Genomic DNA, 58,561 nt, shown 5'->3' on the forward strand with positions numbered 1-58,561 from the left:
GTCCTCTTCCCTGTTGACCCCCTGTCCTCTGTCCTGCTGACCCTCTGCCCTGCTGACCCCTCTCATTTGCCCTGCTGACCCCATACTCTGCCCTGCTGACCCTCAATCTACTACCCTGCTGACCACTGTCCTCTACCCTACTTACCCCATGTCCTCAGCCCTACTGACCACCTGTCCTCTATCCTGCTAACCCCTGATCTCTGCCCTACCGATCCCTGTACACTCTTGACCCCTGTACACCGCTCTACATACTACTGACATCTGTACACTGTCCTACATCCTATTGACCTCTGTACACCGCTCTACATACTACTGACATCTGTACATTGTCCTACATGCTATTGACCTCTGTACACTGCTATACATCCTACTGACCTCTGTACATTGCCCTACATTCTACTTACCTCTGTACACTGCAATACATCCTACTGACTTCTGTAGACTGCTCTACATCCTACCAGGGGCGGACTGACAACTCATAGGGCCCCCGGGCAATAGGGGATCATGGAGCCCCTGTGTCCTTGCCCAAACTCAAAAAAGCCTATGAAAAAGGTACCGGGGGCATCTCATGGGGCCCCCTACTGACCCCGGGCCCTCGGGCAGTGCCCGAGTTTCCAAATGGTCAGTCCGCCCCTGCATCCTACTGACTTCTGTAGACTGCTCTACATCATACTGATCTCTGTACACTGCTCTATATACTACTGCTTTTATAGTTCTTGTTTGAAAGAAGGATGGGAGTGCCTAGATTCACCAGGGTCACCTAATTTCAATATTATATGCTACACTAAATACCAGGGGCTACCCCACCTCTCTTTCATATGTTGTGAAATGGAAAAGGGACCTTGAAGCCTCTACGGGTTTGAAAGACTGGAGCAAATTTGGTTTAGCATAGGTAAATGTTCTTTTAATACTTGTGTAGCCAAGTGGCTACGAATGGAGAGTGAAAGAAACACTCTGCAGCTGCTGCCCTATGGTGCTGAACTGGTTGACAGGTACATCAGCAAGAGGAGGGAGCTGCTGAGCAAGAAGAGTTCAATAGATTGCACAGGCAGACCTGGACTGTGGGAACTGTAGTCCAGAGAAGAGAGACTACTGTAATCAAGAGCTTTTCAACTGCATTTCTCAGAGAGAGATTGCCAGGAGGAGGGGAAAGAGCTGCATTTTTTGGGCTGTACAGGACACAGCCTCAGTTGTCTCTCTTTACAAAATGTATTATATTACTACAAAAAGTTGTATGCACCTCAACTAATATATTTATTGAACCCCCTATATTACTGCATTTGTTATTTTGAAAAGCAAATGTAAAAGTAAAATAGAGTTAAAAAAGCACATGTGTGGTTTAGCCAGTCATTTTCTGCATATTAGATCTTTATTTTCGGTGAAACCAGAGCCATTGAAGGGATGAAAAAAATGTCCCCCTTTGTCACTTCCGAAAGTTGATAGGTATACCTTTTCAAGAACTTAAAGTAGAACTAAAGGCAAAACTTTTTTTTTGTTTTGAATAGAGCAAGGGAGGGCTGTAACCCGTCAGGTTTTTCTTTTTCATCTGTGTCCCATTGAGGAGATTTCTCTTTACTTCCTCTCCCATAGCCAAAGCAAGAAGTGAGACTAAATCCCTCCAAAGTGAGGGAAACCCTAGTTGTCACCAGGATCACTAGAACCAGTGTCCCCATTGGAAGATTTCCCCTCTATTACTGTTCTGGGTACAACCCAAAAATTGTTATTTTACTTTCACTTCTAATGAAACAGAACAAAAAACAATAAGAGAGGATAAATCTTCCTAATGGGGACACAGACAGATATTGAAACCTGAAAGGGGGTCTAATCCCTCCATACTCTATCCAAGGTGAAAAAAACAAAGCTTTGCTGTAAGTTACACTTTACGGACTGTACGAACCTGATATTCAAGAAAATGTTCAGTATCATTAATGACTTGCAACCTAAATTGCTTACAGTTTGGGAACAAAGGCTCAGCTGCGCCTTACCATCCTTGAACTTCAATAACCCGAGTGTCCTATAAATCACTCATTTGACATTTCAACCAAGTCTGTGGGGTACATCTGCTGCTCATGCAGCCACCTGTCCAGAGCCGGACTGACAAGTCATGGGGCCCCCGGGCAATAGGGGATCATGGGGCCCCCTGTGTCCTTGCCCACACCCAAAAAAGCCTATGAAAAAGGTACCAGGGCATCTCATGGGGCCCCCTACTGACCCCGGCCCTCGGGCAGTGTCCGAGTGCTCGAATGGTCAGTCCGCCCCTGCACCTGTCTCTTTTCTCCCAGTCATACTCTACAGTGTGAAGAGCTACAGCATTTGCACGCATTCCTGCGCACATGCGTGTGCCTAGTGACTGTTCTATGAGAAATACCATGCACATGTCTCTGTGCCAGCCATCCTACAGAAATTTACTGACAAATTCAAACCATAGAAATACAGGAAGGAGTGCAAGACTGAAACTGGAAAAAAATGGAAAAAAGCCAAGTTAATTTTAATTATTGGTGAATATAGTATTTAAAAAAAGCCAACACATTTCGGGGGCAACAACACACCCCCATTCATCAGGGCTTAACATAGGATAAAATTTATATGGACTCAGATAATAAAACAGTGACATTTTAGATCTGTATTAGAATCAGTTTTGAACTCTATACATGGAGTAACAACTTGACAGCAGTCAACTGGCAGGATCAATAGGTATTAGTGGCACTTTGCCGAAGAAATAAGAAAAACATTGCATATTGACTTAACGTTAAGTGCTGATAAATATTAATTATATCAAATTCATAATTCGGCACTTATATTATATTGATGGCAAGCTTGCAAAATATTTGGTTTTTATGATTAATCATATTTAATATTAAAATGTGTGAATGGTCGCCTTGAGCCAGTGATAGTGTTAATTTCTTCAGTTAAGCTGAGCTAGCTAACCAGCTGAGAGCTGAGTATTCTATAATAGAGCATAGCTGGTTACAGGACTAGTTACAAAATAGTATAAGTATTACATAATGTATTCTAATAGTATCTGTGTTAGTTTGATTTATAAGTTGGCAATATTGTTACATACGTAGATTTGTGGTTATACAACATTATTAAGATGTTGTAAAGATACATTCTTAATTTATATTATCATTAAAATATGAGCAAGCTGATGTTATATCACCAGCTTATTATGGTCACTACATATGTGCCTGTCAATCAAAAGAACATATATGTAGCGTCCCCTCCCTTCAATGAAATTGCTCTGCTAAGCAGAAATGTTTGCCATATAAGGTTCTAAGATCACGAATTATGACGCTTACTTGCTTCAAAATAAGGTGTCCTAAAGGGACAGTCGGACAGACACACACTCATACACCCTGAAGCGACACACACAGTCAAGCTTAGCATAAAGATGCTATGGTTAATCACAGAAGTGACAGACTGGAACAGGTGCATTCTCTTAGAGACCTAAGATCACGTCACTTCCTTCTTCTTGCTCGGACTCAGCTACGTTGAACAAAACAAGAACCACATGGCCGGACAGCCATGAGACAATGGACAATAAGGGTGACACATCTTTAAACTTTTGCTATGATATTTCTGGTTTTATCTACATGGAACTGTTCATGATACGCTTTACATTGTTATTTTAGGCCATTGTGTGATAAAATAAAATCACACTTTATTTTTTACCTTTCCGGCTCTTTAATTACAAGTATAATCACCTATAGACACTAAATAAGTACTATATGTGTCTCAGAATATTCAACAAGTGCTACAACACAATGTTTATGGGAAAGCCATGCATCTACCTTAATGAACTACAATTATCTGCATAATGTGTATTAGTTTTTGTTTTGTTTTGCCTTCATAATCACAAGGTCACAGAGCTTTTCCATCCACCTGCTATGTGTACTAATAAGGCTCCATTCACACTTGTACGGTTCTAAAGTTGTATGACTTTGACACAACTTTGGATGGGTGCAACGTGGATGTCACCTGTCCCTCTGCAAAATGAAACCCACTGTTGCACCACTGTTGCATGTAAAACATTCGGGTACAACTTTCTTGCAACTTTGAAGTCTATGGCCCTCAAGCTGCATGAATGTTGGATCAAAGTAGTACATGAACTACAGTACTTTGAAGTTGCTGTAAATTTAAATAGCACATACATACATGGTTAACATTCGAAAACATAGGGAATGACTTGTCATGGGACTTTTATGTTCACAGTCACATGACAAGTCACACAAGTGTGAATGGGGTCTAAACCACTGCATTTTCAGTAAAGTTAGCATGCTCAGTGTCCTGTCTATATAACTGCTTTTACCTAAAAAATGATTAGTTTATAGGGATTCAGCTAAAGGTTTCTACATTTAAAAAGCATGTGTATAAAATGGTTCATTGCCACTGGCAGGATGCAATGCCAAGTTATTCCAATCTTGCTGGAAAGTGACAAACCATTCCTGTTCACTGTACAAAGCTCTTCAATGGTGTGGAACATTTTCTACATAGGCTGCTAGGAGATGGCGAGTGATTAGGAACCAAACAAACACCGCTTGAGCAAACATTTTACAGTTTGATAAATTGCTGCAATTTAATATCTTATCCCCTAAGCCTCAGATACAGTCAAGGTCAAAAGTGACCTTCAGACATTTTCACAGAAAATGTAAGATATAAGTACAGGTATACTAAATTCCTGGGTTACGTTCAAATATGATCAACAAGGAAAGAGGGCATCGAAATTCAGCTGATTCAGCAGGAACTGGCAGAATTTTGATCCATCTAAGGCTGTTCTTATTTGTGGAACTTCAATCTTATGATCAACTTCTCACAAGCAGGCTAGTTGGAAATTTTTTGTTTGATCAGTGCTGCAGCCAATTGACTGCAATACCGATCAGTGTATTCAGACAGTGGATTCCCTACTGTCAAAATACAGTAGCAGAGTGGGAAGGAAGCTGCATGCAAAAAAACAGAGGAGGAAGCAGAAGCTGCACGCAAGAGAGCAGAGATTGAAGCTTTGGGAAAACAATGTGAGCATGCCACAGCCATGGGAAGGTTAAACGTTTTAGAGCAATACTGCACTCTTCCATTTCTGTATCCCCAACAAATGCCACCTGAAGAGAGATCCATGTTTTCTCTGATGCTTCCATTGCAGCAATAGCTGCGGTAGCCCTCAGCAAAGTTATAGATCCAAGAGACAAAGTAAATGTGGGCTTTGTCCTCGGTAAGGTCAAGCTGACCCCAAAACCAGCACATACCTTAACAAGGCATGAACTCTCTGCAGTTGTATTAGCCGTTGAAATTGCAGAGCTTATAAAACACAAAATAAACTTTGAATTTGACTCTTTTACATTAATGCAGACAGCAAGATAGTGTTGAGATTCATACAAAACCAAACAGTTCTATGTATATGTCTGTAACAGAGTAGAATGCATCAGAAGGTTCTCCAATCTTAATCAATTGCACTATGTGCCTAAAGACCTCAATTCAGCTGATTACAGAACCCATGCACCACCAGAAGCTGCATTTCTGGAAATTTCTTGTTCATCCCCACCTGACTTCTTGAATGATGACCCCATCACAATTTACACCAATTCTACACTTGAATTGGTTAATCTTTATTCTGCCAAGGAAATCAGAGCTAATGCCATTACACTCAAAACCACTGTGAAGTCAAGGACAAGGCTGCGTTCTCACTGTTTTGAATGCTTTTGTAAATGGTCTTCAGAAAGGATCGGCGAGACTGTACTCCAGGCCTATCAAGGAACTGGTACTTCCTTTGTCAAGGGAAGAAGATTTATGTTCCAAACCGAGAACTTGATTCAAAGGGAGGTGTTCCTGGAATAGAGGCTTCATTTAAAGAGGAGTTCCAGGATCCCTCCAAAAAATTAAAAGTCAGCAGCTACGAATACTGCAGCTGCTGACTTTTAATATAAGGACACTTGCCTGTCCAGGGGTCCAACGCCATTGTCACCCAGACTAGTTCTCCACTAGCATCCAGGTTCCCGGTGCCAGCATTGCAAGTAAGGGAAACCAGAAGTGTAGCCTTGTGGCTTCACAGACGGTTTCCTACTGTGCAAGCGCGAGTCGCACTGTGCCTTGTGACTGGTTCCGTAGTCTTCTGGGACCTGTGAAGTGTGGGGGAAGGAGGGGGGTTGATCTTCAAAACAAGGTACCCACTCCTCTTTCACCCTAAAAGGAGGTGGGAAGGTTGTAAACAAATGGAGCTTCCCCTTTTGGGTGGAGCTCCTCTTTAAAGAGGAACTTCACCCAAAAGGGGAAGTTACACTTTTCTCCCACCTCTAGCACTTTTGGATACATTTGTTTTACTTTTTTGGGGGGAGAAGATATCTGGTTTTGACAGGTACCCGCCCCCACTTCCGCTTGGATTGCCTAGGCAATTCAAGCGAAAGTCATATCCCCCCTCTTTGCTCATAGCATTCTGGGATATGTCACAGGTCCCAAAAGACTGCAATACCATTCCAAAAATGTAGTGCGCCTCGCACATGCTCAGAGGGAAGCTGGCTGTGAAGCTACTTGGAGTCACAGCCGGATTCTCATAGTAAACATGATAGCACTGGGGACCCGAAGACCGTGAAGAACTGTCCCGAGTGAGGACAGTGCTGGAACCCTAGACAGGTAACTGTTCTTTATTTAAAAATCAGCAGCTACAGTATTTTGATTTGATTCCCGTTTTCTTTTTTGTTTATTTTTTAAATCATAGATTTCGACTTGGAATATTATGCTACATATGTATTGTTGTTTGTTTGACTAAAAATATTTTTATCCTTTCTTCACTCTGTAGCTAAGTAATGCTTTATGTAGTAAGTCCCACTCTTCTTTTTCATACTTTAGTCTCTTTATTCATCATGTTCCCTATTCTGCTAGACGCACTAAGATTTCTTTTACCTATCTGATGTTTATCTGCAGGATGCCATTTGGATTGAGTCACTGTCTGCCAGACTATTATCCTGTAAGTTAAGCTATCTCACTATATCTGAATCAGTTATAGAGACCATGCTTTCAGTGTTTAGTGCAGTGAAGCAGAATAGTATAGTAGCCATGTGCTATAAAAGTATAATTAGTGGCATTTATGTATGCATGTATATTAAACAATCCTTCAAATAAACGTTTTTTCTTATTGCGCTGTGTTCCGTGGGGAAATTTTCTCCCATTTCCTGTCTTGCGGCACAGGTTATAAGAACAGATCTATAAAAAGTAAGCGGAATCTTCAATCAGCAGTCACCAGAACAAGTGTCCCAATGGAAGATTTGGCCTCTGTTCTTTTTCCAATGACAATGGGTTTGCCCCACTCTCAGTCCTGATGACAATGGGTATATTTACCAGTAGAAAAACAAAATCTGCCCATCTCTTTCACAAAATGATGGAGTAACAGAAACCATAGTGTTAAGATGGGTGAATCTCCAGAGGATTAGACACGATGTGATGTATAATCAGTAGGCTTGACTAATGGACAAAAGAGCCAAAGCTAACTATAAACCAAGCTGAACTGTAGCTATTCACTATGATTGTGACTGCAATATTTATTACAGGTACTTATAGAGCATAATCAATCTATGCAGTGCTTTACATATGTATATTGTGCACTGACATCAGTCCCTAACCCTCAAGGGGTGTACCGTCTAAGGTCCCTAACTCACATTCATACATACACATACTAGGGCCAATTTAGACAGGATCCAATTAACCTTCCAGCATGTCTTTGGGGTGTGGGGGGAGGCCCATACGGGCACAGGGGGAGCCTGCAGGTTCTAGGTGGGTAGTGTGGATTTGAACTAGCAACCCTAGTGCTGCCAGGTGGAAGTGCTAACCATTTAGCCATTGTGCTGCCCCAATTAGCAATAGTGCTAATCTAACTCTGGCTTACTCTATAAAAAAATGGCTTTAGATACACTTTCATTGTCCAAAGGTTTATATGGTGTCCATCTTTCGTTACCTAATGACAATTTTTGCTTATTTACATATTGTAAATACATTCTGTAAGTATAAACAGGTAATCTAAATGTCTACTGAGCCTTGAAGGGTCCATTTGTTTCATAGGTTACCAGAGATTTATTCTGTCTTCAGAAGTATATAAGTAAAATTAATGGATGGGAGGTGGAGTAAGGGCTGTCAGTGTAAGAGGTAGAGTGACATGGCCTAAATTTGAGTTTGAAATGCATAAATATCCCAATGTTCCTGTAGCAGCATGCCTATTTGCTCACCATGCTCAGATGCCCCACAAACTCTTTTTCCCACAACAACTTGAGTTCCTGGACACTCCAAGGAAAGATACATATCTCTCTGCCAGCAGCTCAAAGAAGCGACATTTGATGAGGCAGAAGTAGCTGAGATATGCAGCCAGATGAGAGGCCCTCCTCTGTCAGAACCAGCATGCAGGCAGCTAGGCAATAGCCTGATAGCATTCAGCTTTTCCAGACCCAACTACTGTAGGGAGCCCTTCCCTGATTGCTACCAAAGTATTCTATTTCCAGTGGGGTAGTACTTTGTCCTTGCATCCCTCCAGCTGTTCACCTGTTTTACCAAAGCTACCATCGACGTCACTGAGAGGAGGACCATCAAAAGTAACTGTTTGTGTTCTGAACTGTTTTATGGAAGTAGTGATTCTCAGTTTGACCTTCTGTTGCCACTGAGTCCTATAGAGACTACAGTATATTATACAGCCACATTTTACCCTGAATGAGTTACAGACACATTGTTGTGAAGAGTCCATATTAGTGCAGCTTTTGTGATCTGTTTTGTTTTATGCTGCAGTGTATGCATGCTCTTTGCCATTCTAGCCTGTTTTGCAATATTGATTCTAACTCTCACCAGTTTAGTAAACTGCAAAATACAGTTATTCCATGTCTGGTCATACAGTCAATTACCCATCCTGTTTAAATCCCATGCCTTATGGTGTTTGTCTTCAAACCGTCAGTTGAATAATTTTTAGAGATCTTGCTTAGTTGATGGAGCAGTTGGTTTCCATTTTACAGGTATTAAAGCGGAACTAAGTCCTCCTTTCCTTTTTAGGAAAGGAGGCTGCGATTTTAGCCTCTGTTTGATCTGCAACTGCCATGGTGCTTCACATGTGATCAGTTATGACACCAGCCATTTGATGGTTTGACAGTTTGGTTGAGAGCACAAGCAGATGTGACAGTTACATTCCCGACACGTGCCAGGAATGTAACTGGTTTTTTAAACTGTTAAATCGATGGGTAAAGTTTCACTATAAATATCCTACTGCAGGTGGCATGTCAGTAAGGAGCTTTTAAAAAATAATTTAACTACACCCATTAAAAAATATATATAAGATTTGCTCTACCCATCAAAGGATTTAAATTTCTGTCTATCCAGTCAAGATATTTATACAACCCTACTACACAGAACAGCCAAGTTTATGACACCACTTATAGATAAGGAATGCACTGGGGTTGTCTCTCTATCCACAGCCTTCTGACTGCATAGGGAATGATAAGCAACAGACTGATGAGGTCATCCTTCTTACTCTTCTCCTATGACTCCTGAGGATGTGCTAGAGCATGAAATGCTTTGAATGGAGTTTAGAGTGTTGACGTCAAGAGTGTTGATGGAGGTTAGAGTGTTGACGTCAAGCTGCCACATAGACTCTGTGTGACAGCCACATTTGGGAGTGCAGGCAATTTTTTTTATCAAGTGATATTAATACTTGTGAGCTAATATGGTGAAATATAAGTGATCAATTAATCAAATAATTTACTAATACATGCACATGTGGTTCGCTAGCTCCTTACGCCAACTCATAAATAGTGCCACAATATACAAAATAAAAATTATATTATTAATGAATAATAATATTTAGTGCTGCGCTCCCAGCACAGCACTAAATATTATTCATTAGAAAAATATAATTTTTATTTGGCAATTTTTTGTATGTTTGTTTGTTTTGTACTGCATGCGGAGATTTTTAAATAAATACTACACTATGGAAGTCATTTTTGGCTCTGTTTCCCATACAGCCACACTCTATATTCATGTACCCTGGACCACAAAGAACTGGTCAGTGGATCCATTTAAAGGGACCGCTCCCATGAGAGAGCTGTTTGGGGTGATTACATAGAGCGCTGTTGCTGCTTATAACTTTTGGAAGTCACATGTCATGTGAGCGCGGAGTGCTTGTGGTGGTTTTGGCACATATTTTCACAGTGTAATTCACACATCTTGAATGAAGTTAAGGAGAAATGTATGCACCGTGTATTCAGGAATTTGTGGACTTATTAAACACACTAATATATGGACTATTGACTGATCTCATATTTATTCATAATTTTTTCACATTTTACATTTTTTCTTGTGAATTTAGTTCTATATAATATTTATTAATTTACACCTATGCGCTGCACCCATATACCTTTTCTTACTTTCTTCAATGCTTGCTCCTGGTGAGCACGTTTGCATGCGGTCCACCTGATTGGATCAGAAAAAAGTCTCTCTTTCTTGCAGTCCAAGTGTTGCTGTACAAGGCAACTTAAACTAAGTAAAATGTACAGTAAATAATTACACTAATTGGATTTTTAAACATACAACAAATTATTAAAGCAGAACTAAACCATATCCATCTGCCCTTAGCCCAGGCATGCATGCAGGGGGGTGTGCTTAGCTGAGAACGACCCTTCTCCACTTCTCCAGACGAAAGTAAACAAATGCCTATGAAGACTACTGGGATGTATGATAACTTTTGGCCTAGGCCAGGAACCAGAAAGCAAGAGTTAAACAAGAAAAGTAAACAAAAAAAGTACATATAATATATTTTTCTATCTATTTACTAATACTAGCGAAATTAGGGTTAAAATAGTTACTGTTGATAGAGAGTGTTTAGTCCACTTTAATGAAATAATACAAGGCTGCACTTTAAATCAGAACTTAAAGAGGAGTTCCAGCCCCCTCTCCCAAAAATGAGAAGTCAGCAGCTACAAATACTGTAGCTGCAGACTTTTAATATCAGGGCACTTACCTGCCCAGGGATCCAGCCGTGTCTTCACCCTGAGCTGATTCTTCAATTGGCAGTAGGGTGCTGGCACTGCCATCTTTGCCAATGGCAACAGGCAGTGAAGCCTTGCAACTTCACAGCTAGTTTCCTACTGCTCATGCACAAATTAACCTGCACTTTATGAATGGGCTGCAGTCCTCTGAGACCTGTAAAGTGTCCCAGAGGGCTGCGAGGGAAAGGAGGGGGGTCGAACTTCCAGCTCAGTTCACTGCAGGAACTGAGCTGGAAGTGGGAGCGGGTACCTGTCAAACAAGGTATCCGTTCCCCCTCAAAAGGTGCCAAATGTGGCAGTGGAGGGGGGGAGGCGGCAGATAAGCAGAACTTCCACTTTTGGGTGGAACTCCGCCTAAATCCTTATTTAACAAAAAACTTGCAAACATGAAGGATTTTTATTGCAGGAATGCAGGACGTCCTCAACAGGAAATAGTCCTGAATGAACTGAAATTACCTCCCAAGGTGGCAAGGAAAGTATCTAGGATCCTTAAGGCCTGTACTCACTGTGCCTTGGGTGCTGTAATGCCTCCTGTAGTAGCAGCCATGCTCTGTACTTGGTGCCTGCAGCCTGGATCCCCTATGGAGCTTTCTGCACTGCTTCAGGATAATCTGGATGGAGGTTCCTGAGCTCTAACTGGAACTGGGATCCCCAAAAAGGTCTTAAATGTAGCTGGCCACCCAGCGGTTCCTCAGCCCTCAGACTGGGTCTTACTCCCCCAGGAACTAAAAATCTGTTCTAGGCCCCAACCTATTTATACCCCTCTCAGCCCCCTTCTGGTCACTCACTCTTCTGACCAGGGATTGGCTGGAAGAGCATAAATATTCAGGCCAAGGTCAAACTCTCCCATCTACTATATCCCAGTATTCAGTGGGATGCAGGGGAAAGTAGCTGAGCCCACCCCAGCAGAACAGACACAAAGAAATGATTACTGATTACAGGGAGGCCAAAAACTAAATTGACCTAAATACTAGCAAATTTACAAACACCAGCAGCGTACATGATACACACACCTCCCACCCCTCAGAAAAATAGGCCCTTTCCTCATCAGATGCAGAGTATCCTGCAACAACAAAAGGGAGAGGGTTTAAGGTGAATAAAAAGATTAACATATCTGTATGCGGCATACAACATAATAACTTTTCAGTAGAAAAATGGCTTTAGAAAAATAAATAACATATTTATAATGAAAGAGGAGACTGATGCCTGGCCTAGTAAAATAGCCATTCGGCGCCAGAACTCCAAACACAAATTGCACACATATACATATATAGTCCTAATGTATCTAACTAGTGCTATCTACACAAAGGTGAGGTTAGCAGTTTTAGACCATAGGTAGGGAGAATACTTCATCTGAAATAGTATCTTCTCTTATATCTGCAAAGAAGAAGGTTAAAGTGGTTGTAAAGGCTGAAGGTTTTTTACCTTCATGAATAGTGTGTGCAGCAGCCCCCCCCCAATACGCAGCTAAACCCCCTCTCGATCCAGTGATGTGCACTGGAATCTAGGCTATCCTGAGACTCCCTCTTCTCATTGGCTGAGGCAGCAGCGGGAGCCAATGAGAAGAGAGAGAGGGCGGGGCCGAGCTGCGGCTCTGTGTGTGAATGGACACACAAAGCAGCGGGTGCCCCCATAGCAAGCTGCTTGCTGTGGGGTCACCCAACAGGAAGATGGAGCCAGGAGAGCCTGCAGGGTACCCAATAAGAGGGGTCAGGGCTGCTCTGTGCAAAACCACTACACAGAGCAGGTAAGTATAGATAGTTTTTATTTGTTTTGTTTTTTTTAATTATGTCTTTAGAATCACTTTAAGGTTAAATATAACCTAGATTTGAAGCACCACCTCCGAGGAAGTGGCTCTGCTGACTACAGGGAGGCCAAAAACTAAATTGACCTAAACAATTGCAGCCTACTGAGAGGGCATTACACACTGTTAGAAATGTATTCACTCGAGTAAAATTTTCTATCCTGCTCTTTTGAATTTTCTCATACCAGTGATTGAAATTGAACATTGATTTGACTCACTATCGCTTAGAAAATTGAACAAATGTTCTTAAAACAAACAATTTCAAACAAAATTCAACTTGTGTATGATCAAACAGTAAAGTGGCGAGCGAGAGGCCAGATATGGTTATTGCACCACATCCCTTAAAATTGCAAATATTCAATAGAGAAGATGGGACTTTCAGGGTGTGGTATTCATGTTCATGCACCCTGAAAGCCCCATCTTCTCTACTGAATATTTGTGTATGCCCAGTTTAAGAATCTCCATCAATTTTTTTAATGCCATTTGTGTCACCCCTCCTTGGCTGACTTCGGCATGTTAGATGCCTCGTACAGTATATTGACTGTGTCAGCCAGAGAAGTTAAATATTAATAGGTGAATGGATTCATACTCAAAAGGCTGATTGACCTTGAGAACATCACCATCGTTTCCAAGGCAACAACATTCTGCTCGTTAGCATAGAAATTCATTTACGGAACAGTACTTTTTTCTGTAGCTGGCAGGCCCTGAGGGTTTGTAACTGAGGAAATGTTGTGTAATTAACTGTGTGGGTTTTTAAAAGAGGGATTTTATTATGACTTTGTAAACTTCAATCAGAATTAGTGTTGAACACATCTTAATGGCACTCGGCATAATGCAAATTCCAAGCCTTGGGTGGCAACAGCTAGTTTGTCACAGTGTCACTTACAGCCTAAGGACACAAATTGGATCAATCGAGGAGAGAGTCTTGCTAAAATATTAACTTGCTTATCGATGTGTTTGATTGGTAAAAGGTCCTATATCATAATTGGTATTACATAAACTGTTAAAAGTGGACTTGGCATCAGAGATTTTCCTGCAAGTGTTAAACTTGTACATTATATAGCATGCAACTAACATGAAAAAATACACCCATTAGCCATAACTTAGTGACCCCCACTCCTAATAATGAGTAGGTCCCCCTTTTGCCTTAAAAACAGCCCTGATCTATCATGGCATGGATGCAACTAGGCCTTTGAAGGTACACTGTGGTATCTGGCACCCAGCAGTCAGTAGTAGATCTTTTAAGTCCTTTAAAGTGCAAGGTGGAACCTCCATGGATTGGACTTGCTTTTCCAGCACATCCCACCTTGACTGGACTGATATCTGCAGAATTTGGAGGCTAAGTCAAAACCTCAAATTTGCTGCTGTGTTCCTCAAACCATTCTTGAGTTATTTTTCAGTGTGGCTGGGCACATTGTCTTACCAAAGGAGGCCACTGCCATAAGGGAACACTGTTTCCATGAAGGGGTGTACTTGGTCAGGAACAACATTTAGGTAGGTGGTATGTGCCAAGTAACATCCACATTAATGGCAGGACCCAAAGTTTCCCAGCAGAACATTGCCCAAAGTATCACACTGCCTCTCCCAGCTTGACTTCTTCCCATGGCGCATCAGGGTGCCACCTCTTTCCGAGGTCAGCGATAAACATGCACCCGGCCATCCACATGATGCAAAAGAAAATGTGATTCATTGGACCAGACCACATTCTTCCACTGCTCTGTAGTCCATTTTTGATGCTCATGCTTTTGGCTGTGGAGATGGGTCAGCATCCTGACTGGTCTATGGCTATGCAGTCCTATACACAACACACAGTGATGCACATTTTCTTCTGCTTTTAACACATCAACGTCAGAGACGACATGTTTGCTTGCTGCCCAATATATCCCACCAACTTCCAGATGTCATTGTAATGAGATATTCAATGTTATTCATTTAAAGAGTATGCAAACCCAACATTTCATATTACTGATTTACCATATACTTGGACAAAAAAGTATCCTGTTCTCTTTGTATTGCTTCCTTTGTGTGAAATCCTTGCTGTTCCTGCCCATCTCTCTGCTTTTCTATTACAAACTGACTACACTAGGCAGGAGAGCACACCGTGGTCAGTTCTCTAGTCTCTTGCCTAGTGAACTGCTACAAATTCACTATGTTGCAGTCTAATCATCGCAAAGAGAGGAGACTGCAAAAATGCTTCATCGTATGTGCAGCAATATGCCAGAAATGTATTCATGATGACTTGTAAAGTTACAGACAAGTCTTCATTAAGATTCTTTTTTAATGACTGGAGTTAAACAGCCATTATCATAAAAACTATTCCATACCAATACTTGCACTCAGCTAATACATATGATAAAGCTCATGATATCAAATTCCTTTTTTTATTTCAAATGTCTTTATTTGTACCTATACTCATAGACCACTTTATTAGGTACACCTGTTCAATTGCTTGGTACTGCAAACTGCTAATCAGCCAATCACATGGCATCAACCCAATGCATTTAGGCATCTAGACGTGGTGAAGACGACTTGCTGAAGTTGAAACTGAGCACCAGAATGGGGAAGAAAGGAGATTTAAGTGACTTTGAACATGGCATGGTAGTTGGTGCAAGGTGGGCTGGTCTGCGTATTTCAAAAACAGCTGATCTACTGGGATTTTCATGCACAACCATCACTAGGGTTTACAGAGAATGGTCCAAAAAAGAGAAACTATCCAGTGAGCGGCTGCTGTGTGGCAGAAAAAGCCTTTTTTGATGTCAGAGGTCAGAGGAGAATGAGCAGACTGGTTTGAAATGATAGAAAGGCAAGAGTAACTCAAATAACCACTTGTTACAATCAAGGTATGCAAAATACCATATCTGAATGCACAACACGTCGAACCTTGAAGCAGATGGGCTACAGCAGCAGAAGACCAGACCGGTTGCCACTCCTGTCAGCTAAGAACGGGAAACGGATGCTACAATTCGCACAGGCTCACCAAAATTGGACAACAGAATTGGAAAAATGTTGCCTGGTCTGATGAGTCTTGATTTCAGCTGCAACATTCAGATGGTAGGGTCAGAATTTGGCATAAAGAACATGAAATCATGGATCCATCCTGCCTTGTATCAACGGTTCAGGCTGGTGGTGGTGGTGGTGTAATGGTGTGGGGGATATTTTCAAATTACCTCAAACTGGTTTCTTGAACATTACAAGGAGTTCACTGTACTCCGACGGCCTCCACAGTCACCAGATCTCGATCCAATAGAGCACCTTTGGGATGTTGCGGAACGGGAGATTCGCATCATGGATGTGCAGCCGACAAATCTTCAGCAACTGCGTAATGCCATCATGTCAATATGGAACAAAATCTCTAAGGAATGTTTCCAACACCTTGTTGAATTTATGCCAGTTCTGAAGGCAAAAAGGGGTCCAATCCAGTACTAGCAAGGTGTACCTAATAAAGTGGCCGGTGAGTGTACGTGCGTACGTCTATGCTGACCAGGTGGTCCAGCAAAAGGCAGGAAAAAACTGTTTTAGCTAGGATGGTGGAAATATGCAACAATGGAGAATGCAACATGAACAATGTAGCAATGGCGGCTTCCATGTTTTCATCATACATACCAGGTTAACTACACAGGAAATAGTGGAATTATTATATATAATAAATATGGCCCTAGTCATGTATAGTTGAGGTTTCCAGTAAAGGACTGCAGTGATAATTGAAGTGTTTTTGTACATTTAAGCTTTTAATTGATAAATTTAAAATAAAGGGCAGTTTAACTTTGTCTACTTCGTCCTGTTTTGGTTAGGCAACAGAAGTTTTTCAGACCAATAAATTGCTAGGAGTAGCAATTGAATGCTGAGCAAACTACCTAAGATTTGACCTCAACAAATAGCATGCAATAGCAATTAACCTCACATGATGACACAATGGTTCGATAGAGTGCAATTGATCACCATTAAAGGCTTCCTGTGTAACTTGCTATATATCATATTTCCTTTTGTTATCTGTTTAGCAACCAACTGTTACTCCAAGCAATTACTTCTTTTATGGTTTTGGTACCATGATTGGGCTGCCAAATTTCCAAGGTAGTTCTAGCATTAAAGTGATATTAAAGGTTGTAATTGAAAAAAAAAAAATAATGCACGTTATATTTACCTGCTCTGTGTAATGGTTTTCCACAGAGCAGCCCCAATCCTCTTCTTTTTGGGTATCCCACTGGTGGTCCTGGCTCCTCCTCACAGCCATGTACCCCCAATAGAAAGTCTCTTGCTCCCAAGCCACACTTCTGTGAATGGACACTGTCCACTCACTCACTCACAGAGCAGTTTGGCCCCACCCCTGCTGTCTCCTCATAGGCTCACTGGCTCTGATTGACAACAGGAGGCAATGGCTCCCACTGCTGTGAGCCAATGAGGAGAGACCAGGGAGAGCCACGGCTATCATGCACATCACTGGATTGAGATAGGGCTCAGTTAAGTGTAAGGGGTGGCTGGGAGGAGCTGCGCCCAAAAGGTTTTTTTTACCTGAAGGCATAGAATGCCTTCAGGTAAAAAACCTTCTGTCTTTAGAACCATTTTAATATGCAGGGTACATTTTTCTAGTAGTTTGCTATCCAGTGTGTTAGTAAATTATTAATTTCCAGTGACAGCTGTTTTTGGGATTGGATTAGATTGGATCAGGGGTGCTAAACCCGTGGCCCCAACCTCAAACCAGGGAATTGCATGCCTGGGGTCAGCAACCTGTTGATCGCACTCTGGGCTTGATGACCCATCATTCCAGAGCATCAGAGTCCATTGAGCCAGCAGCAATGGAGCAGGAGCCACATCAGCAGATGCTTCTTTTGTAGAGCAGCCTCCTATCCCAGGTGGAGATACCAAGTGCACTTCATTTGGGACCTTTCAAGTAGCCTGGAGAGTGATGCCAGCAGAAGTTGGAAGAGAAGGTCACTGTGTTAAACAACACAGACCCTGCACTTTTGCAGTGGCCAAATTAGCCCCTAAAAAAAAAAAAAAAGGTTTAACACTTTTTACACTGCTTTCACACTAATCCGCAGGTGTAGATCAGGGCACCTGAGGCTTTCCTGCACAGAGCCATAGACTTCTATTATATCCTGTGGGTTTGATGTGCTTTCTGAAAGCACACCAAAACTTCAGAATGCAAGAGGTTGGGTGCACTTTCAGAAACTGCACCACACCCACAAAATACAATTCTATGGCAAAGCGCGGGTAAACCGCAACGCATCAGTGTGAAAGCAACCTTATAGGGGGCTCAGAACAGTAAAGGCTTGTTTATATTTGCAGTTTGGGGGGCTGTAAAACTCCATCTTTAAAATGTGTTTTTACCATCATCCCAACCACTGGTTTAGAATCAGGGGTCAGAAAGGCAACCCCACCTTAAACTCCAGGGAGCCAGTGCCTTCCTATCACATTCAGTTTTGCACTTGCACGGGAGTGGCGGAATATACAGGAACCAGTTCTCTCCATTTTCCCCTGCAACCACTGAAAGCTGGCTTCTCTTCCTCTTGCCAGCATTTAGCAGCTGCAAGAGTAAAATGTTCTTTATTCTATTCAAAATAAAAATGTTGAAATTCTGAACCATTTTGGCCTGCAACCGGTTACAAAATCATTTAAGGTTGAGCACCCCTGGATTAGACTATTGTTTTGGTGGCTGCCCAAATGCCATAGACACACACTTCTTACCCAAGCAGTGAAATGGTAAGGGAGAGAAGTGGTAGAACACATGGGGATACTGAATTTTGTCAGTAAGAAGAAGACTGTTGAAAACACCTCCAGACATATCGGCACAAGGATACTCCAGCATGCAACTCCCATTACTCTTTGTTTACATTTGGTGGGTTAGGAGGAGTAGCTTACTAATAGTGTCTACCCTTTAAGCAAGGCTAGGTGCATACAAGGTGTGGCAATTTAATTCCCAAACTGCCCGCGGCATAGCACTAAGGTGGTGAGTCACAGCCATTCACACTTTGTGTTCTGACATGTTCTAACTTGCACGGGTTGCAGACCAGTTGAGTCTTTGTATAGTAGTAGAAGAAATAACACGTGTGTGTTGCACGGTTGGTGGAAATGAGTTACAGGAATCTTGAGCAGAAGATGAACATCAAATATTGGTTGAAAATTGGCAAAAAAGTGAGAGTGAAACTTTAGCTCTGTTACAACAGTCCATGAAGAAATCAAGAGTTTTTGAATGGCATAGGTGGTTTCATGAGGGGCAGGAAAATTTCCATGATAGCGTAAAAAGTGGGTAGCCAAAAACGTCAGATGCAAAAGTGGACACCGTGCGAACCCTCGTACACTCAGATTGAAGAATTGAACATTAACAGGGGAACAGTGCGGCAGATTCTAATACAGCATTTGGGAATGAGGAAAATTTCTTCAAGGATGGTGCCTTAAAATAGATCAGAAAGAATGTAGTCCTCAGATTTTCTGGTCCTTTGAAGAATGCAGAGGCAATGTTTTTTTCTGTAACCGTCCATTGAAATACATCACCACAACTTGTATTCTTGCCAAATACTGGTGCATGTCATGTTTTTCAGGGGGAACTAGTTAGTATATGTGGTTCCTCAGCAAATCTCATGTATAGAAAAAATGTAAACGTCAACATAACTATTTAATGGTAAAGTAGCTGTATTGCACACTTGGCTGAACCTTAAAGTTGGTCTATATCTGCCATAAAAAAGGCACAACAGGAAAGAGGTGTGCGACATTATGAACAAAATCTCAGCTGTGTCAATTGAGCGGTTGTGTATGGAGGAAACATCCTAGATGATCAAAACGTACAGTTCTACTGGTGCACATGACATGCCCCACCCAACAGTTATCTGCTTTCACCAGAAAAAAAAAAACAAATTTCACAACCCCTGGCTCTCCAGTGGCCCAAAGCAATCAAGTCAATGAACAGCACTCATCAGCAAAACAGTCCATAGAAATATCTTTAATAGCTGGAGCATCCCTATTAATCCAGTTGTATAGGTCAATTAATTGCGTAGCTGTTCTTTGGACACTCTTAGTTGCTGGGCATCCAAATGAGACATCACAGGTTCACTTTTCCCCCTCAATCACTGATGACTCCAACTAGCAAACCCTACAAGTCAAACTTAGCAAATTCACAAATTCAAAAATTCGAGGCAAGACCAGTGTTTTATTTCTATTTTCATAACATTGCAGCCATCAAGAAAAAAAAAAATAATAATAAAAACTCTAAAAAAAAAAAAAAAAAGAAACCATGAACAGATGGAAGACATTTCTACATTTACTAAGCAGGAGTTGGGTCCCAAGGTCTCAGTGAGGCTATTGATCCAATAAATTAGAAAGCATGGCCATTAAAGTGCATTTATTTCTGTGCTGGGATAAGGTCGTCAATAGACTGGCCCTTCTCCAGACGCTTTTCCATTTCTATAAGAAGTTTCACACCATCAACCACCGTCTGAACTAGTTCCACCTCTGAGAAGCCAAGACGGTCAGCGTTTGATACATCAAAGACTCCCCCAACAGCTGCAGTGTCAACTCCACCTAGTGCAAGAAAAAAAAGGGAGTTAGTACTGAATCATATGCAGAAGTCACAATCATGATATGTGCCAAACTATTGCTCACTTGTAGGATCACAAGCCAAAAGATCTCACAATGCTCAGACAGCAAGCAATGCTGGTAGATTGGGTAAGCTTTGCCGACAATTCTATTGTCTATGGACACAATTGACAACTGGCTGATCACTGGTGTCTACAGGGTCCAGTAGTTAGCTGAGCAACAATAAACTGGAAAAATATTTTCAGATTTTGCTGTACATAAAACAAAGGTTATGCTACATTTTTAGGTTTTATATACACAATCCCAAATTCTATAAAAATATGGAGACCAACAACAACCCACTGAAGTGATATGGATGAGAGATGCTGGATCTTGGGCTATTTTGGTCAGTCTTTCAAGAAGCACAAAATCGCAAAGAACACATTTGGAAAAAATCTGAAAATGTTTTGGAGAAGCACCACTTGTTGTAGGATCCAGAAAAAAAAAAAAAAAAACCTGTTAAGATGACACAAGGGGGTTTATTTACTAAACCTGGTTGACTCAGAATCTTGGGCACCTGTGCATGGTAGCCAATCAGCTTCTAACCTCAGCATGTTCAGTTAAGCTTCAGCAATAAAACCTGGAAGCCGATTGGTTTTTATGCAGAAGTGGACAAGATTCTGAGTCAACCAGGTTTAGTAAATAAACCCCCCCGGTGTTCTAGCACAAAGCATGCAATGAACCCCCCCCAATCAGGATTTTTGGAAACTATAGGAAAAACAGAAGGCAGGACTTTGAAAAGGGATTCAGAGCTTTTTAGCTTCTACTCCACATTGGCTAAAAAGTTGCCCGACTGCTACAGCACCTATTCCAAGTACGATTAAAAGTTCACAATCCCTTTCAAAGTATCCTGCATTTCCATCTCTAAACAGCTGCCGAAGTCCTGATTAAGGGGAGATTTGTGACCCCCACCTCCGCAAAACTGCATTGTCTTAACATCTTGTCTCACTTTTGTGGATTCATAAATGTAGCTTTTGTACTCTAAGTACAGAATGAGCACTACACTAATTGTTAAAGTGAACAGATCAGTTTTGCTGTCCAACCCAGTCGTCTTGTAGGTTTAAGATAGACAGACTAAGAGCAATAACAGGGTCAGTGAACCACAACCCCCCCCCCCCCCCCAAAAAAGAAAAAAAAAGAAAAAAAGAGGTTATGATACGATATGAAATGCTACAGATTTTGTTCTGTTATATACAACCCACCATACCTACACAATACAAAAGATGCTTAAGGCACTAGTAAACTGTGGTATAAAAAGGGGAGTTCATACACTGGCTACCAGACATTCAGCCTTTTTAAATTTCCAGCCATCTTAGGCTTCCAGGAATCAGCCATGTTGCTGATGCTTAGTTTCAGCAGATCGTACTCCAGTGTATTCATTTTCACATAAACAGCATATAGATAACTTCTCTTGTGGGCATCATATTTGGTCACAAGCTCATCAGCTTAAGGTATCAGTTTTTGAATGAGATTGTTAAGTCTTCCATGCACATCTGTTTTTATGTACACAAAAGGTTGGCTCCAATATGGCCTCTAATCCTTGCTCTCCAGAAACTGCTCTCACCAACATATCCAATGATCTGCATTCAAGAATCCTCCATGAATGCACTTGTAACTACCATGGTGCCATTTGGTCATAAGGAAAAAAAACTCTACATCCATTTTTAGGAAAAGAAAATGGTTCCCCAATTTCTGTGCACAAATATCAGTCTTCTCACCTGTTCCTCTTTTTTGCAGTCTGAGCCTCTTCAGGATTTCTCCAAACTTTTCGTTCTTGCTCAGATTTGGCAACTTGATGTGGACACCACCACGGAGACCAGTTCCAAGGTTGGATGGGCAGGTGAGAACATAGCCAAGATGTTGATTCCACATAAATTTGTAGCCTTTATCCTTGAATAGAGATTCAATCTAGGAGAGAAGAAGGGCTGGTTGTTTAAGTTGGTAACAAGTTTTTTTTATAAATACAGAACACTCAAGAAATTGCAGAACCAGATAATGAGAACACAATGACTCCAATGCTGATTAGGTCTTCTTAAAATGTTAGTTGCCAGGTTGTCACATTAACCATCATGCTCCACAACCAAGCCATTAACATGGAACAAGTATGTAGGAAGAACTTTCTCCTGCATTACGGTTGATCAAAGCAGACTTAATGCCAGGGCACATAGAAAACAATTTTCATATATTGTATGTGCACACCATACATGTGTAGCGGTGTGTAAAAATGCAGCAGGTATGCATTTGTATGCTGTGGAATGCACTGCATGTCAATGCACCACAGGGTGTTGCAACACCCCACGATGCATAAAGTTTATTTAATGTCACATTTTTAAAAAAAATAATTTTTTTATTCTAAACAATGCATTGTTATTAACCACTTGACCTCCAGAGGATTTACCCCCCCTTAATGACCAGGCCTCTTTTTGCTACTCGGCGCTGCACTAATTCAACTGATAATTGCGCGGTCATGCAATGCTACACCCAAACGAAATTTACGTCCTTTTTTTCACACAAATAGAGCTTTCTTTCGGTGGTATTTGATCACCTGTGCACTTTTTATTTTTCACGCTATAAACAAAAAAAAAGGCCAAAAATTTTGAAGAACAATATTTTTTCCTTTCAGCTATAAAAAATATATAGTAAACTCAAAGTCGGTTATAAATTTAGGCCAAAATGTATTCTGCTACATGTTTTTGGTAAAAAAAAAAAAATCCCAATAAGTGTATATTGATTGCTTTGTGTGACAGTCATAGCGTCTACAAACTATGGTATAGATACTGCAATTTACACCATTTTTTTGCTATATAGCGCTGCGCTAGTTTAACGGACAATTGCGCGGTCATGCAATACGGTACATAAATTAAATTTACATCCTTTTTTTCCCACAAATTGAGCTTTCGGTAGTATTTGATCGCCTGTGCGGTTTTTATTTTTTGCGCTATAACAATAAAGGTTGACAATATTGAGGAAAAAAAAAACAATATTTTGGACTTTTTGCTATAAAACATGTCCAGTAAAAAAAATTTAAAAATCAAATTTAGTCAGAAAATTTCTGCCAAAATGCATTCTGCGGCATACGTGTAAATAATTGGTTTACGTGAAAGTTATAGCGTTTACAAATGGCGGGAAAGATACTGGGATTTTTAGGTTTTGTTTATACTAATAATGGTGGCGATCAGCAACTTATGGCGGCGATCAGTGACTTATGGCAGGACTGCGGTGGACATTCTGACATTGGGGGGTACTGACTTGAAAAGAAAAGAAAAAACACTGACACTGTACTAATGGCACTGGGGAGGAAGGGGTTAAGTTTATTATTCAGGGAAAGGGTTAACTGTGTGAGGGGAGTGTTTTACTAGGGGGCGGGGGGGGGTGTACTGCAGGGAACACCGCTGATCGGGAGAGAGAAACTCTTCTGTCCCGATCAGCGTGTCCTGGAGCTGTCAGGAAACTGACAGAAAGCACAGCTACTGCAGCTGTGCTCTGTCAGCGATTGCCGCCGATCGCCGGGACATAGCCGGCAACGACTGGCTGTGACCCGGCGACTGACGTCCGCGGCTGTGATCGGCGGGACAGGTAGGGTGGCGGCACGCCTCGCGCGCGCCCCCTACCTGTTTACAAAACGCACTTTTTAAAACGTGCTTTTGCCCAGCCGTGCCGCCATATTTATACAGGTTAAACACACTGCATGCCCTCCACAATGCAAAATGTGTCAAACAGTGTATAAGTGGCTAAGAAGTTAGCATTTCTGCCTAGCAGCACTAGGGTCGTTTGTTCGAATCCCAGCTACAGTCCTACCTGCACGGAATTTGCAAGTTCTCTCTGTGCCTGTGTGGGTTTCCTTCCACACTCCAAAGACATGCTGGTAGGCTAAAAGGCTTCTGTCTAAATTACCCCTAGTATGTACATGTATGAATGTGAATTAGAGACCTTAGATTATAAGCTGCTTGAGGGAAAGGACTGATGTGAATGCATTATATACACTCACCTGCCTCTATTAGGTACACCTGTTCAATTGCTTGGTAACACAAATTGCTAATCAGCTAACCACATGGCAGCAACTCAATGCATTTAGGCATCTAGATGTGGTGAAAATGACTTCCTGAAATTCAAACAGAGCATCAGAATGGGGAGGAAAGAGGATTTAAGTGACCTTGAACGTGGCATGGTTGTTAGTGCTAGACAAGCTGGTCTGAGTAATTTAAAAAACTGCTGATCTACTGGGATTTTCACACACACACACACACACACACACAAACCATCTCTAGGGTTTACAGAAAATGGTCCAAAAAAGAAAATATCCAGTCAGCGTCTGACATTAAGGCATTTTCATCCACACAACAGAGGAGAATGGGCAGACTGATTTGAGATGATAGAAAGGCAACAGTAACTCATGTCAATATGGACCAAAATCTCTGAGGAATGTTTCTAACACCTTGTTGAATCTATGCCACGAAGAATTTATGCCATGAAGAATTTAAGCAGTTCTGAAGGCAAAAGGGGGTTCAACCAAGTACTAGCAAGGTGTACCTAATAAAGTTGCAGGGGAGTGTATATGTAAACCGCTGCGTCAACTGACAGTGCTATAATTGGCCATAGTATATAAGAATTGTAGACCTTAGATTGTAAGCTTGAGGGCAAGGACTGATATGTGTGTGTGTATATATATATATATATAAATTGACAGCTATGCAAGTTACAAATAAAATAAATGTGTGAATGTGCCCCAAGTCAAGAGATTTAAGTAGATGCATTACTGCTTTTGACCACTAGAGGATAGACTTGATCAACTGGAACTTGCCACCAATACCAATGTGCTTTAACTAACCTTACATTAAATCAGTTTTCTATCCTCTCCCTTTGCTTTATACTCTAAGGGAGGCGGATTTGATAAATATTCAATTAAATTGAGAAATCCCACTTACTGCAGCATTTTGTTGACTTTCTACATTTTTCCTAACTTCTATGCATCGCTAATAGTTACATCATACTGCATCTGACCACCTACCCTAGTAAGGCCATCACAGAACCTTTTGAAGACTTCTTTCATGTTTCCACCCTTCTGCATGGAGATAACACGGAGATGATCCTCCTCATTGATCCAAACTAGGAAAGTCTTGTTGTCATTGTGCCTTATGAGAAGCAAACATTTCATGCATTAAAAGGCAAGAAATTTTAAATGTAAAAGCAGTCCTATTTGTCAGTTTACAGCATTTGGACTGAACACCAGAATCATCCCTGACCTTCGTTAATGCTCAATTTTATAACAACCGTTAATGGTTAAGAGATCAAAACTCTTAGAAAACAGTTTCCAGCATGCAGGAAGCCACAACTGGCCCAGTGAGGGCAACTGTGGTGCTGATGCGACCAGCGAGGAAAGAGTTTGAAACCCCTGGCATATAAATAGATTAGAAAAACATTTGAACAATGAAGGATCACCCCAAAGTGCAACGTTTCCCACCACCAAAGACCCCTACACATGTTTTCACCAAAATGTATTGCAAGGCACTGAAGTGTTGCACTTTGTGTGAGTCTTCAGGTCTGACATTTTTGTAAGAATTCTGGTGTACTAGTGAAGTTTGACAAACCCAGAATAATGTTGGAAGATGTCAGCGCTCCTAATCAGCACACATGTCTCTTGGGATGGGATTTTATTTAACCAGATAGGCAGTCGCACAGGTCAAGGTGCAGGTGTTATGCGCAGAAGTCCAGATTAAATCTTTATCTGAAGTTAAAGCGGCTTAAGGCAAGCAAACAAGACTAAGGCTTCAACAACTGTTGCACAGTACAGAGATTTTTCTCAAGATAGTCCAGAACAGACGTTTCCTGCTCTTACCACAGAGTACTGACTGACGACTGATACTACTCAGAATAACCAACATATCATGCAAAAGATCTATATCTAACCAAATGCAAAGGTTTTGAGCTTCAACAGTGCAGCTAAAGTTTGAACTATGATCTAGTCCGGGGGTTGAGAAATATTCCAGTATGAGCTTTGATTATTCATTTTACTGGTCACAAGGCAGGTGAAAAAGATTCAAGTCAGACAGGCATGGCAGAACCTGGTTTGTTTTAACCTCTTACCGCCCATATAATGCATACTGTGTGCAGCAGCAAAGATGGGCTTTAACACTCACATGCTGCACATATGCATCCAAAGTTACTGTGCAGAGAGCATCCTCCCAGCACAGTGACTGAGGTGTCAGACAGCTCCTAGTCTCTAGTAATGACTGGGAGAACGTGGGAATGGCACCCGATCATGTGACCACTAAGACAGCCAATGCTGCTACCCAGGCAGGAAAGGGTTAATGGCAGACCTCAAAGTAAAAAGCCTCATTTACACTTGTGGTGCTCCCTGAAGAGAAATCCATATGTGCATCGCTCTTCAGAGAGCACCTGATAGGTGGCAAGAAGGCATTGTAGCACCCCTTCACCGCCTGTTTAACCCACTAAATGCCCAACAACTGTGTGCATTGTCCACAGTTGCTGCCCGGCCCCATACATTTGAATGGGTCACGTTCGGCAGACTTGACAGAGGGTATGATGAGCGTTGAGCTTGACAGAGGGTATGATGCCTACCACAGGCACAACATATGTATACCCCATCTGCTGCTGAAGGGGAATTTGAGGGGCAGTTGGAAAAAAAAAACAAAAAAAACAAAAACACCACATCACACAGCTCAACAACTGCAAGGTTTTTCCACCAGAGTGCAAAATGAGCCCTTACCATGTGAAAAGCTGTCATTTTTATATTAAGCCTGCATACTAGTCCTGGCAGTGCAAAGCAGTCACATACCCCTTGCAGTTTTCCCCCCCCCCCCCCCAACCCTACAGAGAAGGCTGCGAGGGACCAGTTGCACATGTTGAGGGAACCTGCTGGAGCAAGGAAAATGGGAGGTAATACAGCCTGGTTTTCAAAGCCCTAAACTGAACGAGCAATTCACCCTTTAAGGTGGAACCACCCCACTCTTTAAGGGGCAATTTTTTTGTTGTGTCTGGAGTTGGCTTTGTATACTTACAGAAAGTACATTTTTTTTAATTAAAAAAAGGACAAGTTCACCTTTTGGAACATGTTACACCCATATTTATATTGCCCTAGTGATAGTGAGCAGGAGGGGGGGGGGGGGGGGGGGACACTGCAAGGGGCGTGTGGCTCCCCCCCCCCCCCTTCTCTCTGCGCCCGCTGTATCGATTTAATAATAACGCGGCCCTGCAGCCACATCAAACATTCAGTTTCCTGTGAATGACTTGGACTACAAGTACTGTGAGCCTTTATGGCTGACAGCTTGTAGTTCTGAATGGACCACAAGATCACAGATGAATGACTTCATAGATCATTCACAAGCCCTGCAGCTTGTAAATGAACAGCTTGTATGAAGGTACAGGCTGGGGCTTCTCTGCAGATGTCTGACAGCACCCCTGATCATGGGTGCAATGCTTTCCAGGCTCCTTGGGGATGCACCTTTTTCCAAAAAGGTGAATATATCCTTTAAATCCAAAAGAAGAATAAATCAATCCAAATTTCATCAGCCTGTCCTCATTTGTTGATTCCTATGGAGTGGGTTTGTCAACAGGTGGGGTCTGTAAGCACTGTCTAATCAGAGGAGATCCTGCTCAAGCCTAGGATGATGCTTAATTTGTCCCTAAAAGGTTATGATGTATGCTGAAATCCTAGGCAATCCTTCAATACTGGCTCTGGTCTCTGGGGTATGGGTAATCTATACAAAGTTTTGGCGGCCTCTCTAGATTCCTGATGGGCTATGACGGCAATGAGTTCCTGGTGACCTCTTGCATCCTCTTCATCAAGATGCTATTTCCCATTGAAGAAAGGGACACGTATGAATAGCTTCCACAGGAAACGTCAGAACACCTACCAGATTCCTCTGGCGTCAGGCCAGTCCCGGGCCATCCCTGAGGCCAGAAGCAGGGGAGATACCGGCTTGTCAAACAGGAAATGGTCATCAATGAGTTGCTGCTGCTCTTCTTCTGTCATGCTCTTGAGATCATAGTACGTTCCTTTCAGGTCTCCATCCAGGCTGGCCAGAGCTGGGAACAGAAATACCCATGGATTAGAAGTTGTCAGCCACAACCAAATATGCACAAGATTGCAGATCACAAGGACCTGACAGTTCTGTCTGCAGAAGGCTTAGGACACCAGCCTTGCTAGACATAGGTCAACTCTGTGCTGACATGTCGAACTACCAGACTTGGCAGTCCTTAGGCATCGGCCCATCCCAGTGCATCTTACAGAAAAGGACACAGGCATCCATTCAATCTCACAGTGTATTCACTTGCCACAAAAAAGACAGGCTACATGATGAAAGGCAGCATACACAGAGTTATTGCCTGTTATTTTAAGGAAACCCTGGCTTACCAGAAATGGGCGGAAAAAAAAAAAAAAAAAAAAAAAAATTCAGAACAGATGTCTGTTCCAATATTAATCATAGCATTTGGACAAGACTAAAAGTAGCCTTTGAAGCAACATTGCCATCAATGGTTGTGTTAAGCCAACTACAAACTACCGGAATCAATTTCTGCATTTCATTTGAACTAAAAGCATGAAAAAACCTGCATGCAAGATGCAAAATTATAAAACAAAAAACTTTTTTTTTCCTTTTTTACACGTTTTTATATTCAACTACATTTCAATTTTAACGTGACAAAACAAAATCTTTATTCTTGGAATATAATCCATACACATCCACTGCTTACGGATGCTGTAATATGTTCACAAAGCGTCACTGTGTTTTTCTACCTCCTTGTTTTAGATTTGGATGGTGATAGATTAGAACACCTATTAGGTTTTTATTGAGGTCTGTTAGGGAGATTCACCCCATTTGTCCTGTTTGCCTTTATCACTGGAAGAAAAAAATGGAAAAAAAAAAAAAAATTTTTGGATTGTCCTCAGAAAAGTAATAGAGGGACAATCTTCCAACTGAGACTTCTGCAGGGGTTACAAGCCTTCCTTACTTACTGCAAAATGGGAAAAAAAATTTTTATCCTATACTTATTAGTTTAAACATTCTCCTGAAACTCTCCCCCCCCCCCCCCACTTCTGTCTGATTGAAATGAGCAGTGCATGTTCTTTATGGTTATGTGCATTCTCCTGTATATCTCAGCAATGTCCTTGAAAGACCACTAAATCTGTGCAATCCATCTTTCTGGCATTCTTTTATGACTAAAATATCAATTCTGGTGGACTTCAATTAACACGACAGTGAAATCCTTCCTATAGTAGATGATCTACAGAGAATATGACTTTATTAAATAAATGGTAAACTTTTCTTTATCTTAACGACTTTATGCATTCATGTGACAGTACAAATATGGATCGCTGCACTCATGTTACTATAACTGGCCATATGTTAGAACACAAATCGTATTCCATATTAGAGCAAGGAAAGAATGTTTCTGTACCATAAGCCAAGACTGACTATGTAACATGACCATATACAGACAGGTATTCATCGGATCTTCTAGGGGAGGGGGTCACTTCCCTAAAAGGGTTTACAATAGATAGACTGGAGCACATTTAAACTCTGAATTAAAAAGGTTTGAAAACTATACTGAACATGTAAACACCATCTATACTTGGGGGGGGAGAGATAATACTGCAGATTTAAAAAAGGGTACGTAAATCCCTGCAAACAATTCTCCTTTGCACTTATCAATCCAATATACCAAAAGGCTTTGGTATATTTGACAAGCCAAAAGGAAGCAAAGATGCTCATTGATCTTGCCAGAAACCACTCCTAAAAGTTTCTACAGGACCCTAAGTTATGGACAAGGCCAGTGTGTTCCAGTGACCTTGCCCTTGTTTTTCAGGTTACAGAGTCCACTGTGTTATGGATGAGGACTCTGAGAAGGTGGTGAGCTTGTTCATGGTTCCAGTTCTTGTGTACCTGTTCTTGGTCTAAGGAGTACAAGACCCCACCAGTCTGTGAAATGGACGAAGACTGGGGGTTCCAGCAGCCTTGCCCCTATTCGAACGGTTACAGGAGTTCTCTCTATATTATGGATGACAACTGGGGGAAGGTGGTGAGCTGCACAATGTTCAAAGTATTCTTGTCCCTGTTGTCCTTAGTTTGAGGTTCCACCCATCTATGTAATAAACTAGGACTGGGAGGCTGCAGTAGCCTTAGTAGTACAGGAATCTGCTAATCTATATCTATGTTATGGGCAAGGATCAGGACAGGGAATGGGTCAGGATGGACAAGATTCCAATAGCTCCCCATCCATCCCTGTTTTCCTCCAAATTGATCCCACCAATCTGTGTAATGGACAAGGACTGGGGGTTCCAGTAGCCATATGCCTCTTATGAGGCCTACAGGATTCTGCTCATCTATGTTATCAATGAGGACTGGGGAGAAAGGGTCAGGATGGATGAAGTTCCAGTAGCCCCATCCCTGTTCTTGTTCTCTTTAACATAGATGGGTGTTCTATAGCCCTCAGAAGGACCAGGGGAATCCAGTACCCCTCTCCCTGTTCTTGATACGGTAAGGTGAATGAGCATTGTCATTAAAATAGGGAAAAAAAAGTGATAGTTGCAGAATCAGGTCATAATAAAGTCTGAAAAAAGTTAAATGCAGCCACTGCATCTAAGGACCAGAAAACTAGAATACATTACAATTTTGATTTCAGGTTTAATTTCACAAAGAACTTGTTGAATTTCAAAATGAGATCCAAAAAATTCAAAAAAGTTGTTTTCAGGTTTAGAGAAGCTTTATTAGGTGTAGCACTGCTGTAATCAGGTAGACCTCTGCATGACTTGCAGAAAGCAATTAACAATCCAATAATGCATTGCAAAAGCTTTTATCACCATTACATTCTAGTACAAATGTTGTAGTGTTAGCAAATTTTATAAAGAGGTGTGTTTGCATCTGCCAAAAGCTTGGATGTCAGTATCCAGGAACACTTCCATGTCCCAGCAAGTGGAGTTTAAGATCACCTACCAGGATTGCTATAAACTGGCAGTCCTTAGGCATCGGCCCATCCCTGGAATCTTTCATTATTGTAAAGGTCAGTTCCAGAGCATACTATGGCACTGCAGCATTATGCACAATAATTAGATGCCCTGGAATTAGGATCACTTCTGGACGTCTGGCAACAGCAACCTCTGGTGCCAGATGGTAAAAAAAAAAAAAAAAAAAAAAAAAAAAAAAAAAAAAGTACCCGTCCTGAAAGTTAAAGTCAAATTCTAGGCATGCAACTAAATAAATCTACTGGCAGGTCACCAGGTAATGAAACAGTTATAGGGGAACTCAATACACCCTTCACCACTTGCCATCCCAATAAGACCTGCAGCAACACCCCCTGCCTGCTTAGTTTACAGATTTTGCTCATGGAAACTTCTCACCGAGTCTCTTATTAAGACAGAGCATTATTTATTCACAAGAGCCAATTACCTTCATTGGAGAGTTTTTCGATGGCTCGTCTTTCCCCGCGGCTGCAGTGAGGTGGGAGGCAAAAACCACGGATACTCCTGCCAGTTCTAACACGAGAGCTAATGACGTAGTTTGGGTCCAGGTCGTCTCCACCCTAAATGTTAGCAAAGTTATAGATACAGAAAAGAAAACAGTGAGTGGCCAACTCCTTTCTGGCATATCTAGGTCTTTAGAAAGTGGTGTAGATTGGTCAGCATTTTTGAAGAACATATTATATTCAACGGGAACAAAGATTTCCTCCAATACTGCATCACCAGGTGAAAGTTTTCCTTCTCTAAAGCGGCCAGCACATTAAGAACTGGCAAGCTGCAATATATTACATTTTTGTTCTTGGGTTTAGTTACACTTTAAATGTAGACCTATAGATTTTCTACAAGAGAAGATATTTGGCTTGCTTGGCAATCCACTACAACATACAGCAAAAATATGACTTGGGCATTTGTCATGTTGTGTTACACCAGAGCAGGGTCATTCAGTGAGTAAATCCAAGTGACCAGTGTGCCACTAGAACATGCAATTAAAATACTTAAAAAGAGTTATCCAGCACCACACTTGACACTGTACATATAGATGCACACAACATAATTACAACTAAATTATTTAGATGTTAGTATGTGTGTACACACACATCAATTTTCTCCGGTTTGAGCATGGAGCAGAGAAATCAGATTTCGTACTAGCGCAGAATTCTGCTAATTACTGCTGGAAAACGTGCGCTCCTCATGCTGGTTATTTCCAGGCACCGACCAGTGGCAAATTCTTGGTACCAGCAGTTCCAGTGTTACAATATTATAGTCTCACAACATCCAAGTGAAAGACCCACAATAACTACCATATGTAGAATCACTAGAATGTAAACCACTTTAATTGCTACAATTGGGGATATTAAAACAAGCCTAGACTAGAGGCAAGACAAAATTCAGCAATGAGTCTTACGATTATTTCCCTAGCTGTACTTGTTCTCTTGTGATGCACTGCCTTCAGGAAAACCTAATGATACGCATCAAATTTCAGCCATTAGGACTCCAAGGTCCACTTGCATTAGGAGGAGATTCTATGTTTTCAGGAAGGTGTTAGCCATTACACTGCCAAAGATAGCAAGATAGCTGGGAACTTGAAACAACCAAATTCAGTTTCATTAGAGAGATTTCTGGAGCTCATACATAAAATTGCCAAAGGCACACAACCCCCAATAGGTGCATTTTCTGATTTAACATGTTAGAAATACAGGCAAAACTCTAATGTAATATTTTTTTTTTGGTGCTCCTGTGATTCACATATGCTGTATTGCATAGCCAAGAAGAGGATTTTTAATTTTCCAGTTCAGCTTTAGAGCTTTCTGGTCACAGTCTGGCTTCGACAGTGATGATACCAATTCATTGTCCAGCCTGAAGTGGAAAGGGGACACTAGAGGTTGCAGAGCTAAACCAGGTATTTATCTACCTCACTGCTCAGTGTGGCAGGGGTGTCTGAAACATAGGACTAGACCAAACAGCATTGTAAGCCTTGGTAGGTTAAACAGTACATTGGCAGTTTTTGGACTTTAATTGCAGTTCCAGAATAATGGCTACACACAAAATGCAAAAGAAAAAAAAAAAAATATAGACAATTGGATGCTGCTAGGAGGTACCCGTCTGGGACAGCAGATGTTGTACATTAAGGCAACTATGGGGTTGATTTACTAAAACTGGAGTGCAAAATCTGGTGCATGGTTGCCAATTATATTTTAACGTCAGCTTTTTCAATCAAGCTTTGACAAGAAAAAAAACTGGAAGCCGATTGGTTTCTATGCAGAGCTGCACCAGATTTTGCACTCTCCAGTTTTGGTAAATCAACCCCTATTAGTCTGGGAAAAAAAAACAAACAAAAACACACATTTTAACAAGCTATAGATTGCGTATAAGCAGCAAAATGAATAAACTCACCTTCAAGTTTTCAGAGTTCAGGTCAGTCTTGTGCTGGTCTGTTGGTTTGTAGCCACCATGTCGGTCTTCAATGATGGGGTCAAACAGATCCTTGTACACATCATAGCACTCTTCATCCCCAGCGACACATCCCACAGTCATAATATATGGGTGGCCTGAACAAGCACAGCATGTCTTAAGTCACAGAATGGCACACTTGTCAAACCAAAGAGTTGAGTAGAATAAATTATTTGAGCAACACAAAGATCTTCAAACACTCCCCCCGATGCACATCCATCCAATGCTCTCCTTTTTTTGGAGAGCTCCTTGTCCCAGTATGCCATTGAATATCATGGCAATGCCTCCTCTGCTGAAGGAGCACAAGAGTCTGAAGTTGGCTTAAACGTTAAATTGGTAACCACCACACTAAGTTAGAATCACAACCTTTAGCTTTGGTCACCAAGTATAACTGCAGGCTTCCATTTCCAACCTTTGGAAAAAAAACGAATTGCTGGCTGCTGTAGTCATCCAATAATTTGAATACTTCATGCAGAACTGCAGCCAATAAGGTGAGAATTCGATAGATGCATATTATTTCTGGGTCACTAATTATTGTAGGCATGGGTTTAGCATGGAAGGCACTGGTTCAGCATGAAAACCAGTTAAAGTCATTAAGTGACAGCCCACACAAATTGATTCAACACCATTTCCTTTTAAGCACCTTGTCAACTTCTAAAGTCAAATTCCAGCTTTCTGTAATAGAAAAGTTATTACAATCACCTGTCTGGTGCCGTGTCTCCTATTGACCCTCTGTTTCAGAGATGCAACCTTTATGATTCTTCAGCATTCAAACACTTCTGGGAACATCTAATTGTGTCCTGCACCACACATGGTTCCATCCTCCAACCCAGGACTCCATGGGCGGTATCAGAGGATGTTGGGGATAGCCATCCAACACTCCTGAAGTGTTGAATTCTGAAGAGTCTTGCAGAGGCTGCAGGGCTGGAATGAAGGGAAGGTAGGAGACAGATTGCTGGAGAGGAGATAATACCTCTCCTATTATGAAGAGCCAGCTTTGGGAATTCTTTAGAAACCTGGGAAGGTCATATTAAAAGGGAAAACTACAATGTAAAAAAACTGGCATTGGGTGTGGAAAAATGCTTTAATTGCCCATATCAAAACAGACTTTCGCACCCTGGGTTCAAGGTGAATAGCTGTTCTAGATAAAAAAAAAAAATAAAAAATAATGGACATATTGGGCCTGAGAGAAAATAATTCAAAAACCTTCTAAGCAACCAACCAACAGGCCAAGTCATTTTTCTATAGCAGGCTGAGAAGTTATGGGAAGACTGGTTGATGTGGGCAATAGGAACAATTTCTGTACCATATTTCCATGCAAGTAGAGATAAAGGTTAGAGGATATTCATGGTAAAAGTACATTTGGCAATTTTTTGGCACATTTCAAAGCTCTCCATCAGCATCTAGCAACAGCAATATGCCACCCATGATACACATTGCTCCCTCTTTCATGCAACTAGTAGACCTAGCAGTGTAAAATGATGGAACCTATGATAATGTTATCAGAAAGTAATCTTTGGTTGATTTCCACCCAACTGCAGTCATTTGGGCAATGTCCAAAACCACAGGAATCAGATACACTATATTGCCAAAGTATTGTGATGCCTACCCTTACACACACATGAACTTTAATGGCATCCCAGTCTTTACCGTTCATCCAGAAGCGCAATTGAGAGGCCAGACAAGAAGGCTTGGCAGTCTCCGCTCTAATTCATCCCGAAGGTGTTCTATCGGGTTGAGGCAGGTCAGTAAAGTTCCTCCACCCCGAACTCGCTCATTCATGTCTTTATAGACCTTGCTTTGTGCACAGTCATGTTGGAACAGGAAGTGGCCATCCCCAAACTCTTCCCACAAAGTTTGGAGCATGAAATTGTCCAAAATGTCTTGGTATGCTGACACCTTAAGAGTTCCCTTCACTGGAATGAAGGAGCCAAGCCCAACCCCTGAAAAACAACCCCACAACATAATCCCCCTCTAAAAACTTTACACAATGCAGTCAGGCAAGTACTGTTCTCCTGGCAACTGCCAAACCCAGACACATCCATCGGATTGCCAGACAGTCCAGTGGCGGCATGCTTTACACCACTGCATCCGATACTTAGCATTGCACTTGGTGATGTAAGGCTTGAATGCAGCTGCTTGGCCATGGAAACCCATTCTATGAAGCGCTCTACGCACAGTTGAGCTAATCTGAAGGCCACACAGTTTGGAGGTCTTTAGCTATTGACTCTGCAGACAGTTGGTGACTCCTGCGCACTGTGCACTTCAGCATACGCTGACCCCGCTCTGTCATTTTACGTGGCCTAGCACTTCATGGCCGAGTTGCTGTTGCTTCCACTTTGTTATAATATCACTAACAGTTGATCGTGGAATATTTAGTAGCAAGGAAATTTCATGGATGGACTTATTGCACAGGTGGCAACCTATCACGGGACCACGCTTGAATTCACTGAGCTCCTGAGAGCAACCCATTCTTTCACAAATGTTTGTAGAAGCAGTCTGCATGCCTAGGTGCTTGATTTTATACACCTTTGGCCATGGAGATGGATTGAACACCTGAATCCAATTATTTGGAAGGGTGTCCCAATACTTTTGGCAATATAGTGTAGCTTTGGACCATTTCCATGTAAATTGCATTTTCACTGGGAAGCTGCACTCAAATCTGTAAAATTGAGCTCTTTAAAATGTATCCAATCTGCTGTGCCAACCATATATAGTTCTAACATTACTCCCCTGTTAAATTACATCGCATGGGCGATGTCCCAAATTACACCACTACTGCACATTTTGCAGTTGGCACAATTAATATTTTTCAAACGAACATACAATTGGACCCCAAACATTGTGTATTGGACATATTAGATGATGTGGCCCAACAAACATTTAAAAGAAGTGCTCTCCAAAGGAGCTATTCCAAACTCGTAAGGTGATCCTTAAACACAGGGGTGGATATGTAATATAGATGTAATTTTAGATTCTGATTTACCACTGAGTGCCCAGGAATATATTTGATAAGTTCTGGTTGGCTACCCCTTGTCTTGCTCCATCTGACTTGGTATTACATAGAAGGTTGTAAACCTCCATCTTGTTCCTTTCTGCTCATATATCTGCTTTAAGAATAGCCTGGAAGGCACTATTTTGTAGGCTGATACATATTTAAAAGTCATCTATCTTACGGTCACCCTGGAATGTACAACTAGTTTTAATGTACATGTTGAGACTATTCTAGTTGTGCTACTGATTATGGTCTTATATGCTGTTACCCTTTATACAAAATTCATTGTATTTGATGGACACCATTTCCACTGTTTACGGATTTGTTAAATAAAGTGGATTTTTTAAAAATAGCATTTTCAACCAACGTACAGCAAAGCTTTAAAATTGCCACAAAATTGCCAGTGCGCAGCGAGCGTATTTGAAATAATACAAGTCACACATCTGAGTTCAAGTAATATACTGCAGTCCTAAATCAATCTAATAAAGTAAACAGTTAATGTTAGAACAATATTCAGTTACATATATTGGCAAACTTCACAGCAAATAACTCCACAGCCTGCACAGGGTGGCAGAAATCATCTTGTGATATGAACCAATGGTCAAAATAAAAGTTATGCTAAAAACTAGACATCTAGAAGAACCAAAGTAGAGCAGTAATACCCCATATCAGCCAATCAGAACGGTATACCACTGAAAGTTGATTGGATGCAATGGGTTAGTGCACACCTTTTTTTAATGGATTATAAAGTGGACAATGGCTATATGATTATCATTATACAGGATTTATATAGCGCCAACAGTTTACGCAGCACTATACAACATGAGATACAACTGAAATCGGTAAGGATTTGAGCTCTGACCAGCTTTCCTCTGATTTACCAATAGCTGCCCAGATATCTCCAGCCTCGGTACTTAGCAAGTCACTGACCTGCAACAAGTCAGAACTCTTTGGCTAAATAGGTTTTCAATATGAGTGACTTGGAAAATACTGAAGCATTTCGGCCAGCATAATAGGCAACTAGCCTAAATGGAGAGTTCAGCAAGGTACAGGGGTCTATTCAAACAAAATTTGTGCTTAGAGAGTGGGTAAAGGTTAGAACTACTTTATTTCAGCGTGAGGATGATTTTCTTTCAATTTCTATCCCTGATAATGTCAAACAGGAGTAAGGAAAAATCTGCAACAGATAGTAAAAAGCACATGTGGCTCTAGTCTTCCTGTAGGACAGTGCTACTTCTTGCCATCCATGCCCCTCTGCTAGAAGAGCCCCTTACTTCTTGACCAGATGAAAATGTCACTAAGAGGAAGTGAGGGGAATCTCTATGGTGGAGCCCTGGATAGTGGTACAAACCTGAGGGGTTCCAACTCTTCTGTACCCCAGCCAAAAATTTTGGCTCGGGGGTCATCTATGGAGAAGTCTTGCACCATCATGAGATTGAAGTGGTCATAATGCATGACTCCTTCCTCTGGTCTTCAGGAAGCTACCCTTTACTGGGCACTACAGTTAGTCACACACGTTTAAACAATGGCATTCATTTTCGTTCAGGTCACAATGATAGCTTCCTCCACTCTATGCAAGCAACAGGTACAGTTAATATTTCCAATCCAGGCATGCTGTCTTTTTACCAGGATTGTCTACCCCAGTTTGTATCACGTCATCCAACGTGAAGCCACTGGAGGTCAGTCTGTTTCTCAGTCTCTTGTACATATCAAGAGTTAAGACTTTTGCCATGTGGTTGTTGTGCTTGCGTAGGTCTGGGAACTCCTCCTCTGTAGAAAGCCTCTTAATGAATGGTTGGGCCATGTTAGCTTAACTAAAAGGAAAAAAAAACAGAACACTGTACAGGTTAGAATCGGCTCCCCTTATCAATAAAAGTGCTCTTTGATGCCTCTTTTACCAAATTATATTGCAGAAGATGATCATAATATTATCATATTTAAAAGGTAATTACTTTTCTGACAGCTTAAAAAAGGCAAAGAAGGGAAAAGATCAGTTCTGTAAACATAATTATAACCCACTTTGAACGGTATAGCCTCAACTTCTCCATAGTGCCCAATGACAAAGCCAGGCTTGGCTTGTTTCCATTCCTTCCCAAAAGGTTGTAGAAAATACTGCCATCTACCATTACCCTGGTTACAACAGTTATTTCAAGAACTAGTCCAATCTAGAACTGCCCAAACCTATCTACAGCAAATTGATTTGGAGTGTCTCTATCAAAGATCAGTTGTGTTCGGACCTTTACTAAATCCCCTGTTAGATCCAAACTTTATTATCTAAAAAATTGGAAGATATTGTCAAACAAAGACCATATGCATGAGTATATGATGCATTCATACAATTTCTTCCATCAACCCCTGTAGAATATTTTCTCCATATTTCAGACTTCTGGTCCTGTCTGATTTGGATGGTCAATCCTGTTGCAGGTCCCCAATAGCAGAGACAATTTAAGTAGGCAGGAAGACCAATCTGGTCATCTTAACCATGAGTCAAATGATTTATAAATATTGATCATTTTCCCTTCTCAAGCCCTAAAATACCAAAGCTAACAAACAGGTAGTCTTAATATTTCTTAGGACTTCCACACGAGTCCTTTTAGTCAATTTGACAGCTGAGCACTTCCAGTAATAAGGGAGAACAGATGGCAAAGTGGATGAGGAGAGACAATCTGCGTATTTTACCTGGGTTGTCAACCCCAGTCTGAATGACATCATCCACAGTAAATCCACTTGGTGTCTCCTTGTCTCTCAGCTTTGCATACAGTTCTCTGGTCAGCACCTTGGCCATATGGTTGTTGTGGCTACTCAGGTCTGGAAACTCATCATCCACGCTGTACTTCATCTTCAGTTTGTTGTGGGAGTTGCCGAAAGGCATGATTGCACTTTACTGCAGGAATTTGAGAACAAAATGGTAACAGATATAGAACATGACCTCAAAGGTGACCTTGGAGCAAGCTCATGATGGAACAGGAAATCTAGGCCACAACATGGCTACTGGCAAACTAAATCTCCCATGATCCTCAGGAAAAGCTTAAGGTTACAAGATCGGTCATAAAGTACCCGATTTTTTTTCCTGCAACGTGACAGACGTATGCCTCCTTAGAGATTAAAGTATAAAGCAGGGGACACAGGCACCCGATTATTACAGAGCTCATTACGAATTTCAGAGCTCAATTAGTGGATGGGCAAAGCTGGCATGAGATCTGCCCAGGACCTGCTTACATCTCGTGTTCCTCCAAGGTCACAAAATGATAGTTATACACAGAAATATTTGTACATTCCATTGAAAGCTAAAGAAAGGCAAACAACCCCCTCTTAGAAGTGCTACTCAACCTATACAGCAAAAAACGTTGGAAGGCCACCTACTCAAAGGGTGCTGTCACATGCATTAGGCATGTGCATACCATCTACCGAGGTTCACCAGCTTACAAATTGATGGAGGATAACAGAGAATGGCACAGGGTGGAGCAATCAACCATTTGAAATGCTGCATGCATCGTCTTTTGTCACCCGATCATCTCTACCTCATGCCTGGGGCCACATTCACACATGAACTGAGCATCTTTAGGTTTTTTCTTTTTGGTACAGGCATTTTTTGCATTTGTTTCAGACTTGAGTGATTGATTTGTCTTGTTTTTTTTTTTTAATTCATGTTGAGCCAATGGAAAGCACGTTACTAGGTGTTTGTTGCACACTATCATTTGTAGACAATGGAAAGTAAGTTACTAAGCTCACCATGCATTTTTTGCACTTTCAGTTGCACCCACTGATCTACATCAGGGCCAAAATGCACACTGTACCCCAAAAAGAATCTCACACTTTTTTCGGGTGAGGAACTTCAAGTGACACTGTGCTCAGGTATGAACAGGTACTATTGGGTAGAATAGAAATCCTAGTGTTGAGCATTGAAGCGTTTCTCATGAAGTTTCAAAATGCTTAGGTGTGAATAGGGCCTAAGCGATGAGGGGACACCATCACCATATATTTCCAAATCCGTTCATGAACTCAAGGCAGGGTTTCTCAACTAGGGTTCCTCCAGAGGTTGCTAGGGGTTCCTTGTGCAATTTCTGCCTCTCAGATAAGTTCCCATGGACACCAATGATCTTTTTAGTGATCTGAAAGGGGGTACTCCTTCCCAATGCCCACAAGCGTAAGGAGCATTCTTCCTACTGACTATCACACTAACGTATCATGATGATCGGTCATTTTTAACAGGGGTTCCCAGTGGCTGAAAATTTATTTCAGGGGTTCCTCTGTGTTGAAAAAGGCTAGCTAAATGTATGCTCTTCTTGTGACAGCTGCAGGTGTTCATGAATTAAGGTGTCATATCCAAATGTAACAAGCATTGCTGCTGGCCTTTCACAAATGCAGGTAAACTGATCATCTCTGCACACATGTACCATACTATCTTACCTTTTTCATAGACCATGACATTGTACAGGGGTGGGCAACTGTGGCTCTCCAGCTGTTGTAGAACTACAAGTCCCATGAGGCATTGCAAAACGGACAGTTACAAGCATGTCTCCCAAAGGCAGAGGCATGATGGGACTTGTAGTTCACCAACAGCTGGAGGGCCACAGTTGCCCACCCCTGATATAGCACAAAGTGTCTCATGACAACCTATCACTTCCTTCCTATCTGATTGCTACAAGTTACAGCACTTTGGCATCTTCTGAACAAGTCAGCATTGTACCCGCTGCCCACCAATACTAGAGCTACCATCTTGAAGGTCAATAAAAATAATATTGCCATTGCTGGTCCATAAGGAACAAATAAATACGGCTTGCAAAGGCATGCTGTGACCAGTAGTTCCATCACAACCCAGTAGGCTACAGTATCTTGGAAAGGATTGGTAAAGAATTTACAGGTCCAAAGACGATCTGAACAATTACTTCCGTTTGGCTTTTCAAAAGCCAAATTAGTTGGATGGGCTCATGTAATAAAACTTTGGTGTGCCGTACTTGGAGCAACCAGATTACCCTCCCTGAGCAGATTGTGCCGAAATGACAACAGTTTAAAGGATGTGAGCAGTTAAGCTGGCTTTACACTATACAATCTGATTGTACAATCTCTTACCAAACCTATGTAATAAGGACTATTCTAAACAAGTCAATGCATTTGTAATGTATTCGGGTAGGCCTGTGCAGGGGCAGACTGACCATTTGGAAACTGGGGCACTGCCCGAGGGCCCGGGGTCAGTAGGGGGCCCCATGAGATGCCCCTGGTACCTTTCATAGGCTTTTTTGGGTGTGGTTTGAGTGTGGGTGAGGACACAGGGGCCCCATGATCCCCTATTGCCCGGGGGCCCCATGAGTTGTCAGTCCGCCCCTGGGCCCTTGCACCATGTAATTGAGGGTAGAGCGGAAGGAGATTACAGTCGTATGGCCACGTTATGGCCCCATATAACTTTGTAATTTAGAATTGTGGGCAGAATCAACACGAGTGTGCGAAGTTTGTCACCCAAAAAAGGGAGCATGAGGTTCTTTTTGCCCAAATTGTGCAGCAAAAATTGCTCTGCATTTAAATTTTAATGGCAACTAAACCACATGGTGTATTTTGCCATGCTTGGCAATTCTTCCTGTGATCCCAAATTTGCAGGATGCCAATGGGGCCATACCACTATGCAACCTGATTGTACAATCTCCTTTTCATTTACCAAAACTATGTACTATGGGATCAAACCCAATTCATTCAGTTTGTATCAAATCAGACAGGCCCTTGTACTACATGTTGATGGCAGATCTAAGGCCGCATCCACACCTAGGCGTTCTAGGAACATGGGCAGATCTTGTCTGCATTTTCAGAAATGTTGTACAAAAAAAAAAAAAAACGAGCAATGCACTTGCAGCGGCATCATTCCTAATAATGGCTCCAGCACTGGTAGACGTCCTGCATTTCGTTGTATGGCAAAAAGCAGAATGAATGAGGAAAAGAACAAAGTACTCGAGGTACTCTGGTACATTCCTTGCACGTTCCCTATGCTATCGCGCGACAAACATGCTTTAAAAAAGTGATGAGTCACGCAGATGTGAATGGGATATAAGATTGTACAATCACACTGTATAGTAGATGGTCTGCCTTCCGCTCACCACACACACATACACAATACCAATTGTACAATCTCTGTTCGATCTACCCAGAAGCTTACTGGCAGTGATTGGCTAGTTTTGGTAAATCTAAAGTTGATTGTAACCACATGTATGGTGAGCCTTAGGCTGGCCATACACTATACAATTTTATTTAGATTTACCAAAAACCATATAATATGTCAAACCTAAACAACACTTTCAATTGTATTCAATCAGGCAGGCCCTCGCACTGCACAGTTGAAGGAAAAACTAAAGAAAATTGGGCAGAAAATTGTATAGTGTATGGCCAGCCTTAGTCTTCTACAGAAGAAATAGTAACCATACAATCTGATCTCCTTTACATCAAAACAAATGTAAAGGCCTACAAAAAAAAAAAAAAAAAAACTCAAGTCAATACACTACAATAAGGATGGATTGATCAGAGATTGTACAGATTGTAACGTGTATGGCAATATTAAAATGTTAATGAAATATGAACCAAAGGATGGTAACGGCTACTATGGGGTACTGAGCAGTTTTGACAGATCGGTAAACGGGATCACTTTAGGGCAGTTACCTGACTAGTCCATCCTTCCCCAAACTGCACCCGCATTGTCAGTGTGTGTTCCTGCAGATTGTAAAGGAAATCTGCTCCATAGAGGCATGAAAGCCATTACAACACACCTCTGAAAATGCTCATTGCCTGGCTGTCATGCTTCTCCTTGGAGCAGCTCTGCAGATCAGGGGCTCCGATGTTCACCGTCTACATGCTCCCAAGCTCACTGGCGCACAACAGCCAAGCAACGGGCATTTTCAGAAGGTGATCAGCAATGACCTTTGCATTTCAGGATAAGCCGATTCTACCGTAGTAAAGCCAAGCCATGATCTGTCGCTGGCACTAGCTGGAATAGCCCCCCAGTACTAGGAGCAGCAGTACGCCCGCTGGGAGAAATGATGCTGCAGCAGTAATAAGTCAGCCCTTCCCCAGCTGGCCCCATCCCAGGGGCTGCAGCAATGCCATGAGAAGAGGAACAGCAGGGGGCAGCACTGAGCCGGCCAAACTTCAACACACTCCGTTAACCTCTTCCCTGCTGGAGGTAATCCATCAGACAGAGCAGAGGCACGCCATGCACAGCCATCCCTGTCCCTCCTGCCCCCAGCAGAGGCATGCCATGCACAGCCATCCCTGTCCCTCCTGCCCCCCAGCACAGCCATCCCTGTCCCTCCTGCCCCCCAGCACAGCCATCCCTGTCCCTCCTGCCCCCCAGTACAGCCATCCCTGTCCCTCCTGCCCCCCAGCACAGCCATCCCGGTCCCTCCTGCCCCCAGCAGAGGCATGCCATGCACAGTCATCCCTGTCCCTCCTGCCCCCCAGCACAGCCATCCCGGTCCCTCCTGCCCCCCAGCACAGCCATCCCTGTCCCTCCTGCCCCCCAGCACAGCCATCCCTGTCCCTCCTGCCCCCCAGCACAGCCATCCCTGTCCCTCCTGCCCCCAGCACAGCCATCCCTGTCCCTCCTGCCCCCCAGCACAGCCATCCCTGTCCCTCCTGCCCCCCAGCACAGCCATCCCTGTCCCTTCTGCCCCCCAGCACAGCCATCCCTGTCCCTCCTGCCCCCCAGCACAGCCATCCCTGTCCCTCCTGCCCCCCAGCACAGCCATCCCTGTCCCTCCTGCCCCCCAGCACAGCCATCCCTGTCCCTCCTGCCCCCCAGCACAGCCATCCCTGTCCCTCCTGCCCCCCAGCACAGGCATCCCTGTCCCTCCTGCCCCCCAGCACAGGCATCCCTGTCCCTCCTGCCCCCCAGCACAGGCATCCCTGTCCCTCCTGCCCCCCAGCACAGGCATCCCTGTCCCTCCTGCCCCCCAGCACAGGCATCCCTGTCCCTCCTGCCCCCAGCACAGGCATCCCTGTCCCTCCTGCCCCCAGCACAGCCACCCCTGTCCCTCCTGCCCCCAGCTGAGGCTGCTAGTCCCAGACACATCCCCATCACCCCACATTACTGTGCACTGCCAGTCTGCTGCAACGCCCCGGCCAGGACAGGGACACCTCCCAAGGACATGAGCTGTCCTTCCATCCATAGCACCCCCACACTGAGCGATCACACCCCAAATCGCCGCACAATTCCCTGCACACCGACTACCTCTCCACCACTGATTCCTCCTCCATGCAGACTAATAATAATAATGCATGGAGGATGCACCCTGCTCCCCGTGTGCTGCTGCTACTCACCAGATGTGTATTTTACTGGAGGGAATAGAACAGCCCCTTTAGCAGCTTTCCAAAGCCAACAACTCCCCAGACCTGGAGGGATGTGAGTGAGAAGGAGCTGCCAGCGCCTTTATATAGCGAGCTCTGCCCCCGCTGCCATTGGCCGATATTTATATTCCATTCATTGGATTGGACGGCCGGCGGAGAGGGGGGCGGCGCCTGTAGAGCAATGCTCGGTCTATGCTGCATTGTGCAGGACGTGGAGGGGGAGAGCCGCTGATTGGGGGACCCCGCAGAGTCAATGCGCACCTGTCACACCTACACGGGGATCCGCAGGGTCACATTTTAAAGGGGCCCTGTCACTGGCTTCAGAAAAAAAAAAATCTAGTATCTTAAAGCAGAACTCCAGCCGAAAATCACACGGGGAGGTTTGTTCAAGTAAATGAGTTTGGGTTAGTTATTGTCGCAGGGTAGGACTGACAACTCATGGGCCCCAGGGCAATGGGGGATCATGGGGCCCCTGTGTCCTTGCCCACACCCAAAAAAGGTACCAGGGGCATCTCATGGGGCCCCCTACTGACCCTGGGCCCTCGGACAGTGTCCAGTGCTCAAATGGTCAGTCCGCCCCTGTATTGTCATATTTTACACCAAAATATTTGCGTTCCTGCATGGGTGTTTTTGGTGTGTTCTGGTGCGTGTTGATACATTCTGCTGCGATTTTCCTCCCTTTTTTTCTTCATCTCAATTCAGGACCTGTGCATTTTGGTGCAGTTTTCATGCATTTTTAATGTGCTCCAGTGCAGTTTTATTTCAGATACTTATATAGCGTTGTTAATTTACGCATCGCTTCACATACATGTATTGTACATTCACATCAGTCCCTAACCCTCAAGGGGCGTACAATCTAACGTCCCTTATGCAGGCCATACATGGTTCAAATTCCGAACGATTCTCGTACGAAAATCGGACCTAAGAATAATCGGCCGATTTTCGCTCTGTTAGTGGGGCAATGGCATCGGCCGATTTTCGTGGTTCCTCCCCATTTCGTTTATCAGGCATGCTGGAAAATTTGTGAAAAACGACCGAATTTTGAAATCATTGGTGTCACCATCGGATTACAAAACGAACGATGTTTCAGTTTTTGGATGAAAAATCGTTTGGAATTCGAACCATGTATGGCCTGCATAAGTCACATTCAAACATACACATACTAGGGACAATTTAGACAGGATCCAATTAACCTACCAGCATGTCTTTGGAGTGTGGGAGGAAATTGGAGTACCTGGAGGAAACCCACACAGACAGAACATGCAAACTCCAGGCAGGTGGTGCCGTGGCTGGGATTCAAACCAGCGACCCTAGTACTGCCAGGCGGAAGTGCTAACCATTTAGCCACTGTGCTACATTCCAGATGTATTCCATACAGAAAAAATAAGGCCCCAAACACACCTGCACTAATGTGTAGTTTCACACTTTTTTTTGGCCTTGTTATTTGCACCACAACATAGGGCAGCCCATTCCTATGTGCAACAAACGCGCCAAATGAAGCTTTTCCGGTGCCGAGCTTCTATGCTTTTTTTTGCCGCACCACAAAACATGCGTTTCCTAGCCATCTTTTGGTGTGCCATTCCCAATCAGTGGCACCGCAAGCATGATACATGTTTGTGAGTTTTTCGTGCATTTATGTGTGCGTTCCTGGAATGCACAGATGTGAGTGCGGCCTCAATGTTAAGGGTTCCTTATACTGGTGGCTGGTCATTTAGTTGAAGTCTGAAGCCCCCATACCCCCGCAGCGATAATCTTGAAGTGCTATGGGGATGGGGGGGGTAATATGAGTGCTGTTTCTGTCATCAGTAGAGTGTCAACTATGCCCGCCCTTTCCACCCCACCCCTCCTCCATTCATAGAAGCTGTACTATAGCTTTCATCAAGGAAAAGGGATTTATGAATGGAGAACAGACAGGTGAATGAAAGATCCGCCTCCTTTATTCATAGAGTGCTTATCATTGATGGAACCTATAGTACAGCCAGGGCTGATAAGGGGGTAGCACCAGTGATCCTGTATGGGGCCCAGGCCAGCAGGTGGGGGCCTGGGCAGCAGATGAATTGGATACGGGCAGGAGAGGGGGTGATCGGTGAATCAGGGGGATGCAATTAGAGGAACTGATCCCCTGGGTGTCTATCCCTGCAGCAGCTAAAAGCTGGTTTCTCCTTCTTTCCCTCCCATCCCAGGGGATTGATTCCAGTATCCCCCGCCCCCGCTTTACAGATCTTCCTCCCTATCCAGGATTACATTTTTTTTTGGGGGGAGGCTGTCAGATAGGCTGTTAGAGGGCCCCATGATTTCTAACAGCAGTCCTGAGTACAGCTTCTATGAATGGATGAGTTGGGCTGAAAGGGTAGCCATAGTCAGGACTCTTAATGAGCTCCTGTGAGGGGTCCAGCAGCTGTATTACCCCCACAGCACCAGAGGATTACAACTGCAGGGATATTGGGGTGGGGAATGCACAGGACTTCAGATTTAAACTAAGAGAGCAGCCAGCAGCATAAAAGGACACTTCTCATTGAGTGTACGTACTGCTCATTGTGCCAATTAAAAAAACCCTAACTAAACATTCAAGGTATGGACATTTTTGCATAGTGCCATTGGACCAGTGTATGTATACATATGCAATACCTGGCCAAACCCTGTGAAAGCAGAGAATGGCCATAGTAGCCACTGCTACTACAGTAATCCTTGCAGCCATCCAGGTCTTGTGCTGCTCTGCTGCATAGTAACTAAAGGGGGCGCTCACTCGACAAGGGCACCATTCAGAGAATGCTTTGCATTTTCCCAATGAATGCTGTGTTCTCTGAATGGACAAGGTGGGGAGGCAGGGAAGTGATCTCACAATCTCTGCTCATCTAATTACAGAATGCCTTGTAGTTATTGCTGAGTCAGTGACCTCCTGTGGTTACTATAAGTTGTACCTGTGTATCTACAGTTTTCTTTCCCATCCATCCATTCAAAGTGCAGAATTTACACAGCATCTTTCAACTCTGAAAAGCAGGGGGCAGGAGCTGAAGTTACATCAGTTAGGAGAGCTCTGATAGCTGATTGGAAGGAAGGGACGCACACCCCTTCACACAGCAACAGAGTTGAGGCTGTCAATCACAGTTTGTGCACTCCCCTGTCACCTTTTTCTTTTTGGTGTCAGGAAAACTCACCAGAAGTGACTCATGCTGATACCAGAGGAATAAAGTAGCAGACGGAAATGAAACAGTGCTCTGGATTGAGACAAGTACACACTATAGAGTCTGAAGTTTACAACCACTTTAAAGTGATACTAAACACACACTGTTTAATTGACCTCATCCCTTCTCTTTCTGTTTGGGAATGATGGAACTGTAATTATTTTAATTCATAAAAAAAACTAAATACATTTTTCCTAATTGATATACAGCTGTCACATAACCCAGATCTTTCCCAGCCTGTCTACAGATAAACATAAGCAGGAGGAGCTTCTAGTCCTCTGCTGCTGGTCACACGTTAAAAAAAACAGCCTTTGGAATACAGAGTAAAAATAAATAATATCAATAAACTGTTTTAAATTGTCATATACTGTAATTAAATATTTGAAATAAAATCTTTATTTTTTTTTTTTTGCAATAACATGGTGTGGGCAGATTTCCGCCAGTCTCAGGCTGTGTCACACCCCTCCAGCCTATGTCCTAGAATAACAGGGAGGTAAAGCCTCCATCAGTCAAGATGTACTATCCTGCCCCCATTGTGTTTAGATGATTGGTGGGCATGGAGGAGGAGGGAGGGAGTGGGCTGTCATTTACCACTGTGTATACGCCCATACGAGTGACTCTATGGTCACATGGGCTGCTCAGATGTGATAGGGAGGAAGCATAGAAACTCACTAAAAACTGAGCATGTGCAGAGATGCCAACACTGCTCTGTAAGGTCCCCAGCTGCACTGGGGACTTTGACAGAAGGTGGAGATAGAGAACAGCAGAATCAACCAGGTTTTTTGCCGAAAACAGAAACATTAATCCCATAGTGAATGAGTGAGTATGAACAGCATGCAATACAGCATTTACTGATAGATTTTATGCTGTGGGTTTTAGACACTTTAAGTCTCAGGGGAGCTGAAAAGGGCATAATACTCACCACCCCACTCCGACAAGTTCCAGCACTCTCTTCTTCTCCCTCTGGCACTATGGGCTATGGCTCATCCCTTGGCATCAATGAGCACAAGGCAGGGCTATTAACCCAGCAGTTGTATGTGCAGGAGGCAAGCATGCAACCACGTCCGGGAGCTCCTTAGAGAGGAGACTTTGCAAGAGCGGTAGCACGGATGGAGGAAACCTACGAGAATGAGTAATAAGTTAAGAATTACTTTTTATCTCTGTACCCAGGGGCAGACTGACAACTCATGAGGCCCCCGGGCAATAGGGGATCATGGGACCCCTGTGTCCTTGCCCAAACTCAAAAAAGCCTATGAAAAAGGTACCAGGGGCATCTCATGGGGCCCCCTATTGACCCCGGGCCCTCCGGCAGTGCCCCAGTTTCCAAAAGGTCAGTCCGCCCCTGCTTACTGTGAAAACTAGTGTAGTGCCGGCTCCAGAAGGGAGTAGTGCGATCTGCATTTCAGTGCATCGCACTACTGCTTGTTTTTTTTTTTTTTTGTACTTTATTTGAAGTGTCACACAGTGACACTTAATTCATATTTCTGTACAACACCCCAGCGCATTGCTCTTCTGTTGTGACGTGCAGTGCCATCCAGTGTGGTGCTGCAAAATTCAGACATGCTGCATTTTTCTGCACTGAATATCACAGTAAGATTGTCGTGTAAATGGAGCAGACGGAGAACAATTTTTTTCTGGTGCAGAAAAACGCAGGTCAGTGCACATAATGTGAACAAGCTCTTACTCAGCACAAGCCGTCACATCTGCAGATGCAAAATGAACCACAGAGGGGACCAGACTACTGAAAGCTGAAGAAAGCTGTCAAAGGCAGCGTGTGCCGACTGCCATGGGGTCCAGGGACCTTCCGCCAAAGTAAACAGGTCCTCGTTCTTTGTCAGCGGTTACTGGAAATTGCACAGTGTGACATACAGATGGCCAATGGAGGAAGAATGTACAATGTTGTATGCAGGGGCGGACTGACAACACACGGGCCCCCGGGCAATAGGGGATCATGGGGCCCCTGTGTCCTTGCCCAAACTCAAAAAAGCCTATGTAAAAGGTACCGGGGCATCTCATGGGGCCCCCTACTGACCCCGGGCCCTCGGGCAGTGCCCGAGTTTCCAAATGGTCAGTCCACCCCTGGTTGTATGAAATACCCCATTGCAGAAATTCCTAGACTCTTTAACCCAAGGACATACTAGTGGCAGCATGGCTGCTTATTGGATGGCACTTCTGCATTGAAGCACTTGGGTCTTTGGTTCAAATCCTGGACAGGACAGCCATTGTATTTCTCCCATTTACATTTTCTTTTTTGACATTCTCATTGCTCTGCATATGTTCCAGTCTCCCATATCTGTCTATATTGTCAATCATATTAGTTTCAACGTTTCGGAGGAGTGATGGTGTTGTGGAAGGGATATTTACCTTCACAGATTTGAAGGTTATGCTTCATTTAGATATGATGGCTGCATTAGTTTTCTTTTTTTAGGCTTTCTTTCCTTTATTTTCACCTGGGGATCTAGCCAGAAAGTCTATTGTTTTTTTTTTTTTTTTAACTAGCTGTTCTGCAGATGTAGCCGTTAGAGGGTTGGGAAAAATTATTGACCACTGACAGGGGTGCTTACAATGATCAGATTTGTTTCATTTATGCAAAAGCTGTATCCCAAAAAGAACAAAACTGTTTGCGGTAACTGCTTAAAATGTCTTCACTGGAGTTCAACTTTAATTTGTTAGTGTATCTATATCTCTGCTGGAGGAGATTAGTGGCGGTAGCTCCATCACAGAATGAAATTTTGGTAAACGGGTTGATGGACAGGAATGTATACAGAAGACTCTTCAGCTGATTGAACAACGCCACCCCCCGTTTCCCATTGACTGCTGTGTTTCCTTCTGCTGACCTCTAGTCACTGTAGGACATAATAGTGTCATAGGGAACAGTGGGAGGAACCACAGCAGCCAGTGGGTGGCACAGTAGTTTACATACCCAGAACTATGGAATTGGATCGGAGTCAGGAGCTCTGCTACAGAGTGTCATAGGGAACAGCGGGAGGAACCACAGCAGCCAGTGGGTGGCACACTAGTCTACATACCCAGAAGTATGGAATTGGATCGGAGTCAGGAGCTCTGCTACAGAGTGTCATAGGGATCAGCGGGAGGAACAACAGCAGCCAGTGGGTGGCACACTAGTCTGCATACGCAGAAGTATGGAATTGGACCGGAGCCAGGAGCTCTGCTACAGAGTGTCATAGGGATCAGCGGGAGGAACCACAGCAGTCAGTGGGTGGCACACTAGTCTGCATACCCAGAAGTATGGAATTGGATCGGAGCCAGGAGCTCTGCTACAGATTGTCATAGGGATCTGCGGGAGGAACCACAGCAGCCAGTGGATGGCACACTAGTTTACATAAACAGAAGAATGGAATTTGATCGGAGCCAGGAGCTCTGCTACAGAGTGTCATAGGGATCAGCGGGAGGAACCACAGCAGCCAGTGGGTGGCACACTAGTCTACATACCCAGAAGTATGAATTGGATCGGAGCCAGGAACTCTGCTACAGAGTGTAATAGGGATCAGCGGAAGGAACCACAGCAGTCAGTGGGTGGCACACTAGTCTACATACCCAGAAGTATGAATTGGACCGGAGCCAGGAGCTCTGCTACAGAGTGTCATAGGAATCAGCGGGAGGAACCACAGCAGTCAGTGGGTGGCACACTAGTCTACATACCCAGAAGTATGAATTGGATCGGAGCCAGGAGCTCTGCTACAGAGTGAAGTTTTAGCAAACAGGCCGACAAATAGCTATGTATATGACTGCTTTCTTCACATCTTAGTGTCTTTTTATTTTGTTGACCCTCCCAACAGGTTTATTTTATTAAACTTTCATGTTTATGAAAACAATAATTAACAGCTAGTGGAAGTAACTAGATTTTTTTTTTTTAGATCAGCCTTCTATAACCTGCATTCAGTAAATGGAGAAGTAGAGCTAGAAGCCAATCAGACACATGAACATGCTGCCAAAAGGAAAGAGTAGAGTGGTTGACTTATCAGAGCACCACTGTTCCTTGATTGTCCAATCAGCAAAATAGGGGTGTGTTCTTCATAAAGCTGTGCTGTCACTGGGTTGGTGGTCAAGGGTTTGACTGTGTTGCCTGGCAGGAGTGCCTAGATTTCTCGATAGTTCCCATGTATGTGTATACATCAGTTTGCTAATTGTCAGGAATTCGGTGGTAACTGCCAGTCCCAAGAAATTAGGCTCAGTTCCCAAAGCTAAAACAGCAGGATAATTCCAATGAGATTGGAAAATTGCAGGCACTTGTTTGAATGTAATGCACTGAATCTAAAGAGCCCAATTGTCATTCTTCTGTCAAAAAATCCAAATGTTCCTCTTCCTGACTGCGTTAGCTACTGTATTTTGAAAAAGTATCAACAAAGGTAACATAGTAACATGGCTGTAGCAAACTGTCAAATCACTCTGAAAACATAACGGACAACACAAATAGTTTACATGCATAAAAGCACGGGTGTTTGGGAAGGATAGGAACACTTGTGTGCTTCTTGCATGTCACGTTTGCGCGGGCTCAGCAGCCCATTCATTTGAATGGGAAGCAGGGGCGGACTGACAACTCATGGGGCCCCTGGGCAATAGGGGATCCTGGGGCCCGTGTCCTTGCCCAAACTTAAAAAAGCCTATGAAAAAGGTACCAGGGGCATCTCATGGGGCCCCCTACTGACCCCAGGCCCTCAGGCAGTGCCCGAGTTTCCAAATGGTCAGTCCGCCCCTGATGGGGAGGAAGAGACACCACCCCACACACACAGCTTACAGGAACAGAGCTGAGGCTGTCAATCTTCTTGAAGTTCCTCCTCTGTCACCGTTTTTTTTCTTGGTGTCAGGAAAACTTGTCAGAAGTGATTCATGTTGATAGCAGAGGAACGGGCCAGCAGCTGTTAGCCAACCTGACAGGCCCCCCCCCCCCCCCCCCCCGCCTCCCAAAAAAAAAAACATGACTGCTAGTTTATTATGCTTCAGTAATGAATGAACACAGTGATTGGTACTGATTACTGATTGTATTCATTCAGAAATGAAGGGGGCTGATAAATGTGACATATTTCCCGGACACTTCCTCCACTCTCAATCCTGAAGGATGCTATTGTGTGCTTGCAGTTGCCAGTCAGAAGGAAAGCAGGGAAGTTGGCAGCACTGCGGGGGTGGGAGCACCAAGGGGGGCCTCGGCAGCAGGGGGAAATGTATGGTGCACATGGAGGGTGGTGGGTGCAGTGGGAGGGGGGGGCAATTACTGGAACTGTCCCCATGTATGGCTCTCTCTGCAGAAGTGGAAAACCAGCGGGAGAAAGAGGAGAAGCCAGCTGCTGCAAAAAGAGCCATAAAGGGGATTGGTTCCAGTAAATGCACCCCCCCTTGCTATGCCGATCACCCTCCCTGCCCATACTAGTAAATGCACCCCCCCCCCCCTTGCCGATCACCCTCCCTGCCCATATACATAGTTAGTCTGGCTGAAAAAAGGCAAAAGTCCATCCAGTTCAGCCATAGAAAAAAAAAAAGTTATAATCCTACACCCACAGTTGATTCAGAGGAAGACAAAAAACACCCAGCAAAGCATGATCCAATTTGCTCCTGCTGGGATAAAAATTCCTTCCTGATCCCCCGAGAGGCAATCTAATATTCCCTGAATCAACTTTACCTATAAATGTTATATCCAGTTATATTTTGTGTATCTAGGAAACAATCCAGGACTTTTTTGAAGCAATCCACTGAGCTGGCCAGAACCAACTCTTGAGGGAGTCTATTCCACATTTTCACAGCTCTCACTGTGAAGAAACCTTTCCGTGTTTGGAGATTAAATTTCTTTTCCTCCAGACGTAAAGAGTGCCCCCTTGTCCTCTGTGATGACCTCAGGGTGAATAACTCTACACCGAGTTCACTATATGAACCACTGATGTATTTATACATGGAGATCATATCCCCCCCTTATGTATTATACATGGAGATCATATCCCCCCCTTATGTATTATACATGGAGATCATATCCCCCCCTTATGTATTATACATGGAGATCATATCCCCCCTTATGTATTATACATGGTGATCATATCCCCCCCTTATGTATTATACATGGTGATCATATCCCCCCCTTATGTATTATACATGGAGATCATATCCCCCCTTATGTATTATACATTTAGATCATATCCCCCTTATGTATTATACATGGAGATCATATCCCCCCCTTATGTATTATACATGGAGATCATATCCCCCCTTATGTATTAAGCTCGAAAGAGCAGGGCCCTCGATCCCCTCATGTTTTGCATTGTATTGGTATTGTTCTGTCACATGTTCTGTCCCCCTTTGTAATGTACAGCGCTGAGTGAACTATTGGCGCTTTATAAATACTGTATAATAATAATAATAATGTATTATACATGGTGATCATATCCCCCCCTTATGTATTATACATGGTGATCATATCCCCCCCTTATGTATTATACATGGAGATCATATCCCCCCTTATGTATTATACATTTAGATCATATCCCCCCTTATGTATTATACATGGAGATCATATCCCCCTTATGTATTATACATGGAGATCATATCCCCCCTTATGTATTATACATGGAGATCATATCCCCCTTATGTATTATACACGGTGATCATATCCTCCCTTATGTATTATACACGGAGATCATATCCCCCCTTATGTATTATACACGGAGATCATATCCCCCCTTATGTATTATACATGGAGATCATATCCCCCCTTATGTATTATACATGGAGATCATATCCCCCCTTATTATACATGGAGATCATATCCCCCCTTATGTATTATACATGGAGATCATATCCCCCCTTATATATTATACATGGAGATCATATCCCCCTTATGTATTATACATGGAGATCATATCCCCCCTTATATATTATACATGGAGATCATATCCCCCTTATGTATTATACATGGAGATCATATCCCCCTTAATTTCCTCTTCTCAAGAGAGAATAAATTCAGTTCCTCTAATCTTTCCTTATAGCTGAGCTCCTCCATGCCTCTTATCAGTTTAGTTGCCCTTCTCTGTACTTTCTCAAGTATACGATTTACAATTGTCAGTTTGTTTGCCATCCGTGTCTCATTAGGAAGATTTCTCTTCGCTTTCTATCCTGTAGACTCAACAGGACGTGAGAGGATATCTTAACAATGTGAGGGATATCCCTTCTTACAGTTGTGGAGGCATGTCCTTATTGGAAAATTTCACTCTGTTCCTGTTCTGGTGACAACTAACACATTTTTGCTATACCCCCACTTTCATTCCTGGTGATATTGGTGATCAGGACAATTAGGCTGCATTCGCACCTGCACATTTCATAAAGGTTGTGACAAAACACACCAAATATGCATTTTGCAACGCTTTCCAGAAACACGCTGCAAATGCACTGAAATCCTGTCGTGTTGCAATGTAATTAGGTGTTAATGGCACCACAAGCGCAGGTAGCAGATGTATGTTTTGCCACGCATTTATCGCTCAACAAAATGTGCTACAAAAGCATCAAAATCCCACTGATAAAATGCCCAACACTCCACGACCAAAAAGGTTGCGTAGCTATTTTGGGGCGTTGGTTGTGCATAGGACAGCCCATTGAAGTAAATGAGCGGCACTAGGTGCGCTGCATGTTAATGAGTGAAGAACGCTAAAAATCCCCCAAACCCCAGAGAGAACACGTTTTCCTGCTGTGCTTGGGTGTGAATGGGGCCTTAGATAGGGTGGATCTCCCGAACAGTGTCACAGACAGAAGTCATAACTGACAGTGATTCTAACCCCTCACCACTCTATCTAAACAAAAAAAAGTTTTGCCTTTAGTTATCCTTTAAGAAAATGTTCTCCAAACTGTGACCTGGGGGCCAAATGCGGCCCTTTTCTTGCCTTTATCTGGCCCTCAGGGCACTATTCCACCAGCTGACACAAATAATGGAGCACCATTCCCTCTACTGACACTATCAATGGGGCACTCACCTTCTCATTGCTATCAACAATGGGGCATGGTGCTTCCCATTACAACCATTGATGGGGCTCTGATGCTGGGGCATTTTCTACTCTCATTGGCCATGCTCTAGCCCCCCTAAAGCCTGAAAGACAGTAAACTGGCCTTTGCTTAAAAAGTTTGGAGACCCCTGCTTTAAGCTGTAGTCCCAAGGTCTTCCTCCATGGCTCTTCTTGACAGTCTGCAACCAATTGTTTCGCCATAATTTCACCAACATCGTTATGTAAAGTGCAGGACCAGTGACCATATCCAATTCTGATCACATGATGACCATTGCCCCTGCATAGGACCTGATGACATAAGTGTGTCTGCCGACATTTAGGTGATAAGAAGACGACTGGACCATCAGAAGTTGCAGGACCATGGAGTAGCCATAAGGAAAAGCAAGCATTATATCCTTTATCGGCTAGAGCAGTGGTTCTCAACCTTCCTAATGCCGCGATCCTTTAACACCGTTCTTTATGTTGTGGTGACCCCCAACCATAAAATTATTTACCCAGTAATTATAATTCATGAAGTGTCGTTTTTACCTCCAATACTGCTTCTTTCAACATAGTAGCTGCTTTTAACAGAGTAGCTGCTTTCGACACAGCAGCTGCTTTCTACACAGTAGCTGCTCTTTACACATCGGAAATATATGTTTTCCGATGGTCTTAGGCGACCCCTGTGAAAAGGTCGTTCGACCCCCAAAGGGGTCGCGACCCACAGGTTGAGAACCACTGGGCTAGAGGGAGTGCAAGGATTACAATTGTATTTATTTTATATTTGCCTGGAACTAAAATGTATGTAGTTTATATTTTTTTTATAACATGCATTTTTTTCTAATAGCAAAAATCCCGTATATGAATAATGCTTGGAGAACGTCACCCCAATGCACATACACAGCGCAACACACGTACAGTTTAGCACACTACTATGCATGGATACAAACTTTTTGTCCGTAGCGTCACACTTCATTGACTAAAAAAAAAAGAAAACAGTACCTTAATACATGCAGTGCCATCAATAATGTATGTCAATATTGGGAGTCTGACTTTAGTGTACACCCAGGATCTTTTCAATGTCTTGTAAAACACTTGCGAATTCCTCAACTGTTTTTCTGCATAATTTTCTTTATATGCTTTATACATCTCTACATGTTTTTTTTAGCACTTTATTAACAATGCACAGAATGCAGCACTAAAATATACCGTGACGAAAAAATGCAAGCTTGACATTGGAGATTGCTAGCAAATATATGTAGAAGGAATACAGACAACATGCATTTATCTTCAATAATGCAGCTAATCCCTTTAATGCAATGCTCTACTTAATAATTTAGATGGAGAAAGTCCTTGGAGGATACATAGTAAATGGGACTTTTCTTCCCGACATTAGCATTAAAGCATTATATATGCACAGTGCAAGTTATCCGGTTCTGCAGAACACAGATTACATTTGAACACAAACATGCAAATAAATTGCATAATTGTCCACATTTTTTTTTCAGCCTGAGAAAGCAAAATCAAGAATCTAAGTGGTCCCATTGGCTCTTCTTCTTATTTCTTTTTTCTAAAGTGAGCAATAATTGAAAATTGCTCATACGTTCCCACATCATATCCAAAACTCCAAAACCCAGTGCTCTGCAAGACATGTTTAGAGCTAGCCTTATCTATCCTGCCTTTCAGAGCTCCTTGTTGGTCATTGAGGCCGCCCCTCACATTGAAGAACCAATAGAGAGCTGCAGGAGGAGCAGGCCAGCTGTTGACTTTCCTTGCTGAAGTCAGAAATTCTCATTGGTATCCCTGAATGACCAGTTTTGTGTGTAATTGTAACAGAAATTAATTATTAGCTAATGAGCGAATGCTTACATATGAATAATGGGAGCAGTACCCATAGCCAGTGGCATAGCAATGAACTGCTATGAGGCCTGGTGTAGGTAGGGGACCCTTTAGGGAGGCTGTTAGGAAAACGAAACTGTGAAAGTTCACATTTAGAAGGGCTGGCCATACATAGATCAAAATTCAACTCGTTCAGCAGGAAGCAGTCAAATTTCTATCCATGTGTGGCCACTGTGGATGATGGGAAAGTCGATCTATTGATCAACTTCTCTTTGACCACCTTGTTGGTGTTTTCTCACTCAATCAGAGCTGCAGGTTATAGACTGCAGTGGTGATCTGTGTATTGTGATGGCAGGGAAGTCTCCCCATTGTCATAATACAATGACACAGCAGGGAGGATTCCCACATCCACACTGAGTGTGTGATGAGGGTATCG

General features: G+C 42.9%; 1 protein-coding gene across 2 annotated transcripts; it reads right to left on the bottom strand.

The window, feature by feature from the left end:
- Positions 1-19,931: 19,931 nt before the first annotated feature.
- Positions 19,932-45,235, bottom strand: CKB (creatine kinase B). Of its 2 annotated transcripts, XM_089657239.1 has the most exons (8): positions 45,096-45,235; positions 39,477-39,681; positions 33,746-33,900; positions 31,782-31,914; positions 28,251-28,422; positions 25,385-25,508; positions 22,095-22,284; positions 19,932-20,322 (listed from the first exon to the last, which is right to left on the bottom strand). In XM_089657239.1, the coding sequence occupies exons 2-8, from the start codon at positions 39,667-39,669 to the stop codon at positions 20,144-20,146; spliced, it is 1,146 nt and encodes a 381-aa protein (XP_089513365.1). In that variant the 5' UTR covers positions 39,670-39,681; positions 45,096-45,235; the 3' UTR covers positions 19,932-20,143. The 2 variants fall into 2 exon arrangements, with proteins under 2 accessions (XP_089513365.1, XP_089513366.1); XM_089657240.1 differs by lacking the exons at positions 39,477-39,681; positions 45,096-45,235 and adding an exon at positions 35,453-35,474.
- Between the last annotated feature and the right edge of the window lie 13,326 nt (positions 45,236-58,561).

Source organism: Staurois parvus, unplaced genomic scaffold, assembly GCF_062004578.1.
Source record: "Staurois parvus isolate SC_StPar_1 unplaced genomic scaffold, SC_StPar_1.0 ptg000978l, whole genome shotgun sequence".
Classification (NCBI taxonomy): Eukaryota; Metazoa; Chordata; class Amphibia; order Anura; family Ranidae; genus Staurois; species Staurois parvus.

Coding starts and splice junctions, on each gene's coding strand:
- CKB (XM_089657239.1), bottom strand. CDS start 39,669: ATGCCTTTCGGCAACTCCCACAACAAACTGAAGATGAAGTACAGCGTG. Junction 31,915..33,745: donor TGAACTCTGAAAACTTGAAG/GTGAGTTTATTC, acceptor GCTAACATTTAG/GGTGGAGACGACCTGGACCC. Junction 28,423..31,781: donor CGAAAAACTCTCCAATGAAG/GTAATTGGCTCT, acceptor TTCTGTTCCCAG/CTCTGGCCAGCCTGGATGGA.